This window comes from Pinus tabuliformis, chromosome 5_1, assembly GCF_031772625.1.
Source record: "Pinus tabuliformis cultivar Carrire ecotype Pingquan chromosome 5_1, CPIR1, whole genome shotgun sequence".
NCBI lineage: Eukaryota > Viridiplantae > Streptophyta > Pinopsida > Pinales > Pinaceae > Pinus > Pinus tabuliformis.
Genome location: NC_142305.1, coordinates 722,840,382 through 722,912,470, shown reverse-complemented (window position 1 = coordinate 722,912,470; position 72,089 = coordinate 722,840,382).

Genomic DNA, 72,089 nt, shown 5'->3' with positions numbered 1-72,089 from the left:
CCTTTATCGCAGGAAGGAAGTTCGTCAGAGCGATACCCGGCTGTCTACTCGGTCCCACCACCAAGCAACCTAGTTGTATCCTTCGACTGGAACCAACTAGGCAGACCCTGTTTGCCAGCAAGCATACCATTCAAAATTATCGTTCAAATATACAGAATGGTCATGGCTAGCACCATCATAGATGAGGGGGCATCTGTGAGTATCCTTTCCTCTATTGCTTGGAAAGTGCTTGGTTCGCCATCGCTTTTGCCTGAGATGAGAAATCTGACAGGCTTCGATAAAGGAACCAGTCGACCTTTAGGGATCCTCCCAAATGTGCCTATCACATTGAAAGGGAAGACCGTTCAAATGAACGTGATGGTCGTTCAAGGACCCTTGGATTATAACCTACTCCTTGGACGAGACTATATATATTGCATGGGAGCCATCATCTCCTCACCCTTTAGAGTAATGTGTTTTCCGCACGAAGGAAGAGTGGTCAAGCTCGTGGACCAGCTTTCATTTCCTGGATCACGCATCGCAAATAGTCATATACCATCCCTAAATGGTCTCTTCACGCAAGAAATGTCTCAACCCATGGTCCGTCCTCCCAATGAGCGCAAGTGATTCGGAAGGATATGACTGGAACCCAGGGGGCATGCGTCCTGGTCTGCTTCGGCAAGAAAACTTTGGGTATAAGGTAGGTTTCCGTGGGAGAATATGACTAGTCCGTACCCCGTCCGTGATTGGAAAAGGGGTTGTTCTAGAATAAGATTCTCTTGTCAAAGTTATGTGGGACGGCGGGCTTCGTCGCTCACCTTTGTTTATCTCGGTAGACATCGCCGAAGAAGTATTTTGTTTGAAAGATTAATGGAACAATCTTTGGGTAACCTGAAAGAGGTAGGCCTCTCTCGGTAAAACAAATGTTTTGGTGGAAGTGAAGTAGGGGTAACCTTGAAATCGTACTTTATACCTGGGGGCATGCAAACCTTTTTGAGTGCAAGCAAAGAGCGGTTATTTATCTGTTTTTTTGGATTAGTCGTTTCCTAACTTGCATAAAGAAAGGATCCGGAGCAAAGCTTTGTAAGGCGCAAGCTCCATAAAAAATGGAATCTTAAATGAGACATTCTTATCATATGACTGGATTATTGAGCAGTTTTAGCACATAGTTCATGCTCGTTAAAAAATAAACATAAGACCGAGCAAGTGTTTCAATCCGCGTTTAAGCTCATTAAAAAATGAACTATCCTCCGGTAAATAACCACCGTGAATGTAACATTATCAGCCATTAAAGCCTTGGTCGTGTTTGCACCGTCACCTCCACTTTTCCATTGGCCGATCATTCACCTCCATTTGATTGTTTACCCATTTTGAGGAACAGCTGCGAAGAGTGACTTCACTAGCCATCCTTGTGACACTGCCATGATTGGAAAATTCCAACCCTTACCTGGAATCAGTTGCTACCCGTCTTATCACTCGTTCCTCAAAAGACGAGTCTTCTTTAAGCTCTTTTCATCTGACTCGTAAAATATGAAAAGATTGCCGAGTTTTGGCCTTCCAGCTCGTTAAAGCGACCGGAAGTGCTATCCCTCCTCTAGATTTTAATCTTTTTGGACCTGAGGGATTATTGCACAAAAAGATCGAGTGCTTGTTTTGTTCAGCTCGTTAAAACTATCGAAAATTCATCCCTTCTATATTGTTTTATACTTTTTCGGACTTAAGGGATTAGATGACGAAAAAGGAATCCTGGAGTTATCTTTACGTACCTTTTCAGACTCTCTAAAAATGAAAAGGACCGAGTTATCTTTGTCGTTAGACTCGTTAAAAAGATTAATAGCGACAAACTTGTCTTTAGACGAGAACGAGTTTCACTATCGCGAGGCTCGTTAAAACATAGCGATGGGTTTGCCCGAAGGGCAAATTATAGAACAAGCATATGTTATCCTCCTCAACCTTGACAAAAATAAAGAGGTACTAGTCAGCAATGACTGGGGAAAAATTGGGAAGAAACTCAAAGAACCTTTATTGGTAGCAAGTCGCTCTTGAACATGACACTTCCACTCCGTGCCTGAGTTGGGTTGGGTTGTTTCATTCACCGGTCACATCACCATGGTCTCGCCATACCATCCACCTTTGGGGTAAATGCTACCAATCCATCATATAAGTGTCGCCGATATGTTCAAGAGAAGTCATCCAGAGAAGTCAACCATGTCCCATCCACTACCATACATTATACTTCATTCTTTCATGACCGCCACCCTGAACCATATATCATCAGATCGTTTTCACCTCCATCAAAATCATTTGCTCCGTTCCGTGTCACTGATGTGGGATACATTAAGGCCCTCCTTTGACGGATCGCTTCTTGTCGACATCAGCTCATTATCCAAGAAGTTGATCTAGGAACAACCCCTTCAGTACTTTGAAGCTTGCATGCCTCAATGGCAAGTTTCTCACTTCCGGCGACAGGTATACATCAATGACCTTTGACCGAAAGATTTTGCGTGGTGTTCGACGCCAAGTCCTTTATTCACACCACGTGAATTGTACTACAGTACCTTGAGGGTCATTATCATTATCGGTGATTCCTCTCGCGCTTGTTAACAGTTTACATCATCGACTGGTAATCAAGCGATGTCTTTCCATGTTCGACTTCAAAACATTTCTCACATGGATCGATTTGTACTTAGAGTGAAGATCGGATGAGATTGAAGACCCCGGATCTAGTTTCATCCATCTAGGCTACAATATATATTCAGGAAAAATAAAGACATTGAAATGTACAGCATTACAGCACAGATAATCATCCTACCAAAAGGATGATGACTTCATCAAGATCATCAGTCTACCATCAGACGATTGTCTGTCTTATGTACATGAAAGTGAATTTATAAAGCTGAGCATGGGAATGCTCGCCTCAGCTAGATCATGAAAACAGTATGAAAATAATGTAATGTATTATATCTTATTACAGGTCTCCTCCCAGCATTGAAAGAACTTCGGATCCTCCTAATAAAGCATTTCACCCGATAAACGGCCTCATACTTTAGGGGGCAACTGTTATAGACATTTTTGTGCCTTACAGCTATAAGCATGAAATGTCCATAAACCAAGGGATCCTAAGTCCCTAATAATGTTGTTCCAGCTCCTAAAGAAACAAGGTCAACAAATGACAGCTTCTCCCAGAAGTTCTCCACCAGAAATTGCCCAAAACTAGTCAAATCAGGATCAATTCAGAGGCTCCACTAGCTGCCTGCGTTGCAAAGCACCCAAATACACTGGCTAGGTGTGTTGCAACGCAGGTGAATGCACTACTAGGGTGCGTTGAGCAGGAAATGACAAATGGCAAGCTCATTCAACGAGGTGGAAAGACACTGGAAGCTTCCAGAATCTTCTCCAATGACACTTGCCTCAATGAATTCGACTAGTGATGAGTAAGAGGCTCTTAGCCTCCAAGTGGAAGCAAGAACTGACAAAGAGAAGCCACAAGTCAAAACATAAGCTAACTCATCCTCTCTGCTTAGATCTATATATGGATCCCTCATCCCAGAGATCCAGAGGCTGGAATTTTGTACTTTGCAGAGAATTGCTGTTGGTTTGAGATTGAGATTAGTACATTGGGTGATTTATGCTTTGTTGGAGGTGAGGAAGGGATTCCTTTGCTGGGAGGTAGATGCTGGATCGGGACTCACTTGGTTGTATCTCCTCTTGGACTTTCTTATCATATCAATAAAATTATTTGAGTTTCTCCTACATGCTGTGTATCAATGATGTTTTGTTATATTTGCATGTTTAGCTTAATCTGATCCTAAGCTTTTTATGAATGTAAATCTATATCTTCGTGTAGTTTCTCTCTTCTGTGATCTTGCAGGAACTTGGTGAAGCTGGGCCGGTAAGGGAGCAGGGATCTGAGAGCTATTGAAGAGAGGAGCGATTGGATCAACAAACTAGCGCAAGACACAGGTTAGTTTATCCTTCCTCTTCATTTACATTTCATAAAGAAGAATACTCAAGTAGTTTTCCTTGTTTGTTGCTAAGGCACAGTCACACCTTAGAGTGGGATAGGGGCATTCTGAATGGATACTTTTCCCAACAACAGGGTGAAGTACTCTTGAGATTACCATGTTTGCATGATAGGTTCATTAATGTTTTTTAGTTTTCATGTTAAACAAAGTTTAAATAAAGCTAAACTAGATAATTTTATATCCCCTTGCAATTTAAATTTTTAACTTGCAACACACAACCTTAATTCATAACTTATGTTTTCCTTCCAATCATAACTACACCTTTCTCTACAAATTACTCTTGCTCATTGCACTTTGTACCAATGAATGATAAGGTTGGACTTTCATTAAATTAAGAAGAATTTCATCTTTGAAAGATCTTCACATATCCCTAGTATTTATATTCGAAATTTACAAAAGAATCCAGGAAAATTCCTATGTCTTACGAAGGAAGCAAGAAGAGGCCTTCCTCCATTTCAAATTTTTTTAATCATTTCTCATCTAACAAGTCCGTTGGAATGTTTTCCACACCTCTTCATTGAAATTCTTTACCTACATTTATCAAATGCACTAGTCAATAATTCCATCATTCATTTTATATTTCCTAAGCCAATTATCTATTGCAAATTTATACATGCTCATATTCATTAATATTTTGGAATCTACATCAAAACATTTCCCACAGGTTCACAAACTTCATACACTTTCCGTTATCTCTTGACATGATATCATAGACATCGACAAAAGATACCATTATTCAGTAGTAGCAGTGCCTATATTTATACTTAGTCTATTTGGACTTCCTATCTAAAGTGTAAGCTTAAACAATTTTCTTCTTTTCTTTTCATATCAACTTTGATTAATATTGTTACTTCTTATTGAATCTTTTTTTCCTATGTAGTAGCTTCCCCATGTTTATTTTCATTAACATTTCCATATCTCTATGGTTCCTATACCTTAAAATTCCAAAAAAAATCTCTAATTTATGTTGGTATTTTTTCCTTCTATATCATAAATGATTTGAATTATTTTAAAAACTAATTTTAGTATTTTTCATTCAATTATCTCATTTATTTTGTCCCCTCATCTAGAGGTCCTTCCTCCTCCTTTAAGCTGCAAAAGGATTCTAACAGTAATGCAACCAATGTCAAATATATACCCTTACATTGAAGAATAACTTAAAGGAAACATATTCACATTTATACTCTCTCAATTGTGGTTTTCAAAAAGTTAGTAGTAGTAAAGGCCATATTTTTATATGCTAGAATACCATATAGAGATTCATCTTTAAACACTTTGAAGTATATTTTCTTAGCACATACTTTTGCACCATGTAAGAGAATACATCTTCATATTCTAAGTTAAAATCTTACTATTTATTATTTTTTTAGTATTAATTTCTAAGGTGAAAAATATGTTATAATTACCATTGATAATATTTAATAAAACATCCTTTAAGAGCTATTTTTATTTCCATTCATTTCTCATTAATTTATCCCAAATTTATATTACAATTTTCTAACATAAAATGTTACCAAAACAAAAAAAAATGTAGAAAGTCTTGTTATGCTCATAAATCATCCATAGACTATATTATATATGTTGCAACATTTTCTTCATCCATCAAAATGGTTATGAAATAATAAAAATTTAATGCAGGAATGTTGTAGTAGTAGGTATCTTCATTCATACATATTTAGAAATATTTCTTCTAAGCATGTTTAGAATGCATCATTGTTCCTTTTACTCACAATAATGTGTTACCTTGATTTTATAGTGATTAGAATACAAATTATTTCTATTTATGTCACATGTTTGCACTGTGGAATGGACATGCATCTGCCCCTTTTTCGTAATTTGTTACCTTGATTTTATAGGGGTTAGAATACAAATCATATCTATTTATGTCAAATGTTTGCATTGTTGAATAGACATGCATCCATCTCTTTTCATATCATTATTGTTTACATATTTTTCACCGTCACATAAATACAATTACTTGATAATGTGTAAGGTGTTTACTCTTATAAATTCATGTGCCTTTTAATTTATTTTACTCCGCCCATATCCATTAAACACATTCAATAACCATGAATCCTATTTGTATCATTCACATCTATACCAATTGTCACTATCTCATTTGCTAATTCTAATTAGTGGAACAAATAACAATTTCTTGTATGTCTTTGTAAACTCCTTGGTGATTGAAGGAACATTCAAAAAAACCAAACTAGAAGCACTGCTTAATGGTGTAATTCAAACACTTTAAACAAAAACAAGTTCAACCTTAAAAAGCACAAGCCAAAAACTTGATTTAGCCTCGTTTTTGGACGACCGGGAGTTTCCCTATTCAATTTTTCCTTATTTGAAAACATATTTCACTTCTTCTGCCCTGGATTCCTTTTTGGATTCCAAGATTGACGCAGAGAAAAGGAAATAACTAAAACAACATTGAAACATAAATCAACCATACTTCTTTTCATGACTAAAAAGAACATTGAAACCTAAATCAACAATACTTCTTCCCAAACAAAGGAGAGTTGCTTTTGAGAAGCAGGGATCAACTGACTAACGCGAAAGGCAATAGGATTCCTTTCTCCTCTCAGAACCTAGGCATTAGCATCAGCTGATTAATGGGAAAGCCAATAGGATTCCTTTGTCCTCTCGGAACCTAGGCATTAGCATCAATTGATTTATGAGAAAGTCAATAAGATTCCTTTGTCCTCTCGGAACCTAGGATTTAGGTAGACCATAGGTAGCATCGATTAATACAAACCAAGTATTTAGACAATCTCACACCATTAGTCTCTCCCATAAATTTTTCTCTCTCCACTTTATAACCGCCTTTTTGTGCACCTTCAGGCACAATTGCTGGTTATTAATCATTCCGCCACCTTATTTTGCAATGTTCACCACGTCCTCAACCACGCACCTAACTAATGCCGCTTCATATCTGCACACAGTCTGGAAAGCATGGATAGATCAAACAACCAAATAGAGAAAGCACAACACTAAGTTAATCGACCCACCATGGCTATCTGTAACATAGTTGCTTTCCATTTCTTAAACAGCAATCGAACAGACAGTTTACCAACTTTGAAAACAACAATCAATTAAACAAATACCAAAGGAATCAGATACAAGCTAAATCTCATTTAGTGAACCCACCCGTTTGTGTCGTTGAGTGTCCAGCCTGAAACATTACACACTTTCAACAGAGCAGCTTTCCATATTTTAATTTCTTCTGGACTGTGAATTCCGCTACTGCGATGATGTTGGAATGCCTGAGCAAATGGGCTGCCAGATCGTTCTGGATGACGCACATGCAAAGGAGTCACTTTGTAAAACAGAGGGATAACCGTTCCCTGTCCTGGCTTGCAATAAGCGACACTTCTTTCAGGCACCATAGAGAGGTTGCAAAATCTGGGGAGAATATAGGAATCCTGATTCGGCTGGACTCAATAGCGGTCTTTATCGATGGGTTCATATTCTCACCCTTTTTCAATTTATGTGCATCATAGAAAACATAGATTTCGTTGCTGGTTGTGAGGGCTCCGTAGAGATGATCTACGAAGCCTTTCCTGACATCTGAGCCTCTGAAGCACATAAATACATCATATCTCCAGGCCGTCATTGAAGAAGAAACAAAGATCAATTCCCTGGTTAGCTATTCGAGATGAATCGATTGGTTGAGAAGTGGTCGGCTGGAGGTCCTTTCGTATCAGGGGGTTCAATCTTCAACGTCAGTTAATCTGAGCAGGAGAGAGCGGCAGACGAGTCGAAGGATCAAGGAAGTGCAAGGGAAATTCATGAAACTGACGATGAAATTTCCAGGGAGTTTTCAGCAGATCTTGCCGGTTTGAATCCTCACTTAACTCACTTAACTGCAATTTCTTCCTCGGATCAACACTCCTCAAATCAGCAGGCTGGAAACAATAGATTTGAAGATCGACGCACTACTACATCAACAACATTTTTAGCATTTTTAACAGGCCCAAAAAAATAGATTTCAAGATCAACGCATTACTACACCAATTAACACAAAAATATTTTAAGACAAAAGCAATTTGAGACAAAAATATTTTAAGACAATCTTTACGTTTAACACAAATAATTTGATACAAAAATATTTTAAGAGAAACCCAGTTTAAGACAATTATTTTAATGCAAAAGTTTATATTTAATACAAAAATATTTTAAGACAAAACTTTATATTTAAGACAATGACCACTTAACGAAACTCATTTAATACAATTAACAATTAAGACAAAAACATATCAATTTAAGACAATATTATCTAACAACTGCAAAATTGACTTTAACATTGTGCCCTAAGTCGACCAACTTGCATGCTACTATTGTCCTGCACCTATATCGAGGTTGCTATTTCACTTAGCATTCATGTTGTCTTATATAAAAACAACTATTTGTTGGGCTCTTCGTATTTTGGGGGGTAGTCGATTTTGAAGAATGCAATAACTTTTCCTGGCAAGATTTCGTGGACATCAATTCATCTTATGTCCCTTCAATCTCTGTTGATACGATTAGAGACCACTCATCTTTTGTTGCATTCGACAGTACTACACGGAGGGGGCTTTTAAGACAAAATAATTTTTTTTGTTTTAAAATTTTGAATATGAAGTGCTAGTAAAGAAAGGTAAAGGTAAAGGATTAGGAGTTCCTCTTTACGTTGTTGATGGGTTTTCCAACAAGTGGAGCAATGGAGGCTAATGAAAACTGATGGGATTTAAGGCGATGGAGGCTCACAACAAAGGTGTGCTTCATGAGAGGAGCAATGGAGCCACTTTTGCAGAACATATATAAGTAGTAACATAGTTGGATTAATTTTTAGGGTCTCCATCGATTGCGTTTTAATATGTGTTTTTTTACTGTTTCATTTATTTTAATGCTACTTTTTTTAAAAAGAAAAGAAAACGCTATATTTGTATTAAAATATCAATATAATACATAATTTAGATTTTGTTCATTATAATATCCTTTCATGCTTCTCCTATCATTCTTATGTCCATATATTTATATTTTCCTATTCTGCAAAAAGTGTCTTTCTTAAGATCAAAATTTAGCTTATAACCATTACTTTTCCATAAAATAATACTTTCATTATCTAAAGATACAAAACATCCATCAAAATCGGGTTTGTGTTAAAGTGTCTCCTAAGAGTAGTTGATGTTTCTTGCATTTACCATGATACCCTACTTGAAGAATGTGAAATTTGTTTTACCTGTTGTTACACTAAAATTTGTCACCATGACTATTTGTAGTTAGTATGGTTCCATCAAAAGTCATACTATCCTCCTTGGCAAGTCTTATACCTCTACTCTTCATGTCAAACTCCAAGAAAGAGAGAAAAGTCATTTAAAGTCAATTATCTCTGGGTACGCAGTTTGTCTCAGCCTTACCTGCGTGTACGCAACCCAAGTTCACAAAACCTGCGTACTTGTACACTCTGTATGTAAAGCAATGGGTGCGTACTCCTGTAAAGGTCAAAAGGCACAAGTTTCATCTTAAAAAAGTTACTTGTGGTCATTTCTAGAGCATTCTAGAAGCTTTTTTGACGTGTATTGAGCGCCTCCAGATGGTTCATGTATCCCTATGAAAGAGGAACTTATCCCATCAAGAGGGGAGCTATCCCATCCAAAGAGGGGTTTATCCCATTGATGGTGGACCTGATTAACTTCCTCTAAAGCACTATAAATACAGGCATTGGGCCAGAAGGAGAGGAGGTTGAAAGCTAAACATTCCTAAGGGTAGATGCTGCTGGAATTAGGACTTCCTTGTAGGAGCTTGTGAGGAGAGATTCCCATCCTTTCTTGTTTCATTTGGAAGTGGGTGAGCTGATCAAAGTAAAGGAAAACTCTTGTTGGACCCTGGGAGGGACCTGCACAACACCAAGGCTCAGGTTGTAATGGTTTCTTTTGTTTCCTATTAATACAAATAAGTCCATTCTTCTCAACAATTTGTTATTTATGAGTTGTTTCATATACTCCTTGGTCTGTATGTTAAATATGTTTTATTTTATGAGATATTCAGGTGCTATTTAATCGTTTGATTGTTAGTGAACGCAGGTTTCGAAGAGAAGCAGGAGCTCATCCAGATCGACAAGGCTGGACTACTACAACAGCGTTGGACTACAGGTAGGATCTAAACACTTGATTTCTTATATGGTAAATGCATATTTAGAGAAGGATTGTTCTTAATTGTCTTGTTTGTCACTAGAAAGCCTTAAGCTTCTAGGGAGGTTGGTTTTGTCCGCAAAATTGACTCTTTCCGCATGACAAAATGGCGACTCCACTGGGGAACTTCATTGATGTGAATGTTTTTTCCTTTGTCTGAAACTTTGATCTGAGAAAAGTCTTTTTCTTTTTGGTTTTTGGTTGTCTGACTGTGTATTTGGGTGGCTTAGCTTAGGGTTAAATTAGATTTTAGTTTTTCTTAGTTTTGCTAGAAGTACGCAGCCTCTGTGTTAAGCACAGTGCGTACTTTTACACACTGCGGCTTTGTGCATAGAGCGTACACACACCTGTGCAAACAGGTTGCCTGCGTACCCGGTCAAAATTGAGAAAATTTCAATTTTCCTTTTTTGCCTCTTAGTTTTTGCTTTTAATTTGTTTTTTACCACCCAGATCCACTGGTTACCTACCAGAGATCTTCATCTGAACTTGTTTCATCAGTGTCAAGTGTTTTAGTGGAATTCGTAGAGGTTCTAGCCTTAGGGTTTGATTTTTGCATTGGTCCTGTAGTGATTTTGGCTTTAGAAGTCGTAAAACCTTGGATCTCCCTGGTATTTGCAGTCTTCTTAGGAGTCGGACCTTTCATAGAATCCACCCTTGTGAGACACCTACCTTTGCTTTGTCTCTTTGCCGAATCTCGAAAAGTTTGTTGATTGAACTGTGAATTTCATTTTACGAAAAAGAACAAAAATTTTGATGTTTGTTTTTGACTAGTTTTTGATTCTGCATTGACTAGTTCTTAGTTAAATCACGACTGAGTAAAACATCCTGGGATCATACTTTGTAGGTTTTGGCCTCATTAGATTTGCTTATTAGGTGAATTTCTTTTGATTTGCTTTTAAGTAGCTTTGATTTGATTGTCATAGATTTGTAAAGGTTTGGTTTTTGATTTTTAAATGCTTTGTTAAGTAGGAAAAAATCCAAAAAATCTCTTTTGAAGGAAAAGTTTGCTTAGTGGCATTTGAGTCTTTGAAAGGAAAAGGAATTTTCGCAAAATAATTAGTGGTCATGTGTTGTATGCTTTGGAAAAGATAAAGAGACTGTTTCTTTGATTTTCATTGCCAAGAAAGTTGTCTTTATATAAATTTTGCATTCTCCAACTCTCTTAGCTAAGGAATTCATTGAAAAAGAAAATTAGTATAAATCATCCTAAGTGCATCTTTTTAGTGGATTTGAGTCGAGTCTACACACCATCAGTTTCATCTCTGCTACCTTTTGTCTTAAAGAAACGCCATAAAAAATTAACGCTTAAAGTAAAATCAACTTAGTAACTTTTTATTTACTAGGGCTCTGAAACACCAATATAGATCAGGCTAGTGTCTTGGAGTAGGAGAGTAATTAACTCTCCAAGACAGTAAAACCAAACAAGTAGCTTATCTTGTGGTAGGATAAATCCAACTGTTTCATTTGTACTCTGGGAAAGCTCCTCTTAAAGGAGAAGCACGAGACCGTGTCCGAACCAGTGAGGGGATCAATCCTCCTTCATTGGGAAAGACGCCAGATACGCACGTATTACAAACGGTAAACCTCGGATTATTGTCGAGGAGCCTGGGGTCACTTGTCGGTAAACCTTGGATTATTGTCAAGGAGTCGGCAAGGGGATTGAGCTTGTTACTCTGCCCTTGCATGCTATCGGGTCGTAGACTGTTCCCCCAGGTATATTTGTTGCTGTTGGTAACCTTAGTGACCATTATCTTTAGGATTCCACCCGAGGTGACGGTGGAGGGAAGATCCCACTGTACCTGGAGCAGACGTCGGCTAGACTCACTTGGATTTTCCGGGGGGTTCACTTCACTCAAGATGGTTAAAGTGGAGGAACTTGTGCCGGTCTATTCATTAAGCAGGTTGCCGGGGTAACTGTTCCACCCACCACTTCTGTACTGAATTCGGCGATGTTGGGCTTCATCACCAACTAGTGTTTTCGGTCTGGAAGGCTACTGTTTGTGTATGACGCCCTAGATTCTTTAGGCGTGTGATTCAAATTTGTTTGGTTCTTTAGAGACTTTAGGTGGTTTGTTTTGAGATTTTACTTTGTTTGTGTGTGCAGTAGTTAAAAGTTTTTAACTATGGTGGAATTACCGAGACAGTCCCGTAGACTTCGGGGCCAGTCTCCTGAGATTGTTACCGTGGCCGATTTGTTGAGGAAGTCCTGTAGACTTCGGGGTGAGCCTCCTGAAGACGTCCCGGGTCATTACGAAGGTTTGAAAGTCCTTGTAACTCCTCCTAGTGGCAGTAAAGTAGGTTCACCTGATGAAGGAGAGTCTTCGTTGGTAGTCCATCCAGATTACCAGAGTCTAGAAACAGGTTATAATCCTGACGCTGTTGCAGTTTCCGAGCTTGCTAGTAGTTTCTCATCTACTAGTGATATAGGCGAAGAACCTGAAATATCTGAACCTGTTACTCCAACTTCTAGTGTTCCTGATTCACCTAGGGTAGAAAGAGTCATCACCGAAAATCTTCCTTCTGGTTTGATAGCTATTGAAGAACTTGCTCCAGAAGAAGAAGTAGGCGTCCCTATTCCTGAAGATCAACCTACCATTGATCTAAGGAAGTGTGAATCTATTTTTTACAATCCACCTAGAAGTACTACTTGGTATCTTTCGTTAACTAATTACTTAGACAACTCAGGGATAAGTTTTTCTCCACCTCGTACTCCTTATCCACCCGGAGGTATTTATACTCCTGTAAATATGTCTAGTCAGTCATCCGTGTTTACTCAACCTCCTGAATCTTTCTTGTATGGTGGTCCTTCTGTTCCTGCTGGGTATCAGTCACTTTCTGGTGCTTTTGCAGGAGCATCTCCTCAACCCATTGGACATGGGTCTTTAGCTGGAAACAATGGTAATAAACCATTGGGCGTAGGAGACATTTATATGATGTCAGGTTCAATTCCCGGTTCTCAACCTCAAAGTGGTCAATTACCGCCTGGGGGGCAGCCTCAATTAACGCCTGGGGGGCAACCTCAAGGTACACAAATTGCATCTGGGGGGCAACCTCAAGGACAGTATGTACCCATGGTACAGTACATTCCTCAAGGTCAACCCCAGCCTCAATATGTACCCCAGGGTCAACCTCAGTATCAATATATGCCTCAAGGTCAACCCCAGTATCAGTACTTACCTCAAGGGTATCTACCCCAAGGTCAGTACTCGAGTCAAGGTTATTAACCACCTCAAGGTCAATCTTATGTTCAAGGTACAGGAAATGTACCTCTCAATTATCAATCATACCCTCAATCCGGTTATGGATCTCAATATCCTCAACCTGTCATGGGTCAATACCCCGGAATGAACATAGTGTGGGATCCATCGCAAGTTCAACAAGTGTTGCAGCCAAGCGTAGAGTTGTCATCTCAAACTGGACAACCTGTAGTTTCTGGTCCATCCCAGCAACCAGTCCAGTCTAATGTTCAAACTTCTATACCTTCGGTGGTTACTTAGTCGCCAATTGCACCCAGTACTCCATCTCAAACGACTGCTGCAACTACCGCAACATCTGTTCCTTCCACCACACCTACTTTTGGAGTATCGACAGCTCCGGTTTCTACTGTCTCTGCCACTACTCTGCAGACATCTTTACCCTTGTCTGGATCTACGATTCAAACTACGGTTCAGATGCCTGTGGGGTAGCCTGGTTTAAGTACGGTTGTTACTACTCAACCACAATTTGTTTATCAACCGTACCAGGGACAGTACCAATACGGGCTTGCTGTCCAACAACCGGTTTACCAGTATCAACCGTATCCTGGGTACACTTATCAACAACCACAGCAACCCCAGTACGGTCCGGTTAATCCTGGTTTTCTGGGAGGATACAATATCCCGAATGCAATTCCTGTTCCAAGTTATCCTGGATATCCTCCTCCTGGGACTGGTCTTGTGACTCAGAGTTTTAGGGATCCAAATCGGCAATTGTCGTTTATCGCAACTTTGGATTTACCAGACTTGACGCGCCTAACGAACGATCCAATAAATTATCTTCCGTTCTGGCCGCCAATGCCAAATAAGTTGCCCAGTGACATACCCAAGTTCGAAGGTAAGTCTGGAGAGGATCCATCAAATCACGTGATGACTTACCACCTCTGGTGTGCTTCAAATTCCATCTCGGATGATTCGATCCGTTTACGTCTTTTTCAGCGTACGCTCATTGGTCTCGCGGCCAAGTGGTACATTGAGTTACCACGGGCCTCTTTTTATAATTTTAGTCAGTTAGCTACCTCGTTCTTAACACATTTTCAGTTGCCGGTCAGATACGATAATGGCACCAAGTTATTAACTTCATTAAAACAGTCGACGTCCACTTATATTTCCGATCATATTCATGAATGGAGACGTCGAAGGCGATTAGTGAAAGTTTTTATCCCGGACCAAATCTTAGCTGAATGGTTTGTTAAATCATTATTACCGAAGATTACTGAAGACGTAGCTAAGGCCGGAGTAGTTACTGAAGAGCAAGTGATTGCTCAAGCGCAGTACCTTGACTTAGTTTATACTCAGTCGGGTACGTTACACGAAAAGATCCCAGATCTTCCAAAGTCGAATCAAATCGCTGCTGCTCCTTCGGGATCTCATGCTGCTGATGGCATGATTGGTACGGTAAATACTAAAAGCAAGAAGAAGTCTTCAAAGAATTCTTCGCCCATTATCACCCTACCAGACTCCCCGATAGGAGAATCTTCTCCTGAAGTTTCCGCTGATATTCACGCTGTAGAGTCATCTACGGCTAAATCAAAAAACGGTGGGAAGAAGAAAGGCAAGAAGAAGAATAAAGCAGACAAAACTCCAAAGGAGAAAACAGAAAAGTCGGAAACCAATGACGAAAAGCGCAAACCTCGATATCCTTGTCTTATTTGTGAAGAGGATCATTTTACAAGAGATTGCCCTCCTCGGGCCGAGGTTGTGAAAATCGTCAAAGGTTCCCCAACTCCTGCTGTTTTGAAAGATCCATTTCCAAAGCAGGAGAGTAAGATCATAGGTTCTTCCTCGAGTGCCGTTGAAGAACCCATATTGATGATGTCTCATGTAAGGATTGCGACTCGATCACACGATTATGGTAGTAAAAGTCCTGTTGATGGATCGAAAGAAGCAGAATCTTCTCAGTCAAATCCATCAACCTCAGCTCCCGGTTCCGATCCACTACAGATCGAGAAACCTAACCCTGACTTAGTAATTAAACCACCCACCAAGGGTGTACTTCGAAGGTCTGCTTTCAATCCACATGCGAGAGCGGCCCAGAATTACAACATTGTTGAGGATTTAGCTGTTTCACCCTCAGCAATGTCGGCTTTAGAAGTGCTGCAATCATGCCCAACACAACGAAAATTACTTTTGTCGGCTATAGGAGCTGTTGACGTTCAGGACCCGAACCTAATAATCTTTGATCTAGAAAATAGTACACCGCGTTTACCTCATCAGATGGCTTTCCAGATTCCAGTGATAGTAAAAAACAGGCCTATTCATCGGACTGTAATTGATGAGGGAGCTTCCACGTGTATTATGTCGATACAGTGTTGGAGATCGCTTGGTTCTCCATCACTAAATCAATCCCCGACAATTCTTAAGGCCTTTGATGGCCATGGGTTCCATCCGTTTGGCATTCTATAGGATTTGCCTATAGGGGTTGAGGGAAAAACCGTTAGTCTGGATGTGGAGGTGGTTGATGCCCCTCTAGACTACAACCTTCTCTTGGGTTGAAGTTGGTCTTACGCTATGACAGCGGTCGTCTCATCGGTCTTCAGAGTAATAAAATTTCCACATAATGGCAAGATTGTGACCATAGACCAGCTGGCTTACTTTTCGTCCGACCCAGCCTCTTCAGAGAGTATCCAGCATGTCGGTAAAACGACTATCCCTTATAAGGATGTTGGTGTAGGATTAGTTAAAGACACCGGTCTACTGGGTACTTTTCCTTTTCCTCCAATCAACGCCGTGTCTTCGTTTGCATCCATTCATATGATTACATCAGATACCATTGTCTATGACGATCCTTGGATCGTTCCTTTCGAATCTGAAATAGACTCATTTGGTGATGCTATGCCTTTGAGTCCATATGAAATTGCTTACGAAGCCGTGCAGTCTTTTACCGACTCGCGTTCAACCGAAATCGACCAAATGAATGTGGTCCGTGAGGAGTCACTTTTCACTTCAACCTCGGAGTTAATAGTGTTTCCCAAAGTTGTGTCATCTGACGAACAACTTTGTGAAGTCCTGTGTGTAGACGATTTACCATGGGAAGATCTCCATCATAGATCTTCGTTTTTACCTGAGGATGATCGCTTTGAAAACGATTTCTCATCAGTTTTTACAGCTGAATATGTCAAAGAAGCTCAGAGTCCAATGAAACATCCTGATTCAGAGCTGAATTTGGGAAACATCTCTCGCACTGTTCCCATTGACATTTCAGTCAAGCCCAGAATCATTGAAAACATTCATATAGGCGCCTCGTGTTCAGATGACGAGATTCAGATATACAAGGCCCTATTTCAAGAATTCCGCGACGTGTTTGCCTGGTCCTATGAGGAAATGCCAGGAATTGATCCCGCAATTGTTGTCCATGAGATTAAGACTTACCCGGACGCTAAACCCGTCCGGCAACGTTTGCGTCAGATTCACCCACGAAAAGCGGCTGCAATTAAAGCAGAAGTCGAGAAGCTGTTGAAAGCAGGTTTCATTTATCCGATCCCCTTAACGGATTGGGTATCGAATATTGTTCCGGTTAACAAAAAACAAGGAACAATAAGAATATGTATCGATTATAGGGATATTAATCGTGCTTGTCCCAAAGACAACTATCCAACACCCTATATCGATCAAATAATTGATGATTGTGCCGGCAGTGAAATATTTTCCATTATGGACGGTTTTTCCGGTTACAATCAAATCAATATTCTACCTGCTGATCAACCAAAAACGGCTTTCATTTGTCCATGGGGGACATTTGCTTATTGCAAATTACCTTTTGGGCTTAAGAACGCCGGAGCCACTTTTCAAAGGGTGATGTCTTATGCGTTTCATGACATCAAACACATTGTGCAACCGTACCTCGATGATTTGCCTGCTCATTCATTACATCGAGCTGATCACCTTGTCCATTTACGCACAATCTTCATGTGGTGTAGGCATTATCGTATACGTTTGAACCCACACAAATGTGTCTTCTGTATAGAAGTGGGACGATTGCTAGGATTTGTAGTTTCAAAAGCCGGCATTCGCGTCGATCCCTCGAAGGTAGAAGCTATCATAAAGTTGCCTCCTCCTTCGAGTCTTCGCCAACTCCAAAGTTTGCAGGGGAAAGCAAACTTTCTACGCCGATTCATTCCTAACTACGCCGAGGTTACAAAAGGTTTTACACGGCTGTTGAAACAGAACGCTCAATTCTCTTGGGATGATATAGCTCAGCAATCTTTTGATGCACTTAAACACACGTTGACCCATGCACCGTTGTTGCAGCCTCCCAACTACAACCAAGACTACTTTTTGTACCTCGCTGCCTCTCATTCCACTATTGGAATGGTGTTAGTTCAGGAAGATGAATTCGCAACGGAACATGTGATATATTATCTTAGTAGGACATTAAATCCCACTGAGCTAAAATATTCGCATGTGGAGAAATTGGCCCTGGCAACCGTTCAGGCTGTCCAACGTTTTCGTCATTACATTCTTCTCCGTAAAACTACAGTCATTTCAGATTGCAACCCTATGATCTACATTTTGACTAAACAATTGCTAGGGGGCAAGTAGTCTAAATGGATCGTTATCCTGCAAGAGTTCGACTTAGAGTTTGAAAAATCTAAGTCTAAGAAATCTTTAGTCTTTGCAGAGTTGATGTGTGACTTCCCGCGCGCTGACACGAAAACTGTGGCAGAGGAACCCATTGCGGACGAATCTTTGTTTCTCATCAGCACTTTAAATCCGTGGTATGCGGATATAATCGTCTATCTCCAAACCTAATCCTTTCGGCCCGAAGCTTCAAAGTCGGAACGTTGGAAAATTCGATTCCAGCCCCAACAGTACAAAATTATTGGAGATACTCTTTATCGCCGTGGGGCAGACTTGGTTTTCCGACGTTGCTTAACTCACGAAGAGGCAGAAAGGGTTTTGAATGACTGTCACTCTGGGGCGTGTGGCGGTCATATGTCTGGGTATGCCACAGCTCAGAAGGTGTTGCGTGCTGGCTACTTCTGGCCGTCCATGTTTAAAGATTGTATCATTGCGGTCCGAAAATGCCACAACTGTCAAGTGTTTGATCGCAAGATGCGCGCACCACCAGCTCCTCTCCACCCTATAATTGTCGTTGGTCCTTTTTCCAAATGGGGTATCGACTTTATTACATGTAACCCTCACTCGGCCGGGGGCATGTGTATATCATCCTTGCGGTTGATTATTTTATTAAGTGGGCCGAGGCGATGCCTACATTCGAGGCAGACGGCAAGACAACTGCGATTTTTGTATTCAATCACATTATTGCTAGGTTTGGTGTCCCACAAGCGATAATCACTGACCATGGGCGCCATTTTCGAAACATTATGATGACAGAACTTACAGGCCAGCTTGGTTTGCGTCACGATAGCTCAACTCCTTATTATCCACAAGCCAACGGTCTGGTTGAGGCCATCAACAAAGTTTTGGTTATCATGATCCGACGAATCATTGGGATTCATCGGTCGAATTGGCACAACATGTTATTTTCCGCGCTTTGGGCATATCGAACTTCAGTGAAAACATCAACAGGGTTCACTCCCTTCCAACTAGTTTATGGTTTGGAAGCTGTGTTACCCATTGAATGCGAAATCCCATCACTTCAAATGGCTGTCGAATTACTTCCAGCTACTTCTGAAGAAGAGAAGCGTTTATTATACTTAGCTCAATTAGATGAGACTCGACGCGATGCTGCACTGGCAATCGAGACTCATGCAAAACGAATGAAAGCTCAGTATGATCGAAATGTGACCCCTCGAAATTTTTTGGAAGGAGATCTAGTGCTATTATATGATAAAGCTAACGATAAATTAGGTTTTTAATTAATGGAAAGACCTGTGAGCGATTTTGAAACCGACGTTTCGGACTAGCAAGGTGAGTCCATCATCAGGGTAATGGATCTGCATTTTGAGAAGAGAGAGTCAAGAGAATGAGAACCTATTAATAGAAGGATGGATAGCTAACCTAGGTTTGGAGAGGTCGGCTTGATTATCATCAACTTATTAATAACTGGATTAAATAAATTAATAATTTTTTATTTTTTTATTTTTTTTATTTTTTTAAATAAATTTAAGACTATATTAAAAGAAATTTTTTATTTAACTAGATTAATTAGACCTAAATTAAAAATAAATTTAATTTAAATTAAATTTCAAATAAAAACAATTTAATTGGTTAATTAATTAATTAATTAAATTAATTTTCAAATCTAGTTTAATTAATAAATTTAAAACTATATTGATTAATCAATTAATTAATTAATTAATTTTTCAATTAAGCTTAATTAATAAATTTAAAACTTCTCTTTCTTTTTTTTTTTTTTATTAAATTCACGTAAAGTAATTTGGCCTCATTTAAAAGTAAAATTGGTTTAAACTAAAAGGATTAAATAAATTTTAATTATGTTTTAAATTATTTACTTTAATAAAAAAAAAAAATTAAAACTGTATTAAAAGTAAATTTTTTTTTTATTTTTTTTTATCTAGATTAATTTGACCTAAATTAAAAAATAAAATTAATTTAACCTAAATTTAAATTAAATCAATTTAATTGATTAATTAATTAATTAAATTAATTTTAAATTTATATAATTTTAAATTTAGTTTAATTAATAAATTTTAAACTATATTAATTAATAAATTAATTAATATTTAGATTGAGTTTAATTAATAAATTTAAAACTTTTTATAAGATTAAATTAATTTGGCCTAAAATAAAATTAGTTTGAACTAAATTTGAAATAAAATCAATTTAATTAATTAATTAAATAAATTATTTTAAATTAATTTAAATTTTGATTAGTTAATTAATATAATTACATAAATTAATAACTAATTTATGTAATTAATTTAATTTATGTAATTATATATATATATATATATAATTACATAAATTAATAACTAAATTCTATTAATTAACTAATCAAAATTTAAATTTAATTTAAAATAATTTATTTAATTAACTAATTAAATTGATTCTATTTCAAATTCAGTTCAAACTAAATTTATTTTAGGCCACATTAGTTTAATCTTATAAAAAGTTTTAAATTTATTAATTATACTCAATCTAAATATTAATTAATTTATTAATTAATATAGTTTAAAATTTATTAATTAAACTAAATTTAAAATTGAATAAATTTAAAATTAATTTAATTAATTAATTAATCAATTAAATTGATTTAATTTGAATTTAGGTTAAATTAATTTTATTTTTTAATTTAGGTCAAATTAATCTAGTTAAAAAAATTTTACTTTTAATATAAATAACTAAATTCTATTAATTAACTAATCAAAATTTAAATTAATTTAAAATAATTTATTTAATTAATTAATTAAATTGATTTTATTTCAAATTTAGTTCAAACTAATTTTATTTTAGGCCAAATTAATTTAATCTTATAAAAAGTTTTAAATTTATTAATTAAACTCAATCTAAATATTAATTAATTTATTAATTAATATAGTTTAAAATTTATTAATTAAACTAAATTTAAAATTATATAAATTTAAAATTAATTTAATTAATTAATTAATCAATTAAATTGATTTAATTTAAATTTAGGTTAAATTAATTTTATTTTTTAATTTAGGTCAAATTAATCTAGATAAAAAAAAAAAAAAAAAAAAAAAAATTACTTTTAATACAGTTTAAATTTTTTTTTTTTTAATTAAAGTAAATAATTTAAAACATAATTAAAATTTATTTAATCCTTTTAGTTTAAACCAATTTTACTTTTAAATGAGGCCAAATTACTTTAAGTGAATTTAATAAAAAAAAAAAAAAAGAAAGAGAAGTTTTAAATTTATTAATTAAGCTTAATTGAAAAATTAATTAATTAATTAATTGATTAATCAATATAGTTTTAAATTTATTAATTAAACTAGATTTGAAAATTAATTTAATTAATTAATTAATTAACCAATTAAATTGTTTTTATTTGAAATTTAATTTAAATTAAATTTATTTTTAATTTAGGTCTAATTAATCTAGTTAAATAAAAAATTTCTTTTAATATAGTCTTAAATTTATTTAAAAAAAAAAAAAAAAAAAAAAAAAAATTATTAATTTATTTAATCCAGTTATTAATAAGTTGATGATAATCAAGCCGACCTCTCCAAACCTAGGTTAGCTATCCATCCTTCTATTAATAGGTTCTCATTCTCTTGACTCTCTCTTCTCAAAATGCAGATCTCATTACCCTGATGATGGACTCACCTTGCTAGTCCGAAACGTCGGTTTCAAAATCGCTCACAGGTCTTTCCATTAATTAAAAACTCTACCAGCCTGTATGGAATCTCTCTTCGATAAATTAGGTGCTGGAAAATTCGTTCCTATGTGGCATGGACCCTACATTGTCAAGCGAAAGCTAGCAAAAGGGGCCTATGAGCTGGTTGACTTTGACGGGGACTCTTTGGGTAAACCCAGAAATGGACTTTACCTAAAGAGGTACTATGCTTACATGATGGGTGCGAAGATTTTAGTTAAGTTAGTTAGGTTAATTTTTCCTTCTAGCTAGTATGTTTGTTAGTATAGACAGTGTGCTTAGCTTAGAAAGTGTGTTTTTCGTCGTTATTCTGCTTATCTTGGTTTTACCCTTAATGTTTGCAGATGTCGCTGCCTCTCCAAACGTACATTGGATTTGCTGATGGTGCTTGTCGTAATACATGGAATATCTCTTCCGCAGCTTGGGTTATCTATTCGCCCTCTGACGAGTTAGTTTCTATGCATGGGGTGAGCCTCGGTCAAACAACAAACAACATTGCAGAATACAGTGCAGTGATTGAGTTATTGTCTGAATCTATTTCGTTTGGGATTCGGAGTTTGATAGTGAGGTTAGATTCTGAACTCGTTGTATTACAGCTTAATAGAGTTTATGCAATTAGAAATCCAGTGTTATTAAGGTTATTTTTGAGAGTGTGTCTCTTGGAACGTGAATTTGATTACATTGAATATCAGCATATTCCAAGGTCTTTAAATACATTAGCAGATGCAATTGCTTCTCGAATGTTAAACAGACATTTGCGATAATCATACACGTAAATTTAAAAACATTAACATTTAATCACACATGTTTAACAAGATAAGCCGGTAATAATGATATATATAGATAGGAGTGTGTCAAAAATACATCGTCTTCGATCATAGGTTGAAAAACACCTTATGATCGGCAAAAATGATAAGTACAAAAAGTCAAAATGTCACATGTGTCTACAAAAACGGTCAACCAATCACTGGTGATGATCTCTATACGACACCACTGCACAGGCTACCCTACACAAGAACCTCCTAAAAGGTCCTGGGACTGCGACTACATAGCGCTGAAGTCTGATAGGAATATCATCTATAGTAGTCTCTGGTATATCTGCCGTCAGATGCTCTAGATCCTGATCCAACTCAGCTAAGGTCTCTGCAGTCGCGTCCTGTGGGACCGGTGCCGGTGCAACTGGTTGTCTCCTCTCGAAAGGCCAGAGATTGGCTGGACGCCGTGGACCTACATCTGCATTTTGAAAATTTTTACTGTCAGTTTTGAGACGATATATAAAAACAAAAAAAAATTATAGATAATTTAAAAACTTGTGAAAAATGAAGTACCTCTGTCGTCCCATTGTTCTCCCTGTGGAAGAACCATGTCCGGATCACCGCGAAAATCCACTCCGGCATAAGGAAAATCCTGGATCGCAAAGACCTGGTCCTCCAACCAGTGAAAGTAACCCGCAGGAAATCGGACAACTCCCTCTCCCTCATCAAGATGCCGGGCCATCACCGCAACCCATTGCATCAACTTTGGCTCCCGAGGAGGCCCAACCTCAACAATGAAATGCTGTGGGATCAGCATCGGAACTCTCTCTAGGGCAAAGCTCACAACTAAAGGCCCATACCCAAAGGTCTTTAATTGCCCATTCTTTGCCCTAGTCAGTTGGCCCTTCATATTGGCCAACACAGCGTCGCACCAGTTGAAAATGGTGCCTCAGAAGCAATCAATCGCCATCCGCATTTGGGACAAGGTGGCAATGTGCAAAGCGGCTGCGCCACAGAGTCTGGTAACTGTAAAGGCAATTACCATAAGTTCAGGTCGGGATATGTATTTGATTTCTATCCCCTTCTCCTGGTTCTGATTATTGCACCACTCTAGCCGGAGACTAGCAAGGGATTGGCCACCCGGCCTAGTCCCGAACAGAGACAGTTGCTTGCCCCTATTAGGCAAACCAGTGAGAAAATATATGTCTGAGGGCTCTATCTCGAGCTGGTGCCCTCCGATGTAAAAACATTGATCCTGAACGTTCCACCTTTCAACCAGCCACTCTAAGAATCGCACCTGGGCCCTCATGCCAGGTATGGCCCAGTATTTGTAGAGACCGCATGCCTTCAAAGAATCAATGGAAGGTTGATGATCTATTGCGGCCAAATTGACATCTTCATGTTCTCTTTTGTGCCAATCAAGCATGGTGGGCAATCTACACACCAGAAAACATCCATTAGAATTCACTAAATTAAAAAATTAATGGTTCAAATTTGAGATTTGGGGGTTTAAAAATGCTTTGCGCAGAGTACGCACCCCGCATTCAGAAACAGAGCGTGGATACGCAACTGCTCTGAAGGTAGGTTGCGTACACCTGCCATTTTCCCAATGGAGAAAATGTCGGGGTACGCAGGTCACCCATGGGGCACCTGCGTACCCCGAAAAGCGGATCTTGAAACCCCAAAGCCCCCAAAAAATCAAACTAGGGCCTAAAATGAAATTCTAAATGGATGAAAACAAAGAGGAGGATGTTGTGAAATACCTGAAAGAGACGGCGCTTGATTCCGACGGTCGGATTCTCCGTAAAGTCCACGGGAAGTTTCTTGCCAAAAGCCCTTTTCTCTCCCTCAACAGTAAAATGGTAAAAATGACATGGTAAAAGGTCTTTTTATAGGTTTTTTGGATAAATGAATGCTAAGTTTGTTTATTTTTCACCATGGAAGGATATTTTTCAATGTATTTTTGTCTATCTTAAACAGGTATGAGTAATGTGTTGTTTTTGTGCAGGACAAAAGGACTTTCAGGGAAAATTATCATTTTTCACGAACCAAAACATCAGAGTCATCTTTTAAGCCCTTTTCTGACTCCTAAAATATGAAAAGATTGCCGAACGTTTCTTTTACACTCGTTAAAACGGAATTAAAAGACGGTCCCCTTATAACCCTTTTTCTGACCGTAAAAACAGGAAAAGATTGCCGGATTTTTGTCGTTTCAAATTCGATACTGGAAATAAAACGACGCGCCCTTGATCGCTTTTTACTTTTCAGGTCAGAGGCACTAATCATGAAAGTACTCCTTGGTCGTAAGATCAAGCGGTTCTCTCAAGTATTATTTTATACTTTTTTCGGGCTTGGGGGACACAAATTTACGAAAAAGTTCAACCCTGGAGTCTTCTTTAGTTTTTTCAGACTCTCTAAAATTGAAAAACGCCGAGTTTCTCCTATACTGGACTCGTTAAAATTTCACAGTAAAGGACCTGTTCGATTACAAACGGGAACGGACCACTCCTTCTTAGGGTTCGAATCAAAACTAAGTTGGACTCATCCAAAGGATGAGCTTATAATCAGGCATATGTTATCCTCCTCAAGCTTGTAAAAAATAAAGAGGTACTTGCCAGAAATGGTGGGGGAAAAGAGAGAAGAATGAGCCTATTTGTTATTCTTTGTCACAGAAAAACCTTATTACCACTCTTGAACATGACACTTTTCATTCACCTGGGTTGGGAAATCCTTTGTCTTAAAGTTGATTAAACCACTTTGAAAGTCTTCAACCATTTCTGGGTATTAACTTTGGGTCAATCGTCGCCAAGCCATCTGTCGTGTCGTTATGTGTTCAAGAGGTCTCTGCAAATAAACCATTCATATGCAAAATACTTGTCATCCATTTTGACCATCCCTGAGTCAGTCCTTACAGCAATATTTCTTCAACTTGAACTATGATTTCGTGTTGTGGGCTTGCCTGCAACGAGTCACTTTCTATCGACATCAGCACATTATCTAGAGAGATGACTTAGAAATCGTCAGTACCTTGAAGTCCGCATGCATCAATGGAAGATTTCTCGCCTTCGACGACAGTTTACATCATTGACTTTCGATCGAAGGATTCCGTGACATGTTCGACATCAACACATTCATTCACATCTCATGGATTGTACTGGGTACTTTGAGAACCATTGACATCACTAGTGGTTTCTCTCACACTTGTTAACAGTTTACATCATTGACTGGTAATCAAGTGGTTTCTACCATGCTCGACATCAACTCATTTATTCGCATGGATAGAATTGTACTATTTCGGGAAGTAGAAATGAAGACCCTGGATCTAGTTTCCACCATCCAGGCTGCGAGGAGTTTTGTATTCATTGTATAAGTAGACTAACTATAAACAGATGGCTACGTCCATACTGTGTCTACATGAGTATATGATTATGATGTACTGCGAAATCATTCCTGTATCAGAGCAGTGGTTAGATTGTTAGTTAAAGTTTTCAATATGAGTATGGGAATGCCTACCTCAGCGATGATATCATCTTATATATGTATTTTGTGTTGAATATTTGCAGGTTCTAACCGGGCTCTCCACAAGATAATCCTTGAAATGGTAAAGTACTTCACCCTTCCTAGATGATATAAAACCCTAATCTACTACAGGCTTCGCACTTTAGGGGGCAATCTGTTACACTAAAATTTGTCACCATGACTATTTGCAGTTAGTATGGTTCCATAAAAAGTCATACTATCCTCTTTGGCAAGTCTTATACCTCTGCTCTTCATGTCAAACTCCAAGAAAGAGAGAAAAGTCATTTAAAGTCAATTATCTCTGGGTACGTAGTTTCTCTCAACCTTACCTGCGTGTACGCAACCCAAGTTCACAAAACCTGTGTACTTGTACGCTCTGTATGTAAAGAAATGGGTGCGTACTTCTGTAAAGGTCAAAAGGCGCAAGTTTCATCTTAAAAAAGTTACTTGTGGTCATTTCTAGAGCATTCTAGAAGTTTGTTTGACATGTATTGAGTGCCTCTAGATGGTTCATGTATCCCTATGAAAGAGGAACTTATCCCATCAAGAGGGGAGCTATCCCATCCAAAGAGGGGCTTATTCCATTGATGGTGGACCTGATTAACTTCCTCTAAAGCACTATAAATACAGGCATTGGGCCAGAAGGAGAGGAGGTTGAAAGCTGAACATTCCTAAGGGTAGATGCTGCTGGAATTAGGACTTCCTTGTAGGAGCTTGTGAGGAGAGATTCCCAACCTTTCTTGTTTCATTTGGAAGTGGGTGAGCTGATCAAAGTAAAGGAAAACTCTTGTTGGACCCTGGGAGGGACCTGCACAACACCAAGGCTCAGGTTGTAATGGTTTATTTTGTTTCCTATTAATACAAATAAGTCCATTCTTCTCAACAATATGTTATTTATGAGTTGTTTCATATACTCCTTGGTCTGTATGTTAAATATGTTTTATTTTATGAGATATTCAGGTGCTATTTAATCGTTTGATTGTTAGTGAACGCAGGTTTCGAAGAGAAGGAGGAGCTCATCCGGATCGACGAGGCTGGACTACTAAAACAGCGTTGGACTACAGGTAGGATCTAAACACTTGATTTCTTATATGGTAAATGCATATTTAGAGAAGGATTGTTCTTAATTGTCTTGTTTGTCACTAGAAAGCCTTAAGCTTCTAGGGAGGTTGGTTTTGTCCGCAAAATTGACTCTTTCCGCATGACACCTGTTTCCTTCGAAATACATCTTTTAGATAGGACAGTTGTTGCCAATTATGTTCTCTGTATATATGTTGGAAATGTATATGATTAAAATTCCTTACCAAGTTCTGAATCCTCATCATCCAATTTGAAAGTATGGGGTCATTGAAATTAGTATTTTTGTTTACCAAGTCAATGATTCCTTTTGCATCTCCTTATACCTAAATTTTGTCTCACCTTAGCCATTTTGCTGCGATAAGGACTCCCCATAATGCTGTAATCTCCAATTTGTTGTTTGATCCCATTCCACCCTAACACCAGAAGTGGAAGAAATTACCAGGCTTGGTAACTGTGATTGCACCACATCCATATTTCTTTCTATTATTGGCTCTGTCCCAGAACCCAACCAGATATTCTTTCCAAATATCAATGAATTTTCATTTCATGTTTTTGTTAGACTTGATCATTGACTAGGTCTCATTGAAAAACGCAATTGTCTTGATAATGGCTTCTCTAACAATCGCAATTTTCTAATAAAAAATGTTAGCGTTCCTACTTCACCATATAATAGATATGATATATAATGGGAGGGACATGTATGTCCTGTGTGAAGTGAACCATGATAGAATACATTTGAACAAGGGTTTATTAGTGCTAGTGAAAGGAAGATTCATTTCCTCCTGTTGTGGTAAAAACACAACCCACCCCATTATTGATATGTTCACTTCAAATAATGGGGACGCTTTTTATAAAAAATTTCGCTAAGCACCTTTTTAGGATTTTGTTTTGATTATCCTACACTTTTGTTAATTTTTCATTTTCTTTAAATTCTCGTTTTGATTGCCTTGTTAAGATCGATTTTTTATAAGCTTCCCATTGATGCTTACATTACCTCATTTGGTCAGCTGGTTTGAAAATGGTACTCCTTTGAAGTCCCATCATTTATCTCGTCTAGGTTAAAAATGCTATTTTTATTCTTTTTATTTATTTTCGGAGTGGCTGTAGTTTAGAAAATTTCATAACTAAACTAAACATTCATAAAAACAGAACCAAAATAAAAAATTGATATTCAATGTTAAATTTTAAATTAATTAAATTAATTAATATGTAGAATATAATTAATTTAATTAAAATAAAATTTAATACATAAAATATATATAAAATAAAAAACATATAAAAACAGAACTTAATCGCATCGAGAGTTTATATCGCATCGGGAATCCTTATCGCAATTTTATTTAAACTCTGATAGCCCTCATATCCCCGATCGCCAATATGCGATGAGGACCTCAAGCATTAAACATAGTGTTCATTATTTTAAAAGCCCACTCATAAGTGAGTAAAATAGGAAGGGTACGTGAGTGAAATAGGATAGTGGTAGGTTAGTTTATTTTTAATAGTTTAAAATATTTAATATTACATATATTATATTAATTAAATTAATTAATATATAATATTTAATTAATTTAACTAAATTAAAATTTAAATATTATTTATGTTAATATTAAATAGTTTGTAAATAGTTAGCTATGTTAATTAGTTAGGTTAACATTAATTAATAAATAGTTATTAAATAATTAGTTTAGTTCATAATTAATAATTAAATTAGAATTAATTATTAGATAATTAGAATTCTAATTTAGGATTAGATTTTTAATTGAAATTCTCATTTTTACTCCAGTAATAGAATTTCCAGATTTATGTCAGATTTGATTCATCAACTTTGGAAACTCATACAACAAGTTTTACTTGGCCAAATGAGGCCCAGGACAGCTCGTTGGAAAGATAAAATCAAGGAGAACATTTCTAAGGAGGTTTCACTAACAGATTTGGTCACTAATTGGGTCAAAAATCATGCAGAAGATTAAGTTTCGAATTTCTAAAAAAAAACAAAATCAATTTTCTGAGTTATTTTCTACATTTTCATTTGTCCAAGCCTCTTTTAAATTGCAGATTCGCTCATCAATGATATCTTTGGCCAATTAAACTATCCCAAACATCAATAAGGAGCTTATATTTTATTTTCAATGATTTATTTAAATTAAATTTGATTGGATTTGTTTTAATGCCAGAAATGGTATTTTGATTTTATTGTTACATTTTAATTCATTTTGATTTCTTTTTGCAGGAAAACAGTAGAAGATATATGGAGAAAAAGATCTCGATCAATGAAAATGCTCCAGCAATTAAAAATGGGAATTTTGAGCAAATAAAATTGGATTGGGCAGATTTCTCTTCAACAAACTTTCATCTTAAGAATTCCTTTGCAAAAGTTATAAATAGCAGTTTGCAAAATGTAATATGGGCTGCTCTCCTCTGCAATTCTGCAATTCTAAAAGCACTTTTGTAATAGGGATTTAGAGTTGTAGGTGGGAGGAGTGGAATCTCAGATCTGGAGATTATTGAGGTTTTTCTTTTACATCATGAGTTATGTATAATGAACAGAGTTTGCACTATTGTAGCTTTGCTTTTGAAAGCAGAAGCCCAGGCATTATAAAGGACTATTAGAGACTGGAGCTGGAGAAATGGATTTAATAAACTGGTATTTCGAATACTATTGTTTTAAATGCTGGTTTCATTTTATGATAACATGAATGGTGTCAATTTGCTTACATATTTGTGCACTTTTGTCGGTATGGGTAATTTGCTTCTGCTTTTGTTGTTATTTATTTATGCTCTTATGGGTCGAACTCTGATTTCTGAGTAACTATTTACTCATAAATCTGTCTTTTAGTGTTGGATTAATAAATAGTGATATGTTGTGAACTTCTTCCGCATATTATTGTCTAAGAATTCAAGTTACTGATTAACTGATCAATATCACTTTGTGAACTTCTTCTTGAGTGTTGTTGATTGATTATTTCAGTTAAAGGGTCTCAATAGGATGTGTTTGGTATCCATAATGTCAGTTAATTGAACTACTTCATTAACTTGATATTCATTATAAACGACACATTTCAATCCCAATATTATAAATACCTGCTCTTGGTTAGGTTAGATCTATATCTGCCTAATTAAGATAGTTCTTTGTGCTTGCATCTTAGCATAAGTTTGCATTTAGATTAATTCCTGCATTCTTTTAATTCCTCTTTCCAAAGAGGAAAACTTTAGCAGTGGATTGGTTGAGCCCTAAATCAACTTAAGGATCACTTTCTCGCCTAATCAGTAAGAAGGACGATCTGATGTCTTTTTTCCATTGGTGAATGAAAGTTATATTTTAAAGCCATTGGAGATTGAAAGAAGGTAACTGGACCTAGTTGAACTAATTGGAGCCACCATTCGAAACGGAAAAGGAGTTGCTAACCAAGGTCCGGACCGGGTGGTCTCCCCCATGTTGTTGCAGCGATTTTCGAGGCTTCAACATAATGGCGCTAAAAGGAGGGCCTGAAACTTGTTGTCTGTTGGAGTCCTTTAAATTTTAACATTTTATTTAATCACAATGGCTCCTCTTAAACTTCCAATTTGGAGTTGTATCCATGGACGTGCATCCTCCAATACTCCACCCGAAGTGGTAAGACTCCTGTCTCAGGTAAAATTCAATGGTAAGAGAAATTCTTCTGCTTTTAATCATGTCCTTCAATTTATTCATAATGTTTCAAACTATGACTTTCAAGGAATTGATGAAGGCATCTTATGCAGAATTTTCACTCTCACATTTGTGGCAGAAGCCAGAAACTAGTGTAGGACTCTTCCGGTTGCCTCAATTCACAGTTGGAATCAATTTGTTACAATTTTCATTTGTAAATTTGACCACTATGATTATGATTAGGTATGTGATGAAATTGAATATCTACGTAATGAAAATGAGTCTGTTAGAGATTTTAATATTCGATTTCATTTGAATTGTTTAAAATTTAATGTCAAAGATGAACCTATGAAAGAAAAATCACTAGGTTGGTTTGAACATAATTATTCTATTCCTCCTATTCCCGATCCATATGAAATTAGTTCAAGCTTTGTTCCATTCCCTTCCAATATAAATGAGAAATCCAATTCGGATGTGGAAATAAATTGTGATGAAGAGGTTTCACAAAGCTTGGAAAATATTTCTAATCAAATACAAGAAGACAATAGCAGCAATTTTGGAGAAAGAACCGCCTTGAAATCTGAAAGCTTCTTTGAGGTAAATTCAAAAAATTATATTGGAAATCAGCAAATGCAAGTAGCAGTCAAAGTAAATAATAAAATTCAAACAGCTCTACAAATTTCTTAATCTTTCCATGATGAGCAAATGCCGAAATCAGGGCAGCAAAGAAACCTTCTTCAAAAAAGCATGAGCACACAAAGGAATGATCTGGAATCTGAAATTTACAATGAACATAATGTACAAGAATTCTCAAACAGAGAGATTATTAAATGTATTATTTCAGATTCAAAATTTTCCCTTTATCTTGATATTTTTAATGATGGTAATTTTTCCCTCTTGATATTAATGATATTTTAGAAATTAAAGAGGATGATCTAAATGAATTATCATTAATTTTTTATCAAAATAGAAAAGCAATTAATGATCATTCTTTTGCCATTGATGAACATCAAATTCTTGTCCCTCCTTGTTTTGATATACTGGATGAGATTGAAGGGAAATCTAGAGAATCTTGTGAAATCATTTATGATAATTACTCTAACATTGAAGATGCTGATTTTTCTCGAGAAAATCATCAGAAAATTCAAGTAACATTTGAGAATGAGGGACATTTTAATTTAGAAATTATTCCAACCAATCCTCATTCTAGAGCAGAAAATTATCTTCATGATTTCACTATGGAAGAAAATATTCTGATTTATGATTCATATCATGATCAAGCTTTCATTCATGTTCATAATCATAACTCTCTTTCTAATTCACAAGTTGGAATTCGAAATTACTCAAATTCCATAATTATGGCCAATCCTTGTGAAAGAGAAATTATTTCAAAACGATCTCAATTGTGCTGTAACATTAGTTGTACAAATAATGATTTCATTTTATTTTTGTTTCCTCACTTATGTTGTATAAAATCAGATTTATTTTCAGAATTTAATTTTCAGATTTTTGATACATTACGCTGGCATATTGAACACTTTACTATCAAACATTCAATTGATGCATTGCCCTGTTGGAACATTGAAGTTTTATATTGTAATCAAGAGCATCAAAAGCTATTTCAATTTCAATATCAATTTCAATCAATGCTAATGTTTTATCAAAAGCTTCTATCTTCTCAAAGGCAATATCAACAAGGGAATGTAGTTTTAGAAGTTTGCCAGCAATTCAATTTAATTAACAATTTTCTATTTCATTTGAAAGATTTCCATCCATTTTTCATTAATTCATTTGAAAAATATTTGGAAACTTTTCCTTCATGGAAAATTGTCAATAGCTTAACATTTACACGTAACACTAACAGTTTCTTCCTGGCCTTTGAATCTAAAAATTCATATTCTCAATCTGGCCTGTCATCTCTTCTTTTGAACATTTCCCAATTATTAATAGAAATCCATCCAAATTTCTATGATCCAATTGGTACTCAATTGGAAAGAAAATTTCATGAGAAGGAGATTTTAAACAAACTTCTAACAATAGTTGTACATTCTACTTACAGATTTAATTTTCTTAGATCAATATAATTTCTATTTTTATTACTAACATTTGAATTGTACATACATACAGGGATTAAAATGAGAAAATGGTTACATTGGAAATATGACTATACCTAGTCATTTTTCATGTATATGGTTAGAATAGAAGTAGAGTTAATGTAGTTAATTTACTTTTAATAGTTCTGCAGATTAAAAATAAAGGAAGCAATTAGCCCTTCTCATATCATATACATGTTCAAGGAAATATTTGCCTCTCATCAGAAAATTTCTAATTATTCCTTCCCATTTTTAAACCAAAATCTCTTGCAGCAATACCTCTACCCATGAATACATCTTTGCCTATTTCTAATAATGTATTGACAAAATATGCACCTAGCACACATCTAAATCTGTGTTGATATTCTTCCACAATTAGTGGCTTTATCCCATTCGGTCCTTTAGTTTATTATCTGATGTTGTAAAACGCATCATATTTATTTACTAAAGGCATTATTGAACAGTCACTATAACAATACAGATTTTTCTCAAGATTAATTTGGAACGAGTAGAGGTAATAAATTGTTGTTTCAATTCAAAAAGGAAGACTATTTTCATATTTAATTCTGGTAAAGTTCAGATTTCCTGAACATGAATAAACAGATTTTATTTAGGCTAATTGCACACTTCGATTTAGGATAAATAATAAGATGATGTTGAACGAAGTCAGAATTTTGATAAATCCAAGGAAAGATTTGAAGATTTGTGAGGTAAGATCTGCAGACAATTTCCTTCAAGGTATGCATTTACAAGCTCGTTCTCATCTCTTATTAAGTTTCTCTTTTCCTTAGTTCATTTTTTATTCTTATTTAGTTTTATTTACAGATTTTCATTTGTTTTCTCAAAACTTGAAGTAGCAGCAAACCCATTTTAAATTTGCAATAGGTTCGGGGAAATTTTAGTTTCGATTCATTAAAATTTGAACATTTTAAACTTTGCTTTCAACCATCAGAAAACTCAATTGAAATGTCAAGCAATATCATAGCATTCAACTTGATTTTTGTATTGCTGATACTTCAGTGAAAATGTTTGCAATATTCTCAGCCCGCTCATCTTCGTCAATCACATCATCCATATCGCATTTCGCATATCGGAGGTTTGCAAGTGAAGTATACTTCCATTATCATGAATCGCCGATCTCCGATAAATGACTTTACCGATATTGCGATGACCACATAATTTCGGATCCGATATGAAATTCAAATCAAATTCATAAAAATATCACGTCCACTCTTCATCGCATATCGACGTATTGAGAATTGTTACATCGTGCGCTTAAGATTGCCGATCGCGATCGCCGATTAGCCACGTCATTCATCGCATATCGGCATCGCAGGAATCATATTGTGTTATATCGGGTGCTTAAAATTGCCGATCGCCGATTAGTTATGTCATCCATCGCATCACTGATATCGCAATCGCTTCCTTGCATTTTTATTTATGGCCATATCATTATTCTGAATCTGCGATGCGTGATATGAAAAGTACAAATCGCAAGATACAGTGTGTGATGTGCAATTTGTGACATAACTATCCCCAATCCCTAACGTAATATTTCGTTAATAATGCGATCACTTCATTCCACTGCACATGTTCTCATCGCATGTTTTCATATCGGCAATTTGCCATTGCAACATCCGATGTGATAACTTCCAATGCATGCCTCGAAGCCATTAAGATTTAATCAATATATGGCATAGCAACAAAGGTGAAGTCTTGCTGATTAAACTTGAAGCATGGTAAAGAAACATATGATGTGAATCATCCAATACGGCGATGTGTTAATTTAAAGCAAGCTTGGGTAACCACTATGGTAAGAGAGTAGTTAATGACCAATTTGCAACATATTTAAATCATTTTGATTTCTCATATATTTCAGTTTTAAATATATAATTCCATAATTAAATAAGAAATTCAGTACCTTTCTATCTTCATATTTAAATTTTATCATCTTGGATTTGGTTCTGATCCTGGACAATTTACAAAATCATGGAGTTTATATGAAACTTATAATATTTTGAGAAAATGTCATTACTGCAAATTCTCATTCTCATTTCTAATGCATTGGTTTTAATTTCAATTCCCTTGAGCACTAAGCATTCCATTTTTGCATTTTACTGCTTGCTTTAGTTAGGATAAAATAAATAATGATTTTGAGTTATAGGATTTTAGTTAGTTTGACTTCTTCAAGTTTTTAATGTTAATTAAAATAAGAAGTCAGCTAGTTTGGAGAAACTGATACCTTTCAGGTAAGATCAAAAGCAATTATCCAATGGTAAGATTCATGTACCCACTTTCATTTATTTCCATTTTGTTACTTTAGTTTCAATTTTTATTTTCTGATATATAAATCTGTTTTGCAGCTCTTCATAAAAGCTTCCAATCCTCAGCCAGATCATATTTTCGAAGTCCATACTCTTCTCCTGGCTTAATTTCAAGAAGCAGCAATAATCCTCATTGAAACAACTACACCAGGAAGTTTCTAAACCTTTAGTTTGTTTCTTTAAGCATTCCTTTCATTAGAAAATCATTAAGTTGATGCTTTGAAACAAGAAGATTGATATCAGACAGAAAATTTTCATTGTGGCTGAATTTTATTGTCACTGCTATCTAAAAGCCTAAAACACTTACAACCTTGCAAGGTATGATTTTTCTAAAATCTTGACATAAGAAGAAATGATTACACGATTATTTTCTTTTTCTTCATATTGTTTAGACATTGGTATAAACATTCTTGTTTGAGTTTATCTTTTGAAACTTGGATTTTCTTTTACACTTTTAAAATTTCTTCATCTTCATTTTGGTTTGCTGATTTCTTTTCTCACTTTAGCATAAGATTTCTTTTCTTTGGTTTTCAGTTTTGATTTTGGTAATTTTGCCATGATTTATATAGAAGGCCTTCTTGTTACCTAACAATAGTCAACATACGTGGAGAAAAATTGTTAATAGTCAGCTATTAGCTTTTTATTAAATCTCTTAGTAAAGTTTGATTTTCTTATTATAAAGGTGGACATACTTAAGGAAGAGATTACCAATCAAGAGAAGTTGGCAAAGTATCATAAAATCTGGAGAAATTTAGTTTTCATCAAAATTGTAATCATTTTAAGAATTCAAAATTTTATTAAGATCTTTCAAAAGTTTTATTATCAGTCAAGAAAAGTTATTTATAAACAAGTAAAGACACTTTACAGCAAAGCACCTTTAACTCTGAAATTGTCATTCTTAACTCTTAAGGAGTCAATGGTTCTCCCCATCCCAAAGAGTCTTATTTTTCTAGAGTATAATCCAGAAATATATTTAAACTTAAAAGATAAGAGGTCTCATCATGAGCGTGCTTACCATGCTCATAGGGGAAAAATAGGCTGACATTACCAACACTGCTAAACAAACTAGGGTAATGGCTTATGATTGCAAACAATTATAAGACAAGGGGTCTCATCACGAGCCAGCTTGTACAGTCCAATTATAACCAGTGAATGGCATTGTCAACTATCTGGCCACTATACCGGGACAATGGCTTTTAAGATTTATAATAAAAATAAAAAATAAAAAATAAACATATATAAATGGATTTATATCTAGGTCAATAATTCTTGAAGAGATGAGATTCTGAATCGTTGATGATTAAAAGGTAATCCTGTCGGAACTATAGACATTCGCTGGAAGCAGTGGCTCTACCTATGACAAATGAGTATATTTTAAAAGTTAAGCTGTAAAGTGACCCCTACTTTATCTCTACAACTAATTAAAGACTGATATAGAGTTTTGAAATATTGTAATTTATAAGGAATTTTAAGAAAAATTACAGTTAGATGATTTTTGCTTTTATTCAGAGTAATGAACCTAGTCAAACATTTCAAGCATAATTCTCCCTTCTTTAATTATTTTTACTTTAATTTTATGAAAGTCTTATTCATATCAAATAGAGATAACTGGTTCTTCTCCCGTGTGTCGCCATTGTTGTAGTAAAAACACAACCCACCCCATTATTGATATGTTCACTTCAAATAATGGGGACCCTTTTTATAAAAATTTTGGCTAAGTGCCTTTTTAGGATTTTGTTTTGATTATCCTACGCTTTTGTTAATTTTTCATTTTCTTTAGATTTTCGTTTTGATTGCCTTGTTAAGATCGATTTTTTATAAGCTTCCCATTGATGCTTACTTTACCTCATTTGGTCAGCTGGTTTGAAAATGGTACTCCTTTGAAATCCCATCATTTATCTCGTCTCGGTTAAAAATGCTATTTTTATTCTTTTTATTTATTTTCAGGGTGGCTATAGTTTAGAAAATTTCATAATTAAACTAAACATTCATAAAAACAGAACCAAAATAAAAAATTGATATTCAGTGCTAAATTTTAAATTAATTAAATTAATTAATATGTAAAATATAATTAATTTAATTAAAATAAAATTTAATACATAAAATATATATAAAATAAAAAACATATAAAAAACAGAAAAAAACAAAAATTAATTGCATCGAGAGTTTATATCGCATCAGGAATCCTTATCGCAATTTTATTTAAACCCCGATAACCCTCATATTCCCCATCACCGATATGCGATGAGAACCTCAAGTATTAAACATAGTGTTCATTATTTTAAAAGCCCACTCATAAGTGAGTAAAATAGGAAGGGTACGTGAGTGAAATATGATAGTCGTAGGTTAGTTTATTTTTAATAGTTTAAAATATTTAATATTTAATATATTATATTAATTAATATATAATATTTAATTAATTAAATTAAATTAAAATTTAAATATTATTTATGTTAATATTAAATAGTTTGTAAATAGTTAATTAGGTTAATGAGTTAGGTTAACATTAATTAATAAATAGTTATTAAATAATTAGTTTAGTTCATAATTAATTATTAAATTAGAATTAATTATTAGATATTTAGAATTCTAATTTAGGATTAGATTTTTAATTGAAATTTTCATTTTTAGTCCAGTAACAAAATTTCCAGATTTATGCCAGATTTGATTCATCAACTTTGGAAGCTCATAGAATGAGTTTTACTTGGCCAAATGAGGCCTAGGACAGCTTGTTGGAAAGATAAAATCAAGGAGAACATAATTTCTAAGGAGGTTTCACTAATAGATTTGGTCATTAATTGGGTCAAAAATCATGCAGAAGATCAAGCTCCGAATTTCTAAAAAAAAACAAAATCAATTTTGTGAGTTATTTTCTGCATTTTCATTTGTCCAAGCCTCTTCTAAATTGCATATTCGCTCATCAATGATATCTTTGGCCAATTAAACTATCCCAAACATCAATAAAGAGCTTATATTTTATTTTTAATGATTTATTTAAATTAAATTTGATTGGATTTGTTTTAATGCCAGAAATGGTATTTTGATTTTATTGTTACATTTTAATTCATTTTGATTTCTTTTTGCAGGAAAACAGTAGAAGATATATGGAGAAAAAGATCTCGATCAATGAGAATGCTCCAGCAATTAAAAATGGGAATTTTGAGAAAATAAAATTGGATTGGGCAGATTTCTCTTCAACAAACTTTCATCTCAAGAATTCCTTTGCAAAAGTTATAAATAGCAGTTTGCAGAATGTAATATGGGCTTCTCTCCTCTGCAATTCTACAATTCTAAAAGCACTTTTGTAATAGGGATTTAGAGTTGTAGGTGGGAGGAGTGGACTCAAATCTGGAGATTATTGAGGTTTTTCTTTTACATCCTGAGTTATGTATAATGAACAGAGTTTGCACTATTGTAGCTTTGCTTTTGAAAGCAGAAGCCCAGGCATTGTAAATGACTATTAGAGACCGGAGCTGGAGAAATGGATTTAATAAACTGATATTTCGAATACTACTGTTTTAAATGCTGGTTTCATTTTATGATAACAGGAATGCTGTCAATTTGCTTACATATTTGTGCATTTTTGTCAGTATGGGTAATTTGATTCTGCTTTTGTTGTTATTTATCTCTGCTCTTATGGTCCGAACTCTGATTTCTGAGTAACTATTTACTCATAAATCTGTCTTTTAGTGTTGGATTAATAAATAGTGATATGTTGTGAACTTCTTTCGCATAATATTGTCTAAGAATTCAAGTTACTGATTAACTGATCAATATCACTTTGTGAACTTCTTCCTGAGTGTTGTTGATTGATTATTTTAGTTAAAGGGTCTCAATAGGATGTGTTTGGTATCCATAATGTCAGTTAATTGAACTACTTCATTAACTTGATATTCATTATAAACGACACATTTCAATCCCAATATTATAAATACCTGCTCTTGGTTAGGTTAGATCTATATCTGCCTAATTAAGATAGAATTAAGATAGTTTCTTTTGCCTGCATCTTAGCATAAGTTTGCATTTAGATTAATTCCTGCATTCTTTTAAGTCCTCTTTCCAAAGAGGCAAACTTTAGTAGTGGATTGGCTGAGCCCTAAATCAGCTTAAGGATCACTTTCTTGCCTGATCAGCAAGAAGGACGATCTGATGTCTCTTTTCCATTGGTGAATGAAAGTCATATTTTAAAGCCATTGGAGATTGAGAGAAGGTAACTTGACCTAGTTGAACCAGTTGGAACCACCATTCCAAAACGGAAAAGGAGCTGCTAACCAAGGTCTGGGCCGGGTGGTCTCCCCCATGTTGTTGCAGCGATTTTCGAGGCTTCAACACCTCCATAACCACATCCCAATTTAGCCTCACATATGAGCATTTGATAAAAAAATGATCTATATCTCCCCTCCACTCCCCGTCATGCATAAAGGGTATATTCTAGGACTGATGAACCCATTCTTTTCTAAGTTGTTCCATGTTAATATATGATCATGTCCTATCAATCAGCAAAAACATTTTAATTTGTTTGGGAGATTCCGTCTCCATATATCCCATAGATGCTTATTATAGTCATTGATCCTCTCGGGCCTTGGAAACTTCAAGTAGATGTCTTGGACCATCAAATTGTTCTTTTTCATTTTACCCCCCCATATCATACATTCCTACTTATTACTAAGAGTAATTCCAGCAGATCGAAGTTTCGCTACGTATGACCCCCATTCCTCATGATATGTCTCTGGTATGACAAGGTCTTCGACCCTTCTCCAACTCTGTTGATCAATGTTTTGAGTTCGTGACAGATATATTTGTTGCAATTGGACAATGTCCTTTTTGTGAAGGATTTGAAATAACTTAAAGGATAATGAATGATTTCTAGACTTCCTCATGATGGTGTCTAATCCAATTTTGATCTTGGATCCCTCTCCATCCCCGAAATGGACAAACCCCAACATCTAGTGTAGAGTGTGTTGAAAAGTATAACTAGGTCCGGTCTTCATAATGACATGTGTAAATATGATTTTATGTAATTGATGTGAAGAAGAAAATAAAATTGTTTTTGTAATGCTTGAATCATGGGTTTCATGATCAAGGAATTTTATTATAGTTAAGGTTCCCATTGTGAGCCTTTAGGTTTGTCATCAAGTCATAATAGTCTATTGAGTCAATGTTATGTATGGATGACCCTTCTTGGGCATGTTACAAATATATGTGAGTCATTGAAAGAGTCAAAGAGACCCTCCAAGATCAAGTTTAAACATATCCTTCAAGTCAGCTTGAAATGAAATTATGAAGCTTCACCAAAGGACATGTTGGCTCACACACAACTCAAGTCGGCTAATATAGCTGGGAAAACCACTATAAATAGGGTAGCTTGACTTCATTTTCAAGGACATAATTTTGGTCAAGGAGAAGTTTGCAATAAGGAGTGTGAGAATCACTAGGAAAGGATCCTCGTAACTAACGAAGAGAAGAAAAGGAAGAGTGATGTCCTTAACTTTATTTTTGGGTTTGTTTTAGGCTAAATCGCTCAACAAGTGCAAAGTATAGACGTTATCTATTGCAGAAGAAGCCAAAGTATTGCAGTCCCTTTTGAAGGCCAATTCAAGGAGAAAACTAAGGAGTATCTCAAGTCGAGTTCTCAAGGAGGTAGCCTCCACCTAAAGAGAAGGAAATCAAGGTACAAGAGAAGGTAATCTACATGTACTAAGGTTTATGAATTGGGGCTGAGAAGTTGATCTGAAATTCACTCGTGTGTGACCCCAGTTAAAGAATTATAAATAAATGAAGGTATTACAGACTCATGTGCTGGTGTGTGTCAACGTTATTTTAGGCAACGAATCGATTAGATTGCAAAATACGCAGACACTGGAAAATGGAAAACAGTAAGGAAAACACAGTAAGCAAATGCAAGGACACAACAATTAATAAAAAGTTCACCCTATTCTTCAGGGCTACATCTCCGATCCAACTTTCAGTGGTGGCCTTCTTTTATTGTGTCTTTAAAGTAGAGATTTACAAATAAGGAGCTCAATTTGAGTCTCCTAAAATAGAAAATGTTTGGTAGTGTGGTTCTTGGATTCCCCAAGCCACTGGAGTGCGCAAACTCTTTTTCCTTCCCAAATCTTGACCTCTATGGTCTTTAATGGGAGGAGCCAAATGTGGTGCTCAATTCTCGATAGATCCTCTCAGGGATTTCTTGTCTGCCTGATGTTGCCTTACGCTGTAGGTCAGCTTGGCTCTCTATTTTTCTGCTTCTTGCTTCACTGCCTTCCTTTCTTTTTCTCTCTTCTCCTTGTTCTGCTCTCTGGCTGTTCATGGCTTAAAGTCAATTTGTCTCATGACTGCTTGCTTCCTCTTTCGTCCCTTCACTTCGCCTGCTACTGCTCGCTTGGAGTTCCCTGCCTCTACGTCTTTGCCAACGTCTGACAGGGAGTGGCCACTTGTCCTCTCATGAACTACGCCAGGTTGTCCTCAACGGTTCAGTAGTTTCGGTTACACTGTGGAATGACTTATCTGCCGACTCAGCGATCAAATCGGACGTCAAATTCTTATGTGTCATGGCTTAATCCCCTATCAAATCCAATTCCTCCATCGGGTGCAATCTCCACCATCAGATATGGAGCCCCTAGATCCAACGACATTCACTCATTTGCGCAGTTGACTTGGTCGACCGTTAGCACACGATGAGTAGTGGTTTTCTCTCTTATCTGTTGGACACGTGTCGAGCGCTGAATGGAATCACTCATTTTTCTCCAAATCTGCTTACCACCCAAGGATGCCTCCAATATATACCGCCGGTTTTGGAGCGCGAGTCCCGCCTTTCGCCTTAGCGCTTTCCCCATGGTTTCCTGGCTTCCATGCGACTGAGTGCTTGTTACACTAAAAAATGTCACCATGACTATTTACAGTTAGTATGGCTCAATCAACAGTCATGCTACCCTCTTAGGCAAGTCTTATGCCTCTGCTATCCATCTCAAACTCAAAGAAGAGAGAAAGTCTTGTAAAAAATGTGTTTATCTCTGGGGACGCAGGTTCTCTCAAGCCTTAGCTGCGGGGACGCTCACAATGTTCACAAAGACTGCGTCTTTGGACGCTCTGTATATTAAGGGACAGGTGCGTCCTTCTGTAAAAGGCAAAATGCGCAAGTTTCATCTTAAAAAAGTTACTTGTGGTTACTTCTAGAACTTTCTAGAGGTCGGTTTGATGAAATGGATGCGCCTCCAGTTGGTTCATGTATCCCTATTAAGGAGGAACTTATCCCATCAATAAGGGAGCTATCCCACCCAAAGAGGGGGATTATCCCATTGATGGTGGACCTGAATAACCTCTTTACAGCACTATAAATAAAGGCATTGAGCCAGAGGGAGGGGAGGTTGAAGCTATACATTTTCTTTGGGTAAATGCTGCAGGAATTAGGACTCCCATTTAGAACCTTGTGAGGAGAGATTGTCTTTGCTTGATTCTACTTGGAAGTGGGTGAGCTTTGTCAAAGTAGAGGAAAACCCTTGATGGACCCTCGGAGGAACTTGCACAATACCAAGGCGAGGTTGTAAGAGTTTCTTTGTTTCGTTATTAATACAAACTGGTTCATTTTTCTCAATAGCTTGTGTTAATGAGTTATTTCATGTGTTCCTTTGTCTGCATGTTGAATATATGTTTTATTATATGAGATGCAAGTGCTTGGTAATTGTTTGATTGTTTGTGGTTGCAGGAATTGATGTGAAGGAGGAGCTCATCCGGATCGGCAAGGACGGACTACAACAACAGCGTTTTGGAATAAGGTAAGCCTAAACACTTGTAGTTTTCATATTTTAAAAGATGTATTTAGAGAAAGATTGTTCCATTTTGTCTTGTTTGTCGCTAGAGAGTTTAGACTCCTAGGGAGGTCAGTTGTGTCCGCACAAACGACTTTTTCCGCCACGACAAATTGGCGACTCCGCTGGGGACTCCATTAATGTGAAAGTCTTTTCCTTTGTGTGAACTTTGCTCTGAGAAAATCATATTTATTTTCTGGTTTTTGACTGTGAGAATTAGTATTTGGGTGGCTTAGCTTTAGATTCAGTTAGATTTGGTTTTCCTTAACTTTTCCAGAAGGACGCACCCTCTGAGTACTGCACAGTGCGTCTTTGGACGCGCTGTTGCCGTTTGCACAGAGCGGGCCCGCGCCTGTTCTAACGGGTTGCCTGCGTCTTCTTGTAAAAATTTAGAAAAACTCCATTTTTGCTTTAATTGCTTTTAAATTTTGTTTTTTCTTAGTGTTTTCTGCCCAGATCCTTTAGTACCCTGTCAAAAATTTTCACGTGAACTTGTTTTGTGAGCTTTGAGTGTTTTAGTGGATTTCAACGAAGTTTAGGCCTAGGGTTTGATTTTTGAATAGGTCCTGTAGTGACTTTGACGGTAGAAAGTTGTCCAGCCTTAGATCTCTCTGGTTTGTCAGCCTTCTTAGAAGTCGGGCCTGTCGTAAAGTCTCCTTGTGTGAGCAGCTTGCCATTTAAGTTGTCTTTTGGGTCGAATTTCGAATTACTTGTTTATAAAGTGTTGATTTCCATTTTACAAAAGAACAAAAAGATTAGAGTTTTGTTTTGACTAGTTTTTGGTTCTGCAATAAGCTAGTCCTTGATTTGATTGTGATCAAGTAAAACACCTTAGAATAATCATTGTTGGCTTTGCCTCATTAGGTTACTTAGGGTAACTTCCTTTTGTTTTGTTTTTTGAGTGAATTTTCATAGATTTCATAGTTTGCAATTGATTTTTATTAAAATAGATTTATGTTTTTCGTTAAATAAGAAAAATACAAAAACATCTCCTTTTAAAAGTTTTGTTTCAAGTAGCATTTAAAGTTTTTGGAAGAAAAAGAGTTTTTTTCGTGCAAGTAAAGAGTGGTCATGTTTTTATGCTTGGAAAAGACAAACGAATTGTTTCTTTGATTGTCCTTAATTAAGAAGTTGCTTTTATAAAAAGTGCATTCTCTCAACTTTTTAGTTAAGCAATTCATCGAAAAAGTAAAGTAGTGGGTAAATCATCCTAGGTGCATTTTGTAGTGGTTTTGAGTCGAGTCAACACACCACTGGTTTCACTTCCATCACCTTTTGACTTAAGAAACAACCTTAAAAGTAACGCTTAAATTAAAATCAATCTAGTAATTTTTATTTTTCTAGGGCTCTGAAACACCAACATAGCTTAGGCTAGGGTCTTGGAGTAGGTGAGTACTTAACTCTCCAAGACTACAAAACCAAACAGATAGTTTATCTTGAGTAGAATAAATCCAATTGTTTCAATTGCATTCTGGGAAAGCTCCTCTTAAAGGAGAAGCACGAGCTCGTGTCCGAACCAGTGAGGGGATCATTCCCCCCTCGTTGGGAACGACGCCAGACAGTACGTATTACAAACGGTAAACCTCGGATTAACCATTGTCGAGGAGCCAGTGGTCACTTATCGGTAAACCTTGGATTACTGTCAAGGAGCCGGTAAGGGGATTGAGCTTGTTACTCTGCCCTTGCGTGCTGTCGGAGTTTAGACTGTTCCCCCAGGTGTAATTGTTGTGATTGGTAACTTTAGTGACCATAATCTTTAGGGTTCTACCGAGGTGACGGTGGAGGGAAGGTCCCACTGTACCTGGAACAGACGTCGGTTATACTCACTTGGATTTTCCGGGGGGTTCACTTCACTTCGAGACGGTTAAAGTGGAGGAACTTGTGCCGGTCTATTCATTAAGCAGGTTGCCGGGGTAATTGTTCCACCCGCCATTTCTGTACTGAATCCAGCGAGGTTGGATTTCATCACCAACTAGCGCTTTTGGTCCGGAAGACTACTGTTTGTGTTTGGTTTGACGCTCTAGATTCTTTAGGCGTGTGCTTCAAATTTGTTTGCTTCTTTAGAAGACTTTAGGTGGTTTGATTTGAAATTTTTTACTTTGTTTTCGTGTGTTGTAGTTAAAAATCTTTAATTGTGGCGGAATTACCGAGACAGTCCCGTAGACTTCGGGGCCAGTCTCCTGAAGTTGTTTCTGTGGCCGAATTGTTGAGAAGATCCCGTAGACTTAGGGGATCACCTCCTCGAGACGACCCGGGTAATTTAGAAGGTTTAAAGGTCCTTGTAACTCCTCCTAGTGACAGTAGAGTAGGTTCACCTGAAGAAGGAGAATCTTCCTTGGTAGTCCATCCGGATTACCAAAGTTTAGAGACAGGTTATAATCTCGAAGCTGTTTCAGTTTCTGAGCTTGTCGGTAATTTTTCGTCTGCTAGTGATACAGGCGAAGAACCTGAAATATCTGAACCTGTTACTCCAACTTCTAGTGTTCCAGATTCACCAAGAATAGAAAGAATTATCACCGAAAATCTTCCTACTGGTTTGATTGCTATAGAAGAACTTGCTCCAGAGAAGGATATAGGTGTCTCTAACCTTGAAGGTCAACTTACTATTGATCTAAGGGAGCGTGAATCCATCTTTTACAGTCCTCCTAGAAGTACTACTTGGTACCTTTCGTTAACCAATTATTTGGACAACTCAGGGGTAGGTTTTTCTCCACCTCGTACTCCTTTTCCACCTAGAGGTATTTATACTCCTGTAAATATGACTGGTCAGTCGTCCGTGTTTACTCAAAGTCCTGAATCTTTTTTACACGGCGGTCCTTCTGTTCCCACTGGGTATCAATCTCTTTCTGGTACCTTTGCGGGGGCATCTCCTCAACCCGTTGATCGTGGGTTATTAATTGGAAACAGTGGTAATGTACCATTGGGTGTAGGAGACATTTACATGATGTCAGGTTCAGTTCCCGTTTCTCAACCTCAAGGTGGCCAATTACCGCCTGGGGGGCAACCGCAGTTAACGCCTGGGGGGCAACCTCAAGGTACGCAAATCGTGTCCGGGGGGCAACCTCAAAGTCAGTATGCACCTATGGTGCAATACGCGCCTCAAGGTCAACCCCAGGGTCAACCTCAGTATCAATATCAACCTCAAGGATGGCAACCTCAAAGTTATCAACCTCAAGGGTACCAACCTCAAGGTCAAGGTCAACCCCAGTATCAGTATTTACCTCAAGGTTATCAACCTCAAGGTCAATACTCGAGTCAAGGTTATCAACCGCCTCAAGGTCAGTCATATGTTCCAAGTGTGGGAACTGCACCTTACAATTATCAATCCTACCCTCAATCCGATTATGGATCTCAGTATCCTCAACCTGTTACGGGTCAATACCCTGGAATGTTAGTATGGGATCCATCACAGGGTCAACAGGTGTTGCAGCCAAGTATACAGATGGTTCCTCAAGCTGGACAACCCGTAGTTTCTGGTCCAACCCAGCAACCGCAACCTGTCCAGCCAAATGTTCAAACTTCTGTAACTTCGGTAGTTACTCAGCCGCCAATTGCACCTAGCACTCCATCTCAAACGGCTGCTGCAACTACCGCTACATCTACCATACTTACTTCTGGAGTATCGACGGCTCCAGTTTCTACTGTCCCTGTTACCACACCTCAGACATCTTTACCGTTGTCTGGATCTACGATTCAAACCACGGTCCAGATGCCTATAGGTCAGCCTGGTATAAGTACGGTTGTTACTACTCAACCTCAATTTGTTCAACCTCCGTACCAGGGACAGTACCAACATGGGCAAGTTGTCCAACAACCGGTTTACCAGTATCAATCGTATCCTGGGTACACTTATCAACAACCTCAACAACCCCAGTACGGTCTGGTTAATCCTGGTTTTCCAGGAGGATATAATATCCCAAATGCGACTCCTGTTCCTAGTTATCCTGGATATCCTCCTCCTGGGGCCAGTATTGTGACCCAGAGTTTTAGAGATCCTAACCGGCAGTTACCGTTTATCGCAACTTTGGATTTACCAGACTTGACGCGCCTAACGAACGATCCAATTCAATATCTTCCGTTCTGGCCGCCAATGCCAAACAAGTTGCCCAGTGATATACCCAAGTTTGAAGGTAAGTCTGGAGAGGATCCGTCCAATCATGTGATGACTTACCACCTCTGGTGTGCTTCGAATTCCATCTCAGATGATTCCATCCGCTTACGTCTTTTTCAACGTACACTCATTGGTCTTGCGGCCAAGTGGTACATTGAGTTACCACGGGCCTCTTTTTACAACTTTAGTCAGTTAGCTACGTCGTTCTTAACTCACTTTCAGTTGCCGGTCAGATACGATAACGGCACGGAGTTATTAACTTCACTAAAACAATCGACGTCCACGTATATTTCTGATCACATTCATGAGTGGAGACGTCGTAGGAGGTTAGTGAAAGTTTTTATCCCGGACCAAATCTTAGCTGAATGGTTTGTCAAATCATTATTACCGAAGATTACTGAAGATGTAGCTAAGGCCGGAGTAGTTACTGAGGAGCAAGTCATTGCTCAGGCACAATACCTTGACTTAGTTTACACTCAGTCGGGTACATTACACGAGAAGATTCCGGATCTTCCAAAATCCAATCAAATCGCTGCTACTCCTTTGGGATCTCATGCCGCTGATGGTATGATTGGTATCGTGACTACGAAGAGCAAGAAGAAGTCTTCCAAGGCTTCAAATACTCCAATTATCACTTTGCCTGATTCTCCGACAGGAGAGTCTTCTCCTCCTGAACTTACCGCCGATATTCACGCTGTAGAAACATCTACGGCCAAATCAAAAAACGGTGGAAAGAAGAAAGGAAAGAAGAAGGCTAAAGCAGACAAGGCTCCGAAGGAGAAAACAGAAAAGTCGGAAACCAATGACGAAAAGCGCAAACCTCGATATCCTTGTCTTATTTGTGAAGAGGATCATTTTACGAGAGATTGCCCTCATCAGGCCGAGGTTGTGAAAATAGTCAAAGGTGCTCCCACTCCTGCTGTGTTAAAAAATCCATTTCCGGAGCAGGAGAATAAGATGATAGGTTCTTCTTCGAATGCCAGTGAAGAACCCATTTTGATGATGTCTCATGTCAGGATTGCGACTCGATCGCAAGATTATGGTAGTAAGAATCCTGTTGATGGTAAGGAAGCAGAATCTTCTCACTCTAACCCATCAACCTCAGCTCCTGGTTCCGATCCACTACAGATCGAAAAACCTAACCCAGACTTAGTGATTAAGCCGCCCGCCAAGGGTGTACTTCGAAGGTCTGCTTTCAATCCACATGCGAGAGCAGCCCAGAATTACAACATTGTTAAGGACTTAGTTGTTTCACCCTCAGCAATGTCGGCGTTAGAAGTGCTGCAATCATGCCCAGCACAACGAAAATTGCTTTTGTCGGCTATCGGAGCTGTTGATGTTCAGGATCCAAATCTAATGATCTTCGATCTAGAAAATAGTACACCGCGTCTCCCCCATCAAATGGCTTTCCAAATTCCAGTGATAGTCAAAAATAGACCTATTCATCGGACTGTGATTGATGAGGGAGCTTCTACGTGTATTATGTCGATTCAATGTTGGAGATCCCTTGGTTCTCCTTCGTTGAACCAATCCCCCACCATCCTTAAGGCCTTTGATGGCCGTGGGTTCCGTCCGTTTGGTATTCTACAAGAATTGCCTATAGGGGTAGAAGGTAAAACCGTTAGTCTGGATGTGGAAGTGGTTGATGCCCCTCTAGACTACAACCTTCTTTTGGGTCGAAGTTGGTCATATGCTATGACAGCGGTTGTTTCATCGGTCTTTAGAATAATCAAGTTTCCACATAACGGTAAGATCGTGACTATTGATCAGCTGACATACTTTTCATCCGACCCAGCCTCTTCAGAGAGTATCCAGCATGTCGGTAAGACGACAATCCCTTATAGGGACGTTGGTGTAGGTTTAGTTAAGGATTCCGGTTTGCTGGGAACTTTTCCTCTCCCTCCACTCAATGTAGACCCTTCATTTGCGACAATTCATATGATTACATCAGAAAATATTGTTTATGACGATCCTTGGATTGTCCCATCTGACTCTGAGATAGACTCATTCGGTGATGCTATGCCTTTGAGTCCATATGAAATTGCTTATGAAGCTGTCATGTCTTTTACCGACTCGCATTCAACCGAAATCGACCAAATGAATGTGGTCAGTGAAGAATCACTTTTCACCTCAACCTTAGAACGGATAGCATTTCCCGAAGTCGTGTCATCTGACGAACAACTTCGCGAAATCCTAAGTGTAGATGATCTACCATGGGAGGATCTCCATCACAGATCTTCGTTTTTACCTAAGGATGATGCATTTGAAAATGATTTTTCATCTATCTTTACCGCTGAATATGTCAAAGACGCTCAGGATCCAACGAAACATTCTGATTCAGAGCTGAATTTAGGGAATATTTCTCGTACTATTCCCATTGATATTTCAGTGAAGCCCGGAATTGAGGAGAACATTCATATAGGTGCCGCATGTACTGAAGAAGAAATCCAAATTTACAAGGCCCTATTCCAAGAATTCCGCGATGTGTTTGCCTGGTCTTACGAGGAAATGCCGGGAATCGATCCTGCCATTGTTGTTCATGAAATAAAGACCTACCCGGATGCTAAACTCGTCCGGCAACGGTTGCGTCAGATTCACCCTCGAAAAGCGGCTGCGATTAAAGCAGAAGTCGAAAAGCTGTTGAAAGCAGGTTTCATTTATCCGATCCCGTTAACGGATTGGGTATCGAATATTGTTCCAGTCAACAAGAAACAAGGAACAATAAGAATCTGTATCGACTATAGGGATATAAATCGAGCTTGTCCAAAAGACAACTATCCTACGCCTTATATCGATCAAATTATTGATGATTGTGCCGGAAGTGAAATGTTTTCCTTTATGGATGGTTTTTCGGGCTATAATCAAATCAATATTCTACCTGCCGACCAACCAAAAACGGCATTCATTTGTCCATGGGGGACATTTGCTTATTGCAAATTACCTTTTGGGCTTAAGAATGCCGGGGCTACTTTTCAACGGGCGATGTCTTATGCATTTCATGACATCAAGCACATTGTGCAACCCTATTTCGATGATTTGCCTGCTCATTCTTTACATCGAGCTGATCACCTTGTCCATCTACGAGCAATCTTTATGAGGTGTAGGCATTATCGAATTCGGTTGAATCCCCACAAGTGTGTTTTCTGTATAGAAACAGGTCGATTGCTGGGATTTGTTGTTTCAAAAGCCGGCATTCGCGTCGATCCCTCGAAAGTCGAGGCTATCATCAAATTGCCTCCTCCTTCGAGTTTGTGCCAACTCCAAAGTTTGCAAGGGAAAGCAAACTTCTTACGCCGATTCATCCCAAACTACGCCGAGGTCACTAAAGGTTTTACACGGTTGTTGAAATAGAACGCACAATTCTTTTGGGACGAGATTGCCCAACAATCTTTTGATGCACTTAAACATGCGTTGACCCATGCACCGTTGTTGCATCCTCCCAACTACAACCAGGACTACTTCTTATACCTCGCAGCTTCGCATTCCACCATTGGAATGGTGTTAGTTCAAGAAGATGAATTCGGAGCGGAGCATGTGATATATTATCTTAGTAGGACCTTGAATCCCACTGAGCTAAAATATTCGCATGTGGAGAAATTGGCCCTGGCAGCCGTTCAAGCTGTCCAGCGTTTTCGTCACTACATTCTTCTCCGTAAAACTACAGTTATTTCGGATTGCAACCCTATGATTTATATCTTGACAAAACAATTGCTAGGGGGCAAGTACTCTAAATGGATCGTTATCCTGCAAGAGTTCGACTTGGAGTTCGAGAAGTCCAAGTCTAAGAAATCCTTAGTTTTCGCGGAATTGATGTGTGATTTCCCTAGTGCTGACACAGAGACTGTGGCAGAAGAGTCCATTGCGGACGAATCTTTGTTTCTTATCAGTACTGTAGATCCGTGGTACGGGGATATAATCATCTATCTCCAAACCCAAACCTTTCGGCCTGAAGCTTCCAAAGCGGAACGTCGAAAAATTCGGTTTCAATCCCAGCCATACAAAATTATTGGAGATACACTCTATCGCCGGGGGGCAGACTTAGTTTTTCGACGTTGTTTAACTCACGAAGAGGCTGAGAGAGTTTTGAATGATTTTCACTCTGGAGCATGTGGCGGTCATATGTCTGGGTATGCCACAGCTCAGAAGGTGTTGTGCGCTGGCTATTTCTGGCCGTCTATGTTTAAGGATTGTATCATTGCCGTCAGGAAATGCCACAACTGTCAAGTGTTTGATCGCAAGATGCGCGCTCCACCTGCTCCTCTCCACCCTATAATTGCCGCTGGTCCATTCGCCAAATGGGGTATCGACTTTATTACTTGTAACCCTCACTCGGCCGGGGGGCATGCGTATATCATCCTTGCGGTTGATTATTTTACTAAGTGGGCCGAGGCGATGCCTACATTCGACGCAAGCGGCAAAACAGCTGCCGTTTTCGTATTCAATCATATCATAACTAGGTTTGGTGTCCCACAAGCAATCATTACTGACCATGGGAGCCATTTTCGAAACATCATGATGACTGAGCTTACAAGCCAGCTTGGTTTGCACCACGATAGCTCTACTCCTTATTATCCGCAAGCCAACGGTTTGGTTGAGTCCATCAACAAAGTTCTGGTTATCATGATCCGACGAACCATTGGTGTTCATCAGTCGAATTGGCACAACATGTTATTTTCAGCGCTATGGGCATACCGGACCTCAGTGAAAAATTCAACAAGGTTCACTCCTTTAATCTCATATAATAAAACATATATTCAACATGCAGACCAAGGAACACATGAAATAACTCATTAACACAAGCTATTGAGAAAAATGAACCAGTTTGTATTAATAACGAAACAAAGAAACTCTTACAACCTGGCCTTGGTGTTGTGCAAGTTCCTCCCAGGGTCCATCAAGGGTTTTCCTCTACTTTGACAAAGCTCACCCACTTCCAAGTAGAATCAAGCAAAGACAATCTCTCCTCACAAGGTTCTACATGGGAGTCCTAATTCCTGCAGCATTTACCCAAAGAAAATGTATAGCTTCAACCTCCCCTCCCTCTGGCTCAATGCCTTTATTTATAGTGCTGTAAAGAGGTTATTCAGGTCCACCATCAATGGGATAATCCCCCTCTTTGGGTGGGATAGCTCCCTTATTGATGGGATAAGTTCCTCCTTAATAGGGATACATGAACCAACTGGAGGCGCATCCATTTCATCAAACCGACCTCTAGAAAGTTCTAGAAGTAACCACAAGTAACTTTTTTAAGATGAAACTTGCGCATTTTGCCTTTTACAGAAGGACGCACCTGTCCCTTAATATACAAAGCGTCCAAAGACGCAGTCTTTGTGAACATTGTGAGCGTCCCCGCAGCTAAGGCTTGAGAGAACCTGCGTCCCCAGAGATAAACACATTTTTTACAAGACTTTCTCTCTTCTTTGAGTTTGAGATGGATAGCAGAGGCATAAGACTTGCCTAAGAGGGTAGCATGACTGTTGATTGAGCCATACTAACTGTAAATAGTCATGGTGACATTTTTTAGTGTAACAGATTGCCCCCTAAAGTGCGAAGCCTGGAATAGATTAGGGTTTTGTAATTCTAGGAAGGGTGAAGCGCTTTATCATTTCAAGGATTGTCTTGTGGATGACCTGGTTGGAACCTGCAATTTTCAACACAAAATACATGTATAAGATTATATCATCACTGAGGTAGGCATTCCCATACTCAGATTCAAAACTTTAACTAATGGACTAACTACTCTGATACAGGAATGATCTTGCAGTACATCATTTTTATAGACTTTTGTAGACACAGTATGGACGCAGCCATCTGTTTATGATTAGTCTACATAGATAATGAATACAAAACTCCACCCTGGGAGGAACTTGCACAACACCAAGGCCAGGTTGTAAGAGTTTCTTTGTTTCGTTATTAATACAAACTGGTTCATTTTTCTCAATAGCTTGTTTTAATGAGTTATTTCATGTGTTCCTTGGTCTGCATGTTGAATATATGTTTTATTATATGAGATTAAAGGAGTGAACCCTGTTGAATTTTTCACTGAGGTCCGGTATGCCCATAGCGTTGAAAATAAGAGAGAACCTGCGCCACGATAGCTCTACTCCTTATTATCCGCAAGCCAACGGTTTGGTTGAGTCCATCAACAAAGTTCTGGTTATCATGATCCGACGAACCATTGGTGTTCATCAGTCGAATTGGCACAACATGTTATTTTCAGCGCTATGGGCATACCGGACCTCAGTGAAAAATTCAACAGGGTTCACTCCTTTAATCTCATATAATAAAACATATATTCAACATGCAGACCAAGGAACACATGAAATAACTCATTAACACAAGCTATTGAGAAAAATGAACCAGTTTGTATTAATAACGAAACAAAGAAACTCTTACAACCTGGCCTTGGTGTTGTGCAAGTTCCTCCCAGGGTCCATCAAGGGTTTTCCTCTACTTTGACAAAGCTCACCCACTTCCAAGTAGAATCAAGCAAAGACAATCTCTCCTCACAAGGTTCTAAATGGGAGTCCTAATTCCTGCAGCATTTACCCAAAGAAAATGTATAGCTTCAACCTCCCCTCCCTCTGGCTCAATGCCTTTATTTATAGTGTTGTAAAGAGGTTATTCAGGTCCACCATCAATGGGATAATCCCCCTCTTTGGGTGGGATAGCTCCCTTATTGATGGGATAAGTTCCTCCTTAATAGGGATACATGAACCAACTGGAGGCACATCCATTTCATCAAACCGACCTCTAGAAAGTTCTAGAAGTAACCACAAGTAACTTTTTTAAGATGAAACTTGCGCATTTTGCCTTTTACAGAAGGACGCACCTATCCCTTAATATACAGAGCGTCCAAAGACGCAGTCTTTGTGAACATTGTTAGCGTCCCCGCAGCTAAGGCTTGAGAGAACCTGCGTCCCCAGAGATAAACACATTTTTTACAAGACTTTCTCTCTTCTTTGAGTTTGAGATGGATAGCAGAGGCATAAGACTTGCCTAAGAGGGTAGCATGACTGTTGATTGAGCCATACTAACTGTAAATAGTCATGGTGACATTTTTTAGTGTAACAGATTGCCCCCTAAAGTGCGAAGCCTGGAATAGATTAGGGTTTTGTAATTCTAGGAAGGGTGAAGCACTTTATCATTTCAAGGATTGTCTTGTGGATGACCTGGTTGGAACCTGCAATTTTCAACACAAAATACATGTATAAGATTATATCATCACTGAGGTAGGCATTCCCATACTCAGATTCAAAACTTTAACTAATGGACTAACTACTCTGATACAGGAATGAACTTGCAGTACATCATTTTTATAGACTTTTGTAGACACAGTATGGACGCAGCCATCTGTTTATGATTAGTCTACATAGATAATGAATACAAAACTCCTCGCAGCCTGGATGGTAAAAACTAGATCCAGGGTCTTCACTTCTAATTCCCGAATTGGTACGATTCTAGCCATGTGATTAAATGATTTGATGTCGAACATGTTAGAAACCACTTGATTACCAGTCGATGATGTAAACTATTAACAAGCGTGAGAGAGACCACCAGTAATGTCAATGGTTCTCAAAGTAGAATCAAGCAAAGACAATCTCTCCTCACAAGGTTCTAAATGGGAGTCCTAATTCCTGCAGCATTTACCCAAAGAAAATGTATAGCTTCAACCTCCCCTCCCTCTGGCTCAATGCCTTTATTTATAGTGCTGTAAAGAGGTTATTCAGGTCCACCATCAATGGGATAATCCCCCTCTTTGGGTGGGATAGCTCCCTTATTGATGGGATAAGTTCCTCCTTAATAGGGATACATGAACCAACTGGAGGCGCATCCATTTCATCAAACCGACCTCTAGAAAGTTCTAGAAGTAACCACAAGTAACTTTTTTAAGATGAAACTTGCGCATTTTGCCTTTTACAGAAGGACGCACCTGTCCCTTAATATACAGAGCGTCCAAAGACGCAGTCTTTGTGAACATTGTGAGCGTCCCCGCAGCTAAGGCTTGAGAGAACCTGCGTCCCCAGAGATAAACACATTTTTTACAAGACTTTCTCTCTTCTTTGATGGGGACTCTTTGGGTAAACCCAGAAATGGACTTTACCTAAAGAGGTATTATGCTTAAATGGTGGATGGAGAAATCTTTAGATATGTTAGATTTTCTTTCTAGCTAGCGTGTTTGTTAGTTTAGTCAGTGTGCTTAGCTTAGAGAGTGTGTTTTTTTGTCATTATTCTGGCTTATCTTGGTTTTACTCTTGATATTGCAGATGTCGACGCCTCTCCAAACATACATTGGATTTGCTGATGGTGCTTGTTGTAGTACACGGAATATCTCTTCTGCAACTTGGGTTATCTATTCGCCCTCTGACGAGTTAGTTTCTATGCATGGGGTAAGCCTCGGTCAAACAACGAATAACATTGCAGAATACAGTGCAGTGGTTGAATTATTATCCGAGTCTATTTCATTTGGAATTCGACGTTTGATAGTGAGGTTAGATTCTGAACTTGTTGTATTACAGCTTAATAGAGTTTATGCCATTAGAAATCCTGTGTTATTAAGGTTGTTTTTGAGAGTGCGTCTCTTGGAACGTGAATTTGATTACATTGAATATCAGCATATTCCAAGGTCTTTAAATACATTAGCAGATGCAGTTGCTTCTCGAATGTTGGACAGACATTTACGATAATCATGCAAGTAAATTTAAAAACATTTCATCACATATGTTAAACAAGATAAGCCGGTAATAGTGATATATATAGATAGGAGTGTGTCAAAAAATATACATCGTCTTCGATCATAGGTTGAAAAACACCTTATGATCGGCAAAAATGATAAGTATAAAAAGTCAAAATGTCACATGTGACTACAAAAGTGACTAGTCAATCACTGGTGGTGCTCTCTGTATGACACCACTGCACGGGCTACCTTACGCAAAAATCTCCTAAACGGTCCAGGGACCGCGACTACGAAGCGCTGAAGCCTGGTAGGAATGTCGTCCATAGTAGTCTCAGGTATATCTGCCGTGAGACGCTCCAGATCATGCTCCAACTCAGCTAGTACTTCTGTAGCCGCGTCCTGTGGGGCCGGTACCGGTGCAGCTGGATGTAGTCTATCAAAAGGCCAGAGGTTGGCCGGACGCTGTGGACCAACATCTGCATTTTGAAAATTTTACTGTTAGTTTTGAGACGATATATATGAAAAATAAAAAAAAGTACATAATTAGAAAACTTGTGAAAAATAAAGTACCTCTGTCATCCCATTGTTCTCCCGGTGGAAGAACCATGTCCGGATCACCTCTAAAATCCACTCCGGCATACGGAAAGTCCTGTATCGAAAAAACCTGGTCCTCTAACCAGTGAAAGTAACTATCTGAGAATCGAACCACCGCCGTGCCCTCGTCAGGATGTCGGGCCATCACCGCAACCCATCGTATCAGCTTTGGCTCCCGAGGACCCAAGATATCAACAGTGAGTTGCTGAGGGATCAGCATTGGAACTCTCTCCAAGGCAAAGCTCACGACTAGAGGCCCATATCCAAAAGTCTTTAGTCGTCCGTTCTTTGCCTTGGTCAGTTGGCTCTTCATATGAGCCGACACAGCTTCACACCAGTTGAAAATGGTGCCTTGGTAACAGTCAATTGCCATCCGCATTTGGGATTCGGAAGCAATGTGTAAAGCGGCCGCGCCGCAAATTCTGGTAACCGTGAACGCTATGACTTTGAGTTCACGCAGAGTGATGTGTTTTATCTCTATGCCTTTCGAATGGTGAGCCCCAGGTGTGCACCACTCGTCGCGGAGACTATCAAGGGATTGGCCACCCGGCCTAGTCCCCGCAAGACTAAGTTGCTCGCCTCTGTTCGGCAAGCCAGTGAGAAAGTATACATCCGAGGGCTCTATCTCGAGCTGGTGCCCTCCTATGTAAAAGCATTGTTCTTGAACGTTCCATCGCTCAACCAGCCATTCCAAGAATCTTACCTGGCCCCTCATGCCCGGTATGGTCCAGTATTTGTATAACCCGCATGCTCTTAGGGCATCCAGGGAAGGTTGATGATTTATTGCAACTTCATCATCCTCTACATGCTCTCGTTCTCTCCAATCTAACATGATTAATGCCCTGCACATCAGAAATAGCAATTAGAAATTGATTTGGGAATTTTTGGTAGTTTTTTGCGGGAGTTGGGGTTGCAGGAATTGATGTGAAGGAGGAGCTCATCCGGATCGGCAAGGACAGACTACAACAACAGCGTTTTGGAATAAGGTAAGCCTAAACACTTGTAGTTTTCATATTTTAAAAGATGTATTTAGAGAAAGATTGTTCCATTTTGTCTTGTTTGTCGCTAGAGAGTTTAGACTCCTAGGGAGGTCAGTTGTGTCCGCACAAACGACTTTTTCCGCCACGACAAATTGGCGACTCCGCTCCCAAGAAAATGTATAGCTTCAACCTCCCCTCCCTCTGGCTCAATGCCTTTATTTATAGTGCTGTAAAGAGGTTATTCAGGTCCACCATCAATGGGATAATCCCCCTTATTGATGGGATAAGTTCCTCCTTAATAGGGATACATGAACCAACTGGAGGCGCATCCATTTCATCAAACCGACCTCTAGAAAGTTTTAGAAGTAACCACAAGTAACTTTTTTAAGATGAAACTTGCGCATTTTGCCTTTTACAGAAGGACGCACCTGTCCCTTAATATACAGAGCGTCCAAAGACGCAATCTTTGTGAACATTGTGAGCGTCCCCGCAGCTAAGGCTTGAGAGAACCTGCGTCCCCAGAGATAAACACATTTTTTACAAGACTTTCTCTCTTCTTTGAGTTTGAGATGGATAGCAGAGGCATAAGACTTGCCTAAGAGGGTAGCATGACTGTTGATTGAGCCATACTAACTGTAAATAGTCATGGTGACATTTTTTAGTGTAACAGATTGCCCCCTAAAGTGCGAAGCCTGGAATAGATTAGGGTTTTGTAATTCTAGGAAGGGTGAAGCGCTTTATCATTTCAAGGATTGTCTTGTGGATGACCTGGTTGGAACCTGCAATTTTCAACACAAAATACATGTATAAGATTATATCATCACTGAGGTAGGCATTCCCATACTCAGATTCAAAACTTTAACTAATGGACTAACTACTCTGATACAGGAATGATCTTGCAGTACATCATTTTTATAGACTTTTGTAGACACAGTATGGACGCAGCCATCTGTTTATGATTAGTCTACATAGATAATGAATACAAAACTCCTCGCAGCCTGGATGGTAGAAACTAGATCCAGGGTCTTCACTTCTACTTCCCGAATTGGTACGATTCTAGCCATGTGATTAAATGATTTGATGTCGAACATGTTAGAAACCACTTGATTACCAGTCGATGATGTAAACTGTTAACAAGCGTGAGAGAGACCACCAGTAATGTTAATGGTTCTCAAAGCACCAAGCACAACCCGTGAAATGTGAATAGATGTTTTGATGTCGAACACTTCACGGAATCCTTTGATCGAAAGTCAATGATGTAAACTGACGTCAAAGGCGAGAAACCTGCCATTGATGCATGCAGACTTCAAGGTACTGTCGATTCCTAAGTCATCTTTCTAGATAATGTGTCGATGTCGATAGAAAGCGACCCGTTGCAGGCAAGCCCGCAACACGAAATCATTGTTCAAGTTGAAGAAATGTTGCTGTAAGGACTGACTCAGGGATGGTCAAATGGATGACAAGTATTTTGCAGATGAAAGTTTTGCTTGCAGACCTCTTGAACACATAATGACAAGACAGATGGCTTGGTGACGAATAACTCAAAGTTAATCCCCGGAACCCGGTTAAAGACTTTCAAAGTGGTTTGATCAACTGTGAGGTAAAAGATTTCCCAACCCAGGTGAATGAGACAGTGTCGTGTTCAAGAGCGGTGGTAAAGTTTCTTTCGAGACAAAAGGTAACAAACAGGTTCATTCTTCTCTCTTTTCCCCCACCATTTCTGGCAAGTACCTCTTTATTTTTAACAAGCTTGAGGAGGATAACATATGCTTGATTATAAGCTCATCCTTCGGACGAGTCCAACCTAGTTTAAATTCGAACCCTAGGAAGGAGTGGTTCGTTCCTGTTTGTAATTGAACAGGTCCTCTACTGTAAAAGTTTAACGAGCCCAGTATAGGAGAAACTCGGCGTTTTTCAATTTTAGAGAGTCTGAAAAAACTAAAGGAGACTCCACGTTGAACTTTTTCGTACATTTGTGTCCCTCAAGCCCGAAAAAGTATAAAATAATACCTGGGGGAACCGCTTGATCTTGCGACCAAGGAGTACTTTCATAATAGTGTCGTTGACCTGAAAAGTAAAAAGCGATCAAGGACACGTCGTTTTATTTCCTTATCGAGTTTGAAACGACAAAAACCCGGCAATCTTTTCCTGATTTTGCGGTCAGAAAAGAGCTAAAAGGGGACCGTCTTTTAATTCTGTTTTAACGAGTGTAAAAGAAACGCTCGGCGATCTTTTCATGTTTTAGGAGTCAGAAAAGGGCTTAAAAGATGACTCTGATATTTTTATTTGTGAAAAATGACAATTTCCCTCGAGATCCCTTTGTCCTGCACAAAAGCAACACATTACTCATACCTGTTTAAGATAGGCAAAAATACATCGAAAAACATCTTTTCATGGTAAAAAATGAACTAATTCATCCAAAAAACCTATAAAAAGACCTTTTACCATGTCATTTTTACCGTTTCACTGTTGAGGTTGAAAAAGGAGCTTTTGACAAGAAAATTTCCCGTGGTCGCTGCGGAAAATCCGACCGTCGGAATCGAACGCCGTCTTATCCAGGTATTTTACACATCCTACTCTGCATTTCTATCCGTTTAGAATCAATTTTTAGGTCTTAGTTTCATTTTTTGGGGGGGTTTTGGTTTTGGAATGCGCCTCTCGGCGGACGCGGGTGCCCTTCGGGTGACCCGCGTCCCCCGACTTTTTCTCATACGGGAAAATGGTCGGAAGACGCGGCCCGCCTTCAGGCCAGCCGCGTCCGGGCGCCCTGTGCTACAAAGCCGGGGTGCGTCTTCCGAGAAGTGCGCATTTCAAAACCCCAACTCCCTCAAAAAACTACCAAAAATTCCCAAATCAATTTCTAATTGCTATTTCTGATGTGCAGGTCATTAATCATGTTAGATTGGAGAGAACGAGAGCATGTAGAGGATGATGAAGTTGCAATAAATCATCAACCTTCCCTGGATGCCCTAAGAGCATGCGGGTTATACAAATACTGGACCATACCGGGCATGAGGGGCCAGGTAAGATTCTTGGAATGGCTGGTTGAGCGATGGAACGTTCAAGAACAATGCTTTTACATAGGAGGGCACCAGCTCGAGATAGAGCCCTCGGATGTATACTTTCTCACTGGCTTGCTGAACAGAGGCGAGCAACTTAGTCTTGCGGGGACTAGGCCGGGTGGCCAATCCCTTGATAGTCTCCGTGACGAGTGGTGCACACCTGGGGCTCACCATTCGAAAGGCATAGAGATAAAACACATCACTCTGCGTGAACTCAAAGTCATAGCGTTCACGGTTACCGGAATTTGCGGCGCGGCCGCTTTACACATTGCTTCCGGATCCCAAATGCGGATGGCAATTGACTGTTACCAAGGCACCATTTTCAACTGGTGTGAAGCTGTGTCGGCTCATATGAAGAGCCAACTGACCAAGGCAAAGAACGGACGACTAAAGACTTTTGGATATGGGCCTCTAGTCGTGAGCTTTGCCTTGGAGAGAGTTCCAATGCTGATCCCTCAGCAACTCACTGTTGATATCTTGGGTCCTCGGGAGCCAAAGCTGATACGATGGGTTGCGGTGATGGCCCGGCATCCTGACGAGGGCACGGCGGTGGTTCGATTCTCAGATAGTTACTTTCACTGGTTAGAGGACCAGGTTTTTTCGATACAGGACTTTCCGTATGCCGGAGTGGATTTTAGAGGTGATCCGGACATGGTTCTTCCACCGGGAGAACAATGGGATGACAGAGGTACTTTATTTTTCACAAGTTTTCTAATTATGTACTTTTTTTTATTTTTCATATATATCGTCTCAAAACTAACAGTAAAATTTTCAAAATGCAGATGTTGGTCCACAGCGTCCGGCCAACCTCCGGCCTTTTGATAGACTACATCCAGCTGCACCGGTACCGGCCCCACAGGATGCGGCTACAGAAGTACTAGCTAAGTTGGAGCATGATCTGGAGTGTCTCACGGCAGATATACCTGAGACTACTATGGACGACATTCCTACCAGGCTTCAGCGCTTCGTAGTCGCGGTCCCTGGACCGTTTAGGAGATTTTTGCGTAAGGTAGCCCGTGCAGTGGTGTCATACAGAGAGCACCACCAGTGATTGACTAGTCACTTTTGTAGTCACATGTGACATTTTGACTTTTTATACTTATCATTTTTGCCGATCATAAGGTGTTTTTCAACCTATGATCGAAGACGATGTATATTTTTTGACACACTCCTATCCATATATATCACTATTATCGGCTTATCTTGTTTAACATATGTGATGAAATGTTTTTAAATTTACTTGCATGATTATCGTAAATGTCTGTCCAACATTCGAGAAGCAACTGCATCTGTTAATGTATTTAAAGACCTTGGAATATGCTGATATTCAATGTAATCAAATTCACGTTCCAAGAGACGCACTCTCAAAAACAACCTTAATAACACAGGATTTCTAATGGCATAAACTCTATTAAGCTGTAATACAACAAGTTCAGAATCTAACCTCACTATCAAACGTCGAATTCCAAATGAAATAGATTCGGATAATAATTCAACCACTGCACTGTATTCTGCAATGTTATTCATTGTTTGACCGAGGCTTACCCCATGCATAGAAACTAACTCGTCAGAGGGCGAATAGATAACCCAAGCTGCGGAAGAGATATTCCGTGTACTACGACAAGCACCATCAGCAAATCCAATGTATGTTTGGAGAGGCGTCGACATCTGCAATATCAAGAGTAAAACCAAGATAAGCCAGAATAATGACGAAAAAACACACTCTCTAAGCTAAGCACACTGACTAAACTAACAAACACGCTAGCTAGAAAGAAAATCTAACCTATCTAAAGATTTCTCCATCCACCATTTAAGCATAATACCTCTTTAGGTAAAGTCCATTTCTGGGTTTACCCAAAGAGTCCCCATCAAAATCAACTAGCTCATAAGCCCCTTTTGCTAGCTTTCGCTTTACAATGTAGGGTCCATGCCACATAGGAACGAATTTTCCAGCACCTAGCTTATCGTTAGCTTGATCATATAATAGCACTAGGTCTCCTTCCGAAAAACTTCGAGGGGTTACATTTTTATCATACTGAGCTTTCATTCGTTTCGCGTGAATCTCGATTGCCAATGTAGCGTCACGTCGAGTCTCATCTAATTTAGCCAAGTACAATAAACGTTTCTCCTCTTCGGAAGTAGCTGGAAGTAATTCGACAGCCATTTGAAGTGATGGGATTTCGCATTCAATGGGTAACACAGCTTCCAAGCCATAAACTAGCTGGAAAGGAGTGAACCCTGTTGAATTTTTCACTGAGGTCCGGTATGCCCATAGCGCTGAAAATAACATGTTGTGCCAATTCGACCGATGAACACCAATGGTTCGTCGGATCATGATAACCAGAACTTTGTTGATGGACTCAACCAAACCGTTGGCTTGCGGATAATAAGGAGTAGAGCTATCGTGGCGCAAACCAAGCTGGCTTGTAAGTTCAGTCATCATGATGTTTCGAAAATGGCTCCCATGGTCAGTAATGATTGCTTGTGGGACACCAAACCTAGTTATGATATGATTGAATACGAAAACGGCAGCTGTTTTGCCGCTTGCGTCGAATGTAGGCATCGCCTCGGCCCACTTAGTAAAATAATTAACCGCAAGGATGATATACGCATGCCCCCCGGCCGAGTGAGGGTTACAAGTAATAAAGTCGATACCCCATTTGGCGAATGGACCAGCGGCAATTATAGGGTGGAGAGGAGCAGGTGGAGCACGCATCTTGCGATCAAACACTTGACAGTTGTGGCATTTCCTGACGGCAATGATACAATCCTTAAACATAGACAGCCAGAAATAGCCAGCGCGCAACACCTTCTGAGCTGTGGCATACCCAGACATATGACCACCACATGCTCCAGAGTGACAATCATTCAAAACTCTCTCAGCCTCTTCGTGAGTTAAACAACGTCGAAAAACTAAGTCTGCCCCCCGGCGATAGAGTGTATCTCCAATAATTCTGTATGGCTGGGATTGAAACCGAATTTTTCGACGTTCCGCTTTGGAAGCTTCAGGCCGAAAGGTTTGGGTTTGGAGATAGATGATTATATCCCCGTACCACGGATCTACAGTACTGATAAGAAACAAAGATTCGTCCGCAATGGACTCTTCTGCCACAGTCTCTGTGTCAGCACTAGGGAAATCACACATCAATTCCGCGAAAACTAAGGATTTCTTAGACTTGGACTTCTCGAACTCCAAGTCGAACTCTTGTAGGATAACGATCCATTTAGAGTACTTGCCCCCTAGCAATTGTTTTGTCAAGATATAAATCATAGGGTTGCAATCCGAAATAACTGTAGTTTTACGGAGAAGAATGTAGTGACGAAAACGCTGGACAGCTTGAACGGCTGCCAGGGCCAATTTCTCCACATGCGAATATTTTAGCTCAGTGGGATTCAAGGTCCTACTAAGATAATATATCACATGCTCCGCTCCGAATTCATCTTCTTGAACTAACACCATTCCAATGGTGGAATGCGAAGCTGCGAGGTATAAGAAGTAGTCCTGGTTGTAGTTGGGAGGATGCAACAACGGTGCATGGGTCAACGCGTGTTTAAGTGCATCAAAAGATTGTTGGGCAATCTCGTCCCAAAAGAATTGTGCGTTCTGTTTTAACAACCGTGTAAAACCTTTAGTGACCTCGGCGTAGTTTGGGATGAATCGGCGTAAGAAGTTTGCTTTCCCTTGCAAACTTTGGAGTTGGCGCAAACTCGAAGGAGGAGGCAATTTGATGATAGCCTCGACTTTCGAGGGATCGACGCGAATGCCGGCTTTTGAAACAACAAATCCCAGCAATCGACCTGTTTCTATACAGAAAACACACTTGTGGGGATTCAACCGAATTCGATAATGCCTACACCTCATAAAGATTGCTCGTAGATGGACAAGGTGATCAGCTTGATGTAAAGAATGAGCAGGCAAATCATCGAAATAGGGTTGCACAATGTGCTTGATGTCATGAAATGCATAAGACATCGCCCGTTGAAAAGTAGCCCCGGCATTCTTAAGCCCAAAAGGTAATTTGCAATAAGCAAATGTCCCCCATGGACAAATGAATGCCGTTTTTGGTTGGTCGGCAGGTAGAATATTGATTTGATTATAGCCCGAAAAACCATCCATAAAGGAAAACATTTCACTTCCGGCACAATCATCAATAATTTGATCGATATAAGGCGTAGGATAGTTGTCTTTTGGACAAGCTCGATTTATATCCCTATAGTCGATACAGATTCTTATTGTTCCTTGTTTCTTGTTGACTGGAACAATATTCGATACCCAATCCGTTAACGGGATCGGATAAATGAAACCTGCTTTCAACAGCTTTTCGACTTCTGCTTTAATCGCAGCCGCTTTTCGAGGGTGAATCTGACGCAACCGTTGCCGGACGGGTTTAGCATCCGGGTAGGTCTTTATTTCATGAACAACAATGGCAGGATCGATTCCCGGCATTTCCTCGTAAGACCAGGCAAACACATCGCGGAATTCTTGGAATAGGGCCTTGTAAATTTGGATTTCTTCTTCAGTACATGCGGCACCTATATGAATGTTCTCCTCAATTCTGGGCTTCACTGAAATATCAATGGGAATAGTACGAGAAATATTCCCTAAATTCAGCTCTGAATCAGAATGTTTCGTTGGATCCTGAGCGTCTTTGACATATTCAGCGGTAAAGATAGATGAAAAATCATTTTCAAATGCATCATCCTTAGGTAAAAACGAAGATCTGTGATGGAGATCCTCCCATGGTAGATCATCTACACTTAGGATTTCGCGAAGTTGTTCGTCAGATGACACGACTTCGGGAAATGCTATCCGTTCTAAGGTTGAGGTGAAAAGTGATTCTTCACTGACCACATTCATTTGGTCGATTTCGGTTGAATGCGAGTCGGTAAAAGACATGACAGCTTCATAAGCAATTTCATATGGACTCAAAGGCATAGCATCACCGAATGAGTCTATCTCAGAGTCAGATGGGACAATCCAAGGATCGTCATAAACAATATTTTCTGATGTAATCATATGAATTGTCGCAAATGAAGGGTCTACGTTGAGTGGAGGGAGAGGAAAAGTTCCCAGCAAACCGGAATCCTTAACTAAACCTACACCAACGTCCCTATAAGGGATTGTCGTCTTACTGACATGCTGGATACTCTCTGAAGAGGCTGGGTCGGATGAAAAGTATGTCAGCTGATCAATAGTCACGATCTTACCGTTATGTGGAAACTTGATTATTCTGAAGACCGATGAAACAACCGCTGTCATAGCATATGACCAACTTCGACCCAAAAGAAGGTTGTAGTCTAGAGGGGCATCAACCACTTCCACATCCAGACTAACGGTTTTACCTTCTACCCCTATAGGCAATTCTTGTAGAATACCAAACAGACAGAACCCACGGCCATCAAAGGCCTTAAGGATGGTGGGGGATTGGTTCAACGAAGGAGAACCAAGGGATCTCCAACATTGAATTGACATAATACACGTAGAAGCTCCCTCATCAATCACAGTCCGATGAATAGGTCTGTTTTTGACTATCACTGGAATTTGGAAAGCCATTTGATGGGGGAGACGCGGTGTACTATTTTCTAGATCGAAGATCATTAGATTTGGATCCTGAACATCAACAGCTCCGATAGCCGACAAAATCAATTTTCGTTGTGCTGGGCATGATTGCAGCACTTCTAACGCCGACATTGCTGAGGGTGAAACAGCTAAGTCCTCAACAATGTTGTAATTCTGGGTTGCTCTCGCATGTGGATTGAAAGCAGACCTTCGAAGTACACCCTTGGCGGGCGGCTTAATCACTAAGTCTGGGTTAGGTTTTTCGATCTGTAGTGGATCGGAACCAGGAGCTGAGGTTGATGGGTTAGAGTGAGAAGATTCTGCTTCCTTACCATCAACAGGATTCCTACTACCATAATCTTGCGATCGAGTCGCAATCCTGACATGAGACATCATCAAAATGGGTTCTTCACTGGCATTCGAAGAAGAACCTATCATCTTATTCTCCTGCTCCGGAAATGGATTTTTTAACACAGCAGGAGTGGGAGCACCTTTGACTATTTTCACAACCTCGGCCCGATGAGGGCAATCTCTCGTAAAATGATCCTCTTCACAAATAAGACAAGGATATCGAGGTTTACGCTTTTCGTCATTGGTTTCCGACTTTTCTGTTTTCTCCTTCGGAGCCTTGTCTGCTTTAGCCTTCTTCTTTCCTTTCTTCTTTCCACCGTTTTTTGATTTGGCCGTAGATGTTTCTACAGCGTGAATATTGGCGGTAAGTTCAGGAGGAGAAGACTCTCCTGTCGGAGAATCAGGCAAAGTGATAATTGGAGTATTTGAAGCCTTGGAAGACTTCTTCTTGCTCTTCGTAGTCACGATACCAATCATACCATCAGCGGCATGAGATCCCGAAGGAGTAGCAGCGATTTGATTGGATTTTGGAAGATCCGGAATCTTCTCGTGTAATGTACCCGACTGAGTGTAAACTAAGTCAAGGTATTGTGCCTGAGCAATGACTTGCTCCTCAGTAACTACTCCGGCCTTAGCTACATCTTCAGTAATCTTCGGTAATAATGATTTGACAAACCATTCAGCTAAGATTTGGTCCGGGATAAAAACTTTCACTAACCTCCTACGACGTCTCCACTCATGAATGTGATCAAAAATATACGTGGACGTCGATTGTTTTAGTGAAGTTAATAACTCCGTGCCGTTATCGTATCTGACCGGCAACTGAAAGTGAGTTAAGAACGACGTAGCTAACTGACTAAAGTTGTAAAAAGAGGCCCGTGGTAACTCAATGTACCACTTGGCTGCAAGACCAATGAGTGTACGTTGAAAAAGACGTAAGCGGATGGAATCATCTGAGATGGAATTCGAAGCACACCAGAGGTGGTAAGTCATCACGTGATTGGACGGATCCTCTCCAGACTTACCTTCAAACTTGGGTATATCACTGGGCAACTTGTTTGGCATTGGCGGCCAGAACGGAAGATATTGAATTGGATCGTTCGTTAGGCGCGTCAAGTCTGGTAAATCCAAAGTTGTGATAAATGGTAACTGCCGGTTAGGATCTCTAAAACTCTGGGTCACAATACTGGCCCCAGGAGGAGGATATCCAGGATAACTAGGAACAGGAGTCGCATTTGGGATATTATATCCTCCTGGAAAACCAGGATTAACCGGACCGTACTGGGGTTGTTGAGGTTGTTGATAAGTGTACCCAGGATACGGTTGATACTGGTAAACCGGTTGTTGGACAGCTTGCCCATGTTGGTACTGTCCCTGGTACGGAGGTTGAACAAATTGAGGTTGAGTAGTAACAACCGTACTTATACCAGGCTGACCTATAGGCATCTGGACCGTGGTTTGAATCGTAGATCCAGACAACGGTAAAGATGTCTGAGGTGTGGTAACAGGGACAGTAGAAACTGGAGCCGTCGATACTACAGAAGTAAGTATGGTAGATGTAGCGGTAGTTGCAGCAGCCGTTTGAGATGGAGTGCTAGGTGCAATTGGCGGCTGAGTAACTACCGAAGTTACAGAAGTTTGAACATTTGGCTGGACAGGTTGCGGTTGCTGGGTTGGACCAGAAACTACGGGTTGTCCAGCTTGAGGAACCATCTGTATACTTGGCTGCAACACCTGTTGACCCTGTGATGGATCCCATACTAACATTCCAGGGTATTGACCCGTAACAGGTTGAGGATACTGAGATCCATAACCGGATTGAGGGTAGGATTGATAATTGTAAGGTGCAGTTCCCACACTTGGAACATATGACTGACCTTGAGGCGGTTGATAACCTTGACTCGAGTATTGACCTTGAGGTTGATAACCTTGAGGTAAATACTGATACTGGGGTTGACCTTGACCTTGAGGTTGGTACCCTTGAGGTTGATAACTTTGGGGTTGATACCCTTGAGGTTGCCATCCTTGAGGTTGCCATCCTTGAGGTTGATATTGATACTGAGGTTGACCCTGGGGTACATATTCATATAATAAAGGATATGCGTATATCATCCTTGCGGTTGATTATTTTACTAAGTGGGTCGAGGCGATGCCTACATTCGACGCAAGCGGCAAAACAGCTGTCGTTTTCGTATTCAATCATATCATAACTAGGTTTGGTGTCCCACAAGCAATCATTACTGACCATGGGAGCCATTTTCGAAACATCATGATGACTGAGCTTACAAGCCAGCTTGGTTTGCGCCACGATAGCTCTACTCCTTATTATCCGCAAGCCAACGGTTTGGTTGAGTCCATCAACAAAGTTCTGGTTATCATGATCCGACGAACCATTGGTGTTCATCAGTCGAATTGGCACAACATGTTATTTTCAGCGCTATGGGTGTACCGGACCTCAGTGAAAAATTCAACAGGGTTCACTCCTTTCCAGCTAGTTTATGGCTTGGAAGCTGTGTTACCCATTGAATGCGAAATCCCATCACTTCAAATGGCTGTCGAATTACTTCCAGCTACTTCCGAAGAGGAGAAACGTTTATTGTACTTGGCTAAATTAGATGAGACTCGACGTGACGCTACATTGGCAATCGAGACTCACGCGAAACGAATGAAAGCTCAGTATGATAGAAATGTAACACCTCGAAGTTTTTCGGAAGGAGACCTAGTTCTATTATATGATCAAGCTAACGATAAGCTAGGTGCTGGAAAATTCGTTCCTATGTGGCATGGACCCTACATTGTAAAGTGAAAGCTAGCAAAAGGGGCTTATGAGCTGGTTGATTTTGATGGGGACTCTTTGGGTAAACCCAGAAATGGACTTTACCTAAAGAGGTATTATGCTTAAATGGTGGATGGAGAAATCTTTAGATAGGTTAGATTTTCTTTCTAGCTAGCATGTTTGTTAGTTTAGTCAGTATGCTTAGCTTAGAGAGTGTGTTTTTTCGTCATTATTCTGGCTTATCTTGGTTTTACTCTTGATATTGCAGATGTCGACGCCTCTCCAAACATACATTGGATTTGCTGATGGTGCTTGTCGTAGTACACGGAATATCTCTTCCGCAGCTTGGGTTATCTATTCGCCCTCTGACGAGTTAGTTTCTATGCATGGGGTAAGCCTCGGTCAAACAACGAATAACATTGCAGAATACAGTGCAGTGGTTGAATTATTATCCGAATCTATTTCATTTGGAATTCGACGTTTGATAGTGAGGTTAGATTCTGAACTTGTTGTATTACAGCTTAATAGAGTTTATGCCATTAGAAATCCTGTGTTATTAAGGTTGTTTTTGAGAGTGCGTCTCTTGGAACGTGAATTTGATTACATTGAATATCAGCATATTCCAAGGTCTTTAAATACATTAGCAGATGCAATTGCTTCTCGAATGTTGGACAGACATTTACGATAATCATGCAAGTAAATTTAAAAACATTTCATCACATATGTTAAACAAGATAAGCCGGTAATAGTGATATATATAGATAGGAGTGTGTCAAAAAATATACATCGTCTTCGATCATAGGTTGAAAAACACCTTATGATCGGCAAAAATGATAAGTATAAAAAGTCAAAATGTCACATGTGACTACCAAAGTGACTAGTCAATCACTGGTGGTGCTCTCTGTATGACACCACTGCACGGGCTACCTTACGCAAAAATCTCCTAAACGGTCCAGGGACCGCGACTACGAAGCGCTGAAGCCTGGTAGGAATGTCGTCCATAGTAGTCTAAGGTATATCTGCCGTGAGACGCTCTAGATCATGCTCCAACTCAGCTAGTACTTCTGTAGCCGCGTCCTGTGGGGCCGGTATCGGTGCAGCTGGATGTAGTCTATCAAAAGGCCGGAGGTTGGCTGGACGCTGTGGACCAACATCTGCATTTTGAAAATTTTACTGTTAGTTTTGAGACGATATATATGAAAAATAAAAAAAATACATAATTAGAAAACTTGTGAAAAATAAAGTACCTCTGTCATCCCATTGTTCTCCCGGTGGAAGAACCATGTCCGGATCACCTCTAAAATCCACTCCGGCATACGGAAAGTCCTGTATCGAAAAAACCTGGTCCTCTAACCAGTGAAAGTAACTATCTGAGAATCGAACCACCGCCGTGCCCTCGTCAGGATGTCGGGCCATCACCGCAACCCATCGTATCAGCTTTGGCTCCCGAGGACCCAAGATATCAACAGTGAGTTGCTGAGGGATCAGCATTGGAACTCTCTCCAAGGCAAAGCTCACGACTAGAGGCCCATATCCAAAAGTCTTTAGTCGTCCGTTCTTTGCCTTGGTCAGTTGGCTCTTCATATGAGCCGACACAGCTTCACACCAGTTGAAAATGGTGCCTTGGTAACAGTCAATTGCCATCCGCATTTGGGATCCGGAAGCAATGTGTAAAGCGGCCGCGCCGCAAATTCTGGTAACCGTGAACGCTATGACTTTGAGTTCACGCAGAGTGATGTGTTTTATCTCTATGCCTTTCGAATGGTGAGCCCCAGGTGTGCACCACTCGTCGCGGAGACTATCAAGGGATTGGCCACCCGGCCTAGTCCCCGCAAGACTAAGTTGCTCGCCTCTGTTCGGCAAGCCAGTGAGAAAGTATACATCCGAGGGCTCTATCTCGAGCTAATGCCCTCCTATGTAAAAGCATTGTTCTTGAACGTTCCATCGCTCAACCAGCCATTCCAAGAATCTTACCTGGCCCCTCATGCCCGATATGGTCCAGTATTTGTATAACCCGCATGCTCTTAGGGCATCCAGGGAAGGTTGATGATTTATTGCAACTTCATCATCCTCTACATGCTCTCGTTCTCTCCAATCTAACATGGTTAATACCTTGCACATCAAAAATAGCAATTAGAAATTGATTTGGGAATTTTTGGTAGTTTTTTGAGGGAGTTGGGGTTTTGAAATGCGCACTTCTCGGAAGACGCACCCCGGCTTTGTAGCACAGGGCGCCCGGACGCGGCTGGCCTGAAGGCGGGCCGCGTCTTCCGACCATTTTCCCGTATGAGAAAAAGTCGAGGGACGCGGGTCACCCGAAGGACACCCGCGTTCGCCGAGAGGCGCATTCCAAAACCAAAACCCCCCCAAAAAATGAAACTAAGACCTAAAAATTGATTCTAAACGGATAGAAATGCAGAGTAGGATGTGTAAAATACCTGGATAAGATGGCGTTCGATTCCGACAGTCGGATTTTCCGCAGCGACCACGGGAAATTTTCTTGTCAAAAGCTCCTTTTTCAACCTCAACAGTGAAACGGTAAAAATGACATGGTAAAAGGTCTTTTTATAGGTTTTTTGGATGAATTAGTTCATTTTTTACCATGAAAAGATGTTTTTCGATGTATTTTTGCCTATCTTAAACAGGTATGAGTAATGTGTTGCTTTTGTGCAGGACAAAGGGATCTCGAGGGAAATTGTCATTTTTCACAAATAAAAATATCAGAGTCATCTTTTAAGCCCTTTTCTAACTCCTAAAACATGAAAAGATCGCCGAGCGTTTCTTTTACACTCGTTAAAACGGAATTAAAAGACGGTCCCCTTTTAGCTCTTTTCTGACCGCAAAATCAGGAAAAGATTGCCGGGTTTTTGTCGTTTCAAACTCGATAAGGAAATAAAACGACGTGTCCTTGATCGCTTTTTACTTTTCAGGTCAACGACACTATTATGAAAGTACTCCTTGGTCGCAAGATCAAGCGGTTCCCCCAGGTATTATTTTATACTTTTTCGGGCTTGAGGGACACAAATGTACGAAAAAGTTCAACGTGGAGTCTCCTTTAGTTTTTCAGACTCTCT